At 37.1% G+C, this 72,089-nt stretch overlaps 1 protein-coding gene and 1 non-coding gene across 2 annotated transcripts; both read right to left on the bottom strand.

Moving 5' to 3' along the window:
- Positions 1–3,984: 3,984 nt before the first annotated feature.
- LOC145565401 (small nucleolar RNA R71) lies at positions 3,985–4,091 on the bottom strand. Its single transcript, XR_014095025.1, has one exon. It is a non-coding gene; the product is annotated as a small nucleolar RNA R71 (small nucleolar RNA).
- Positions 4,092–29,116: 25,025 nt separating this feature from the next.
- Positions 29,117–45,569, bottom strand: LOC145573465 (sialyltransferase-like protein 1). Its single transcript, XM_081631794.1, has 11 exons — positions 45,156–45,569; positions 44,951–45,030; positions 44,070–44,156; positions 43,863–43,940; positions 43,693–43,784; positions 43,366–43,567; positions 42,670–42,760; positions 42,295–42,353; positions 41,605–41,753; positions 30,142–30,223; positions 29,117–30,031 (listed from the first exon to the last, which is right to left on the bottom strand). The coding sequence occupies exons 1-11, from the start codon at positions 45,262–45,264 to the stop codon at positions 29,639–29,641; spliced, it is 1,422 nt and encodes a 473-aa protein (XP_081487920.1). The 5' UTR covers positions 45,265–45,569; the 3' UTR covers positions 29,117–29,638.
- Between the last annotated feature and the right edge of the window lie 26,520 nt (positions 45,570–72,089).

The following is a 72,089-nucleotide window of genomic DNA, read 5'->3' as shown; positions in this document are numbered from 1 at the left end:
TCTGTTGAATTTATTTTTATATCTGGGATGCGAGGTTTGCGAAAGTTAAAGTGGCCGCACCCGTAAAGGGTTGCCTACGTATCCTTTCCTAAGGAATCAGGCCAAACTTAGCTCTCTTGAGTATCCTACTCAAGTAATTATGGGTAGTACTTTTTAAGTTGGTCAAGATTTGTCATGTTAGAGAACTCATTGCCATCCATATTAGTTAATTTTGCTGCACCTCCTGATAGGATTGTTTTGACAATATAGGGTCCATACCAATTAGGTCTAAATTTACCTCTTGGATCTAAAACATTTTTCCTTAATGCTTTTAACACCAAGTCTCCTACTTTGATGTTTCTTGTCTTGACCTTCTTATTAAAAATGCCTAGTCATACAAGTTTGATAGCATTGAGTATGATGTAGAGCTTCTAGTCGCTTTTCATCAAGTAGAATTAGCTCCTCATATCTTGCCCTAGTCCATTCAACTTCATCGAGTTTACTTTCTAGTGCAATGGGCGTAGAGATGGTATCTCTAGCTCTACAGGTTGTACAACATCCATTCCATAAACCAAGGAGAATAGCGTATTTCCTGTTGATGTGCGAATTGACGTGCGATAACCCCAAAGTGCGAAATGGAGTTTGTCAGGCCAATCCTTGTAATTTTCTTTCATTTTCTCGATGATAGTCTTTAGATTTTTATTAGCTGCTTCAACTGCTCCATTTGCTTGAGGTCTATAAGGAGAAGAATGGTGGTGTTGAATGCCATATTTTTGTAACAATTCTTCACACTCAGCTTGAAAGTGAGTTCCATTGTCACTTATCATTTCATGTGGGACTCCATATCAACAAATAATATTCCTTTCGATAAAGAGTGCTACATGTTTTGTAGTGAGTTTAGCATATGATTGTGCTTCAACCCACTTTGTGAAGTAATCAATTGCTACTAGGATGTATTCATGACCTCCTGTTCCTAGAGGAGTAATTTTACCAATAATGTCAATTCCCTATGTAGAGAATGGCCATGGTGAAGTGTAGGTGTAGAGTAGAGATGGAGGAACATGTTGTAAATTGGCGTAGATTTGGCATTTAGGGCATCTTTTCACATATTGATGACAATCCCTATTCATGGTAGTCCAATAGTATCCTTCTCGCATTATCTTTTGGACTAGCATTTTGCCATTAACATGAGTTCCAAAATGCCTTCGTGGACTATCTTCATAGCTCTTTGAGCATCCTTTTTCCCTACACATAAGAGAGCTCGACCCTTAGGTACCCTTTTATCTAACTCGTTGTCTATGAGTACGTATTGGGAAGCCAAAAGTCTTAATGCTCGTTTTGCTCTTTTGTCAGCATGAGGAGGGTATTCTCCTTTGGTGACATACTAAAGTATGTCTGTGTACCACAGTTCTTCTTCTTCTTCTTCTTCTTCTTCTTCTTCTTCTTCTTCTTCTTCTTCTTCTTCTTCTTCTTCTTCTTCTTCTTCTTCTTCTTCTTCTTCTTCTTCATCTTCATCCTGGATCACTTCATCATCTTCTATAGCTTGAATATAAGCCGGTTTATGCCTTTTTTCTATAGTTAGAGGTATTTGATCGATTTCCGTAGGAATCCTAACCATTGAGGCTAGACTTGTCAAGGCATCAGCAAATTGATTTTCCTCTCTAGGTAGATATGTGTATTCTACCTTTTCTAACTGATTGGTGAGCGTTTCCAGATAAGTTTGGTAAGGGGCTAGACTTTCGCTCCTTACTTTCCATCTCTTAGAAATCTGGTTGATAATCAATGAAGAGTCCCCGAATATTCGTAATTTCTTCACTCCCAATGCCAAAGCTGTTTCCAGGCCTACCATGCATGCTTCGTATTCAGCAGCGTGATGTGTCTATTTTATATAGTATTTTACCCCCGTCCCTTGGTCATAATTAGTAGTGTTTTTGGCTCTTTAAAGCCACTTTTATTACTAATTGGTGTCTTCTAGTGTTTTTGTAGATTTGGTTGACTTTTGTAGGGATTTACACTTTTGGAGTATTTTCCCGAGATATATTGGAGCAATCACGAGCACTGGAGAAACACGACCAGATTTTATAGCCCAGGGCCGGTTAGAGCCATAGAACCGGTGATTAAGGGCTCGGTATAGGTGATACCGGGGCATTTAGACCGAGTATTCAAGACCCAAAGAGGAAACCCAGATTGGCCCAAAGAATTGGAGCCCAATCGTAGTCCAATTAGTGGCCCAAGAGAGCCGCCCGGCCAAAAAGGATGGCGCCCGGCCGGGCGGGAGAAGCTAAGGTCGGCGCCCGGTGACGCGCCCGGCCGGGCGCGAGAGTTTACCTGAAGAGCAAAAAGGCGCGCCCGATCGGGCGGTGCCTCGCTCGATCGGGCGCGTGTAATTGTTAGGAGACGATTAGCGTCGTTTTAGTTTGTTTTAGTTTAGGATTTGTACGGAGTATAAATACTCCTCCGTAATACGATTTTAGGATCTCTCTCTCTCTCTCTCTCTCTCTCTCTCTTACTCTTTCTTTACTCTCTTAATTATTCTCTTAGATTTTCTTTCTCTTAAACCTTTGTTCTTAATCTACTCTTAATTCCAGATTTATTTTGGTAACGATTTCTCTTCTCTTAATCTTAGTTGTTTATTTTATTCCTTTAATCATGTCTTACTTTATTGCTTTGATTAGTTTAGTTTCTATTATGTGTGAGTAGTTTTCTTTCTAGGGTTTATGGGGATCCATAAATAATATGAAGGGGTAATTTATTGTTGTTAATTATCAATGCTAGATTAATTTCCTATTGATTGATTTAATGCTCTGTGACTATATTAGGCCTGATCTTTTATGCATGAGTTTGACAATATTGATTCGAGATTCGACAGATGAGAATTGATGTTTAGGTCTAGTTTCAATAGGCAGGTTAATTTATAAATGGTTAGGTCGAGATTCGAAAGATGAGATTTAATACCGGTAAATTAATTGTGTGATTATAATACGTAGCGAAAGCCCTTTATAATCTGATTAATATATGCATTGATGAATGATTATTATATTCTACCCTAAAATATTATTTATTGGTGAACGTATGCCCTAGATCCTTTTATATATTATTTCCTCCTTATTCTTGATTTCTGTAGTTTAGTTTATTATTCAATTATAAATATTGGTTACTTAGATAATTTAGATTATAATAATTAATTAGGAGTAGAAAGACTTGTTTCCCTGTGGAGTTCGACCCTACTTCCCTATATACTTTAGTTAGAGGACTTAGGTAATTACTTTTGATTAGGGGGTACGACTTTACCTTGTCAAAATTTGGCGCCGTTGCCGGGGAAACGATTTTATTTTTATTTCTAATTATTTTTGTAGTCTAGGTTATTTTCTTTTTTTTTTTGTCTCAGAGAACGTTAGTTCTTTGAGGCAAATCTCATATTTGCTTTTAGTTTTTTTGTTTATGCCCAGGTGTTCCAGATCAGGGTACATCCCATTCGATCCTGAGATCGAACGATCTTTTCATAGACAGAAAAATCTCTACAAGCAAATCCTGGCGGATTCTGGTGATAATAATAATAATAATCACCGCGATCCTCCAATAGGTTCTAGCGATTCAGAGGTATCATCAGACGCAGAATCACAGATGGTGGTTCCAAAGAAGCTTAGTGATTACTCACAACCCAAGCTTACAGATTTTCCACATCTCACCCCTACTCCGGCTCTTGATGGGGTTCAATTTGAAATTAAACCTCAATTTATAACGATGATAGAGAGGAAGCAATTCAGTGGAGCTAAGGGTGAAGACCCAAATCTTCATATTGCCGACTATTGTCAATACTGTAATACCATCAGGCAAGCCGGGGTCACTCAAGACCAAATCAGGGAGATTCTCTTTCCCTTCTCTTTAATTGGAAAAGATAAATTGTGGTTTAATGGCTTAAATAGAACTGCACTTGGTATAACTGACTGGGAAACTCTTGTTTTGAATTTTTATAACAAGTATTATCATGCAGAGAGAACAGTCGTACTATGGAGTGCGATTCAGAACTTTGCCCAAGAAGCCGATGAATCTTTATATGAGGCTTGGGAGAGGTTCAAGGACCTACAAAGAGAATGCCCTCACCATAATTTAGCACAATGGCAGTTAATCCAAGCCTTTTACAATGGCATTGGAAATTCTTCTAGAATAATTTTAGATTCTGCAGCTAGTGGGAATTTATGAATCTTAATGTTGATGATGCAGGTCAGGTTATTGAAGATATGGCGATACACAATTCCCAATATGGGAATCCTAGAGGATTTTCTAACAAGGGGAAGCATAGCGTCGACTCTGTATCCTTTTTGCAAGCTCAGCTGACCTCTATCTGCCAAAAATTAGATAATCTTAGCACTGCTAATGTAGCTAATGTTTCTGCAATTAATAATAACTCTAATGAGGCTTTCTGTGAAAATTGTGGTATTTTAGGTCATTGGGAACAAGATTGCAGGAGTTCCGTGGAGCAAGTTAATGCCTTTCAAGCTTATAGGCAGAATAACCCATACTCCAACACCTACAATCCTGGGTATCGGAATCATCCGTACCTTCCCTACCGGAGTACCAATGTTCAAAATCCACCACCACAAGAACCACAGGCGCCACAGCAACAACAGTAGAAATATTACCATCCCAATGCTGCCAGAAGAACCAACCACAACAAACCTCCTCATCTTCCGACCCTTCTTTGGTGGAAATTAGAGCAATGTTGGTTAATATGCAAAAGCACATGGAGAGTAGAGATGCGACAATTGATCAAATTCTAGCACATAATAAAATTGTAGATAATCAAATTGCGCAACTCTCTGCTACTCTACAAGCCCGCCAACAGGGAGCTCTGCCGGCACAGCCGACCAGGCCTACAGATCAAGCTTATGAAATTACTCTAAGGAGTAATTCAAACTATGAAGGGCCCCCTATGCCCAGAGTTGATGAACCTGTTTTATTAAATAATGCTAATCTTAATTCCATTAAACCCGATGATGTGGTTAATAGCCCTGCAGGGCTAAAGAATAATACTAACATATCTAGTTCTACATTGCAGGGTGTAGACACCCAAAAGTGTCACCCCAAAACCAAACTCGGTGATGAGTACCTTTCGCGTCGAATCATAATCGAATGAAGCGAAAGTGTGGAAAATCTAGTGTTGCGGATAGTTTTTATTTCTTTTCTCTTCTCTCTGTTTTTGAAAACTTATTTTAAGAAAACAGTCAATCCAGTTTGGTTGGTCCATGATATGGGTCCAATAGTAGTGTAGTTGGATGGGTCTTGACAAGAGCTTTCCAACGATATATTATAAGCCCAATTCCGATGAATATTGAGGAAGTTATGGCCAATTTACCAAACTGGGCCCGTTTTGAGCCTTATGTACGGCCCAATGATCTAGAGGAGGGCCTAATATGATTTATCATTCCTAATGCAATTAGGAATGGTTTTAGTCTTCTAGATTATTCTAGAAGGTTCTTTTCATTCCTAATTCAATTAGCATTGATAAATTGACTTTTGTTGACTTTTAAGAGTTTTAATTAAAATCAAAATAGCATTTTCGAGGAAATTATATGATTTTATCCTCCAGTACGACAAACTTAATCTGATTTTCGAAAACGCGTTAAAACCAGGCTTGGCGCCTGACTCCAGGCATTGGCGCCTGGAACCAGGCCTGGCGCCTGGCGCTAGTGTTGGTGCCTAGCGCCAGTTAGCCAGGGTTTGCGCCAGATCTGTTTTTTGTGCGTCAGACTCTGTTTTGTTTATTTTATCTTTTTGGTTGATTTTCTCTATAAATAACGTATTGAAAACTCCATTTTGATTCACCAATTCTCACGAATATTCATCGACAATCAGTTTTCTAATTCTCTCATTCATCATCTCTCTCTCTTTCAATTCGTTCTCAAAACTTTGCTTTTTACATACAAAATTCCGCATTCACAAGATCTAGAAACACCTAGCCATATTCGAAGTTGCCTTCGCCCTAAACGTGAAAGGTTTTAATTTCTGAGGGTTTGGTCCCAAATCTCTCTTTCAATTATTTAATTTAATTGTTTTGATTATTATTTTCCTTGAAGTTACTAACGTGTGTATTTTGTTATTAGAAAGAGGTACGAGGCATCGAAGTAAGTACTTTAATGGTTTTAATCGACATTATGATGTAGAAATCATGTTTATATTGTTATTATGATATTCCTAGTATCATGTCTAGGGTAATTTTAATATTAAATATGATTCCTGCGATGCTTCCTATGTTCTTCCTAATATTTATGATTGTTAGTATCATGTTAGGGTTAAAGATTTGATTTTTATTGCTTAGTGACATGCTGGGGTTTGTTATTAATCTTGTTAGTATCATGCCTAGGATCTTGCTATTATTATGCTTTAACATGAACATGTTTATTTTTATGATTATTATTGTTATTATAATTATTGTTATAATAATTGATTGATTGATTATTATGTTGCTTGATATTTATTGTTATTACTTGATCACGCCTTTTATGCATGTTTAAAGGGAATTAGTACTTGTAATCACGCTTAATAAGATATTAATAATCTTGTTTAGGGTCAATATGATTATAATTCAAGTGATCGCCAATAATAGTTTATTTGTGCATTAAATTCAACCAACATAGATTAAACAGGTTTAGGGTTAATCCTATTGATTGCATGTTAGTCAGAAAGCGCACATGAATACGATCAGAATAAAGTAGAGGCCTATTATTAGGGCAGGTTCAATCTCTTTTTGGTTGGATTTGTACCTTCATCCCCGAACCCTTATTTGGTTCTAGACCTTATGGAGTTGACGATCTCTTGGATCGTTAAGGGGTGTAACCTTCACCCTGTGAACGGTTTACAAGTTCCTAAAACTTGTTGGCGACTCTTTTGCTCTATCTTCTTTCCCTTTGGACGCCACCGTACTTTAGTGTATGATCACAGTGGGGTTCAAGATAGTGGGATTAAAGCTTGAAATCTATTCCCTATACATGGTACGACTCCAGAGAAGGTGGCTACTCCAGATAAGAGCAACAATGCTCCAAAGCCAATTATTAAACTTCCATTCCCCAATCGTCACTTGAAGACAAATTTGGATAAGCAGTTTGGTAAGTTCCTGGAGATAATAAAAGATTTGAAGGTAACAATTCCCTTCACTGAATTAATCACACAAATTCCTTCATATGCAAAATTTATGAAAGAAATATTGACAAGGAAAAAGTCTATTAGTGAGGTAGAGACAGTAGCTTTCACTACAGAGTGTAGTGTCGTACTTCAAAATAAGTCTCCACCTAAATTAAAAGATTCGGGTAGTTTTTCTATTCCTTGTCATATAGGCAATCTAATGATTGATAATGCATTGTGTGATTTGGGTGCTAGCGTTAGTGTCATGCCACTATCTGTGTGTTCCAAGTTGAATATGGGTAAATTAAAAGCTACCAATATAACTCTACAAATGGCCGACCGTTCTTTCAAATACCCCTTAGGTGTTTTAGAGGATGTCCCCGTTAGAGTAGGTAAATTTTATATACCTGTTGATTTTGTTGTTCTTGATATGGCTGAGGATATGCAAACCCCAATTATTTTGGGTAGACCATTCCTTAACACTGCAGGAGCAATCATAGATGTGAGAAGTGGTAAGTTAACACTATCAGTAGGAGATGATAAAATTGTTTTCAATCTTAATAATACCCCTAAAAGCCCCATGATTGAGGAGAAATGTTTTAGTGTTAATGTGGTTGAGAATTATTCTAACAAGCCCCAAGCTCTTGAAAAAGATCCCTTGGAGGCGGTATCTTATGTTGCATCCCTTTCAGATGAGATAGACAAATGGCAGAAGGAAGTCGATGCAATAGAAAGAGCACTTTACACTGTTGGTCTTGGTTTCGAGGATGAAAAGGTGGAACCGATCAAGCAAGTTGTACAAATTGAGCCTACGGTAAGTGTTCCGCCAGATCGAGTTGCAAGTATTGAATGCAAAGACAATTTGAAGCAATCCTCGATCAAAGAAGGATCTTTGGTGCGTAGCACTGAAGAACCCCCAATTCAAGTCAAGGAGGATCCACCAGACAAAGTGAATTGGCGTCCCACAGGGTATGTCAGGAAGCCGCATCGTAGCCTAAACACCGCTAGACCGGGTGAGAAACCGCCCGATCAAGTGTTAGGCCAAGGGTCCTAGTTGTTGTACTTGGTAAGAAGGTCGTGCGGGACCTAGATAAACCAGCGCTTTGCGGGAGGCAACCCGTATTTTTAATGCTTTTTAGACTAGTTTTTCTTTCCTTTTTCTTATGAGAGGAGAGATGAGGGAATTTAATGAGTTTTATGAGTGCTTATACAGGTTCGAAGGAAAGAGTCAGCCAAATTTTAAAGAAAAGAAGAAAATAAGTATTATGATAATTAGCCTCGGGCCAGACCGGGCGAAGCTCGCTCGATCGGGCGCGAGAGCTAGGTCCAAAAAGTGAGTATTTTCGCCCGACCGGGCGCGAAACTCGTCGTATACGAACAACTTTGTCCGCCCAATCGGGCAAGCCTCGCCCGACCAGGCGCGAGAAGAGGCAAAAATTCGAGCGTAAGATCGCCCGACCGGGCGCGAGAGTTGAAGGAAATTGGGCGTTTAGATCGCCCGATCGGGCGAATGCTGCCCGACCGGGCGCGAGAGCACAACAAAATTCACATATCAGATCGCCTGACCGGGCAAGCCCCCGCCCGACCGGGCGCGACGCCCTGACTTCTCCTTCTTCTTCTTTCTTCGTCCCTTTTTCTCATTTTATTCCACTACCTCCATAAATTTCTCTCTCTAAAACTTAAATTCTCTCTACCTTCTCTCTAAGATTTCTCCTTCATTCCTCAACCAAATTCAAAACTTTTTACATATTTGTAATCCCCTCTTCATCCTCTACATTTCCATATAAAAATTTTCAGATTTTATTCAAATAAATTTTCATACCCATTTCTACCATGGCTTCGAGGAGGGCTCGGTCTATTTTCGGTAGGAGCTCCAGTTCGAGGGAGGAATAAGACCCGGATTTGCAACTCCCGTACTGGCCGACGATCCGTATTGCTAGCCGAGAGCAAAAGGAGCGGCTAGAACACTTAATCGGGCGTGAGCTCTTCTGGTGCAGGTGGTGCAGGTGGCAGTGGAGGTGCAGGTTTTGGCTCCATGGATGAGGATGATCAGGACTAGCTATGCTGGGCTAGTTTCCGAGCCAATGAGGACATTGTATGATTCTGGCTTGGGGGAGATTTTGGATTTGGTATCTTTCTTTTTCTCTTTTCTTTTATTTTTGGTGTGTTTTCTTAGGATAGAATTTATTGCTTTCTTATACATGAAAAATACAAAAAAATTGAAAAATAAAAAAAATCCAAAAATACGTTCCAATGAATTGTAAATCATGCTTCCCTATGCCCCTTACTTGAAAAAATTGTTTTGATTCTTGGTATTTGATGATAAGCATTGTGGATGAGTTGATCATGATTTGATGTTTGATTGCCTTGAAATCTTAACATGCGTCAATTTTGTCCGACTACTTGTGAATATAGTGCTTGACTAGTTGATTTGATTAGGAATGTGTGTTAGTTCCTGGTATGTCAATGAATTTGAGTATTGTTTTGCAACTATTAGTAATATTTATATGATTCATTATTATGCACATTGAGGAGGACGAAGGCGTTCATTCTTTTAGGTAGCCTCCAGATGATTGTAGATACATTTGTTCCCTTCTTACTACCCATGTTGTTGCCTTGACTTTTTGTTGTTTTATTAGCCACATTACAAGCCTATTTTGCCCCATTGGTTACTAGTCCCAAGCTTGGCTTGGGGGAGCTATTAGTGAGTGAGGTGAGGGAGTTTGTAGTGTACTTATTATTTGCACAACTTGGGTGGGTTTTTGAGGAGTAGTTTTGTTTTTTATCATGTTTATTTTTGATGAGTTTGAGAGTTATATTTTCTTGAAAAAATAAAGCATGATGCTATGGAAAAAAAAGGAGAAGTTCAAGAAAAAAAAATGTGAAAAAAATAAGTGAACTTCAAAAGAAAAAAAAAACAAAAAGAAAGAAAAAGTGTTCAAGTTCAAATGTTCTAGTTGGAGGTTGATAAAAAAAAAATAATAAGAATTTCAATGAAAAATTCAAGTTTGGAAATAAAGTTTGTTTATTCACTCCACTTCTTCATTATTATATTTTTATGAGTGATATGTAAGTGTTGGGATTGTTTATTATGATTGGAGTATGTTTGGTGGATTTTTGTTAGAGTTGGTTATGTAGGAGATGTTGATCATTATTTATTTTGATCATGGGTTATATTAGGATTTTCTCTCTTAAGCATAGCTTTTCTCTCACTTGTTCCCAAAGGATTCCTACCCTTTACCCTACCCTTACATTACAAGATTTAAAGACCTTCCGACCTTTGTGCATAGAATTGTATGAATGTGAAAGTGTTGTTTATCAATGCAAGTTATGATTTGACATATTTCGAGTCGACTAGTAGTTTGAGCGTTCATTGTTTTATACACACGAGAGTGTGAGTTGGGAGGGCATTGTTCACTTAAAGGGGTTGGTTGGAGAGCGATCGAGTACATCTTTTACTCGCCACATAAATGAGAGTTGAGTGTGTGAGCACTAGTCTTGAATTCTATATGCTCTTGTGGTTTTCTCTATTTGACAATTGTTAGGGAAGAAAGGTAATTGGATGGATTTGATTGGTTGATTTTGAAGCATGTTTATTTGATTTACCCTGAATCGTTTGTGCTTGATTTTTACTTTTTGGGGTGAAGCATATTTATTGATTCATTGATGAGATCTTTGCTTAGGGACAAGCAAAGGTTTGGCTTGGGGGAGTTTGATGTGTCTATTTTATATAGTATTTTACCCCCGTCCCTTGGTCATAATTAGTAGTGTTTTTGGCTCTTTAGAGCCACTTTTATTACTAATTGGTGTCTTCTAGTGTTTTCGTAGATTTAGTTGACTTTTGCAGGGATTTACACTTTTGGAGTATTTTCCCGAGATATATTGGAGCAATCACGAGCACTGGAGAAGCACGACCAGATTTTATAGCCCAGGGCCGGTTAGAGCCATCGAACCGGTGATTAAATGCTCGGTATAGGTGATACCGGGGCATTTGGACCGAGTATTCAAGACCCGAAGAGGAAACCCAAATTGGCTCTAAGAATTGGAGCCCAATCTTAGTCCAATTAGTGGCCCAAGAGAGCAGCCCGGCCAAAAAGGCTGGCGCCCAGAGGCGCGCCTGGCCGGGCGGGAGAAGCTAAGGTCGGCGCCCGGTGACGCGCCCGGCTAGGCGCGAGAGTTTACCTGAAGAGCAAAAAGGCGTGCCCGATCGGGCGGTGCCTCGCCCGATCGGGCGCGTGTAATTGTTAGGAGACAATTAGCGTCGTTTTAGTTTGTTTTAGTTTAGGATTTGTACGGAGTATAAATACTCCTCCGTAATACGATTTTCGGATCTCTCTCTCTCTCTCTCTCTCTCTCTCTCTCTCTCTCTTACTCTTTCTTTACTCTCTTAATTGTTCTCTTAGATTTTCTTTCTCTTAAACCTTTGTTCTTAATCTACTCTTAATTCCAGATTTATTTTGGTAACGACTTCTCTTCTCTTAATCTTAGTTGTTTATTTTATTCCTTTAATCATATCTTACTTTATTGCTTTGATTAGTTTAGTTTCTATTATGTGTGAGTAGTTTTCTGTCTAGGGTTTATGGGGATCCATAAATAATTTGAAGGGGTAATTTATTGTTGTTAATTATCAATGCTAGATTAATTTCCTATTGATTGATTTAATGCTCTGTGACTATATTAGGCCTGATCTTTTATGCATGAGTTTGACAATATTGATTCGAGATTCGACAGATGAGAATTGATGTTTAGGTCTAGTTTCAATAGGCAGGTTAATTTATAAATGGTTAGGTTGAGATTCGAAAGATGAGATTTAATACTAGTAAATTAATTGTGTGATTATAATACGTAGCGAAAGCCCTTTATAATCTGATTAATATATGCATTGATGAATGATTATTATATTCTACCCTAGAATATTATTTATTGGTGAACCTATGCCCTAGATCCTTTTATATATTATTTCCTCCTTATTCTTGATTTCCATAGTTTAGTTTATTACTCAATTATAAATATTGGTTACTTAGATAATTTAGATTATAATAATTAATTAGGAGTAGAAAGACTTGTTTCCCTGTGGAGTTCGACCCTACTTCCCTATCTACTTTAGTTAGAGGACTTAGGTAATTATTTTTTATTAGGAGATACGACTTTACCCTGTCACAGCGTTGTTGGCAACGTCGAAATCTAGCTTTATGGAGATTGGAACATGCTCTTCCTTAGGTGATACTAATAATACTCCAACGCCACATCCCTTTTGGTTTGAGGCTACATCAAAGTATAAGGTCCAAGTATCATCTTTTGTGACCATCAAGTCTTCGTCTGGAAATTCAATGTCGTGTATTGGCGTTGAATCTTCTATTGGAAAATCTGCTAGAAAATCCGAGACCACAGATCCTTTGATAGCCTTTTGAGGCATGAATCTTACATCGAACTGGGCTAAGTTGACTATCCATCTTGATATGCGCCCATTGAGTGTAGACTTCTCGAATAAATACTTAAGTGGATCCATTCGGGAAACTACAAAGACTGTATGCACGTGCATGTAATGTCTTAACTTGGTTGTGGCCCACACCAATGCGAGGCACAATTTCTCAAGTGGTGTATATCGTATTTCATACTCGAGCATCTTTTTACTTAGATAGTAGATTGCATTTTCTTTACCCTCTACCTCTTGTGCAACCATGGCTCCCATTGTCTCCTTGGTGACCGTTAGGTACAACCTAAGAGGTATTCCTGGGAGTGCTAGTGCTAATACGGGAGGATTTGCGAGATATGCTTTGATCTTTTCAAAGGCTTTTTGACATTCATCGTCCCATATTACTGGTACATTCTTTTTGAGCTTCTTGAATATTGGTTCACATATCGTTGTTAAGTTTGATATGAACCTACTTATGTATTGCAACCGGCCAATAAATCCTCGAATTTGTTTCTCGGTTTTGGGCGGTGGCATTGACATGATTGCCTTGATCTTGGTTGGGTCTATCTCTATTCCTCTAGAGCTTATGACATAACCCAAGAGCTTGCCTGAGGTGAATCCAAAAGCACACTTGGATGGATTCAACCTCATGTTGTATTTCCTTAGCCTTTCAAAGAATTTTATCAAGGCTACTTGATGGCCTAGGCGATCTTTTGATTTTACAATCATATCGTCTACATATACTTTGACTTCTTTGTGCATCATGTCATGGAGTAAGGCAGTCGTTGCTCGTTGGTAAGTAGCACCCTCGTTTTTCAACCCGAATGGCATTACCGTGTAGTAGTAAGTACCCCATGGTGTTATGAAGGTTGTTTTCTCCATGTCTTCTTCTGCCATGAGAATCTGATTGTATCCCGCGTATCCGTCCATGAACGAGAGAAGTGCATGATTCGCTGTATTATCTACAAAAATATCGATGTGTGGTAAAGGGAAGTCGTCCTTTGGACTTGCCTTATTTAAGTCTTGATAGTCGACACACATTCTTACCCTTCCATCCTTTTTCGGAACAGGGACAACATTGGCCACCCATTTCGGGGTATTTGGATACCTTGATAAAACCTGCAATTATTTGTTTTTAAACTTCTTCTTTTATTTTAAGAGCTACGTCGGGTTTCATTCGACGCAACTTTTGTTTTACAGGTTTCATTCCTGGAATTAGTAGTATAGTGTGTTAAGCTATTTCTCTATTAATATTTGGCATATCTTCATATGACCAAGCAAATACATCGATGAATTCTTTGAGTAGATTAATTAAATCGGTTCTTTCTTGTTCATTAAGTGTTAATCCGATTTTAACCTCTCTTTTAATGGTTGAATCGTTTGAGATATCAACCGTCTCAGTTTCCTCAATTATCGGTGTTTTCTTTTCAAGTGTTTCTATTGCTTTAATAATTTCTTTGTCGTTTTCATTGTTAGTTAAGCAATGTTTGTCATCTTGGGTTAAAGAGAAACACGAGGAGTAAGCGGAAGAAGACATATTATTGAATTCAGAAATCATTACATCAAAAAGAGAGATGTCCTTAGGGACTTGATTGCTGACTATCCTAGGGGAAGAGATAGAATAAGGGGGTGCTACAACTAAGGACTTGGATGACTCTACAGGAAAAGACTCTGACTCTGATAACTCTTCAAACATCGGTCCTTGCCCTGTTGTTATGGAGATTTTCCTTCCACTTGGAGTAGTCACCTTGATTGTCTTACGCCACCCTTGTATTGATCTTTCTGCTGGAGTGATAAGCTTTGAGGGGTCAAAGTTCTCGCTTTGTAGGACCGTTTGGATGAGCGAGGAGTTATCTGTACTTCGACTCATCTTTTTCTCGGCCAAATAATAATCCCATGACATTAAAGTCAAAGCATGGGGGTGCTTTATCCTTGTGGATAGGAGTTTGGATTTCATCTAGAAAGTAGAAATCTAAGAAAATTTCGTATCCCGGTTACCTTATGCCATTTATAACAAAAGGTTCGGGAAATTCGTAGCATGGATAGTCCTCTCCTTCTTTTATGAATTGTCCATTGAGAGTAAGAGGATACTAATCCATTGGGATTGCTTTCTTTTGGATGCGAGCGTTCCTACGCGCCTTAGACCTTTCCTGGGCTCGCTTGAGATCTTCCCGAGTCGGTTTGAAACCAAGTCCGAAAGTATCTAACTTAGGGAGGTTAGGTAATTCCAGCTGTTTTGCTATTCCTTTCTTCTTTCCTAGAGGTATTCTAGGAAAATGCCCTTGTTTCTTAAGAATATCGTTTATTGTCATGTTGGAGTGGGGGTCGTGGCAGAGAGGGGTCCTTTCATCCTCCTCGATTAAGGAGACCTCTTCATTAAAGCCCCACAGATCTTCATCATCTTCATCGTGCTCCACATTAATGATTGGATTTTCTATAGCTTTAATCCTCATGGGTGAAGCATCGATCATGATAGGAATTCCTCCAACTATGGCTTTTACCTGTTGGTGGAGAGATGAAGGGACGGCCTTTAGGTCATGAAGCCAAGGGCGTCCCAACAATAAGTTGAATGAAGCTTTGATATCTACCACTTGAAATGTAGTAGCATGTTCAATTGCTCCCGCTGTTGTAATCTTACCAAGAGCTTGACGACGAGTGTTGTCATATGCTCTTATTCCTTGTGTTTACGGGGTTAAGTCTTCATCCCTTATGCCTAGCATCCTCGCAGTTCTAAGTGGACAGACATTAATTGCCGATCCATTGTCTACAAGAGTCATTGGGACGTTCATTCTCTTGCAAACCACTGTGAGGTTTAGTACCTTATAATGCTTGTCACCTTCTGGGGGTAAATCTTTGTCAGAAAAGGTGATCAAGTTGATAGGACTAGGGATATCACTCGTAAGGAAGTTAGCCAACCCCTCAGGAGTGGTGTCTGAATCTATCCCTATCTTATCCAAGGCATTCATCATTGCCAACCTATGTTCTCGTGATTTAGCTAGAAGCTTCCATACATTCATCTCAACCTTGGTCTTCTTGAACTGTTTGACAATATCATTGTCTTCTATGATAGGTATGGGAACTTGCTGCATAGTCGGCATAGGTTGTGTTGAAATGGGAGGTTGCATTCTCCCTGACCTTGTGAGGACGTCTATAAATGAATCTTCTTCAACCCAGAAATCATATATGGAATATGACACTGAAGGTGGAGGTCCTTCCATGTCTTTTAGGTAGACATATTGTTCATCACTGTCCCAAACTCCATTGATGCTTATGTCTTCTTCTTGTGGAATTTGGACTAGCTTTTTATCATCAATCATTTTCTGAATTAAATCTTTAAATTTAAACAGTTTTCAATAGTGTGTCCCCCTGATTGATGGTATTGACAGTAAAATCTATATGTCCTCTTTAGCGATTCAAATGGTCTCGGTTCAAGAGGTTTGATCTTACCACTATCGGAGAGAATTTTGAACATTTTAGCGTATGAAGTCCCAATTGGAGTATAGAGTCTATTACTCTTCTTGGGTCCGTCAGTTACTTGTAGAGAGAAGGGTTTCTTCTTCGTGGGTGGAACCTTATCACACTTTTTCTGAAGCTCCTCTACTTGTTTCTTTGCGACTTTGAGAGCTTCACGTAGCAAACTTGATCCCTCCCACATGGACCATATAAGCATCCGTACATCTTCTTTGCTTGCTGGTTCAGGAAAGTCATCCATGGCATCGAAAAAGACCTCCTCCTCTTCTTCAATAGAATGAATTTCTTTAATAGGTTTGATGAGAGATGAGGGATCAACCTCGTTTTCCTCATCAGAGATGGCCAAGGAATGAGCGGGAGGTGCATTGTCAATGCTTGGCTTCTTACTGGCATGAGGCAATGGCATTTTATTGTTATCGATTAAATCTTGGATAGATTCCTTAAGCTTCTAACAATTTTCAGTAAGATGGCCCCTACCTTGATGATATTTGCAATGTGCATTGGGGTTCCAGTTAGCTTTCCTCTTCTCAACCGGTGGGTCCCCAAATGGTCCAATAGGAGTAATAAGACCTTTTGCATTTAGTCGGTCAAATGCAGTGTCATAACTCATACCTATAGGAGTAAAGTTCCTCCTAAATGGTTTATTTTGTCCTTGGTTGTTCATAGCAAGGACTTCACTCAAATTAAAGGTGCTAACATTGTTTGAGTGGGTGGTTTTGGAAGAAAAAGGATTGTCGTTCTTCTTTCCTTTCCAGCCACTGTTGGAGTTACTGTTAGCAGTTTTCAACTTAGCTAGGTCGTCTTCAATATTAATTCCAATGTCATAGGCGGCCTTGAAGGTATGGAGATTATTTTGGTATTTGAGATGCTTGGAGTACTTCTCTTGAAGGTTCTTGATGAACAACCTCACATATTCTTTTTCGCTTGGTACTTCAATCATCTTAGCAGAGGTTTCTCTCCATTTGTTAAAGAAAGAAGTGAATCCTTCATTCTCCTTCTGCTTGATTATTTCAAGTTCCCTATAATCAGTTTCAACTTGAATGTTGCACTTTTACATATCAATGAAAGCGTTCACTATTGACTCCCAAGTAGAGGTTCTCTCTTTGTCAAGGGAGAAGAACCATTGTTGGCAAACGGTTTCAAGAGATAGAGAAAACAAAGAGGGAAACATTTTCTAATCGATACCCTTAATACTCATTATTGTTTCAAAAGCTCTTAGATGAAAGTAAGGGTATCAGTTGCTTTGAATTTCGGGATGTCGTTGGCATTGAACTTCTGTGGAAGAAGCTCCTTGTCATCCGAGACCCCTTGTGAACTAATGCCTTGAAATTTGTAGTCATTAGACAACTTGCTCAAGCTTTCTTGCATGAGGTCCATCTGTTGTTGCTTTACAGGGTCATCGATTTTGAGGGTTAAAACCTTCAACGCCTCAGTCACAGTAATCAATTGGTTCCTGAGTTCATTAACTTCCTCTTGAGTTGCCATTATCTTCTTAGCTTTCCTTTAAAGTTGAACTTGAATGAAAAGGTTGTCTTTGATCAAACGTCCTTCCTTTCTTGACCAAGCGCTGTAAATTAAATTATTTTTGTTTTAATGACTTGACTCAAATTGACTTTAACTTTACGGGTTTATAAAAAATAAAAAGCAAAAATAGGGTGTATATTTTTGGGAATCAAGTATAGGTTTCAAACAAGTGGTTTAATTGGAGGATGAATATCCGACATACCCCCCTAAAAAAATGAAAGAAAACACGCGTATACAAGACTCTCTTAGACATGGTTAAAGTGTGCATATATATTAGTGTGTGCTTTATGAGTGCAAGTGACATGCTTTGACTCTTGTGTAAGACCATGGGACTTAGTGCCTAGACTCGATTAAGGACTTAACAAGGTACTATTAAAAATAATCGAATTGATTAGCAAACTGTTCAATTAGACACAAAGTGATGACTCGAGCAACATACCAAACTGTCGTCAAAACGACAAGACTGGCGCTGCATTTTGCAGTGTAGCGCCGGACGAAAGAGTTGTCGCCAGGCGCTGCACTCCACAATGTGGCGCTGTAGTCCAAATCTCGGCGCCATTGCTGGAACGTTGATCTGGGACTGCTTTCAGTATTATTACTCTACAAGGTATTCCTAAAGTCGTACTAGGTCAATTCTGATTAAATTATTAGACTATAATTACTCAAATTAATTGATTAATTAATTAGGCAAAGTTCTTTTAGTCATTAATCAGTTTATTTAGTCTTAACACAAGTCAAACAAACGGTTAGGAAAAACACATAGAGTATGCACAACAAATAATGCACAATTAGTCAAGTAGGCACAATATGATGCAATGAGTTTGCAACCTAACCATGGCTCTAGTTCTCTAAAGTTCGGGATATGGGTTAGTCAAAGAGGGTCCATGGTTAATTGTCCGGATGCACTGCGCGGAAGCCTAACCTTGAAGGGTTGGCGCAAGTGGATGGGACACCGCGAGTTAAAACTCGCTTCCATGGTTTGGTGAATTCAACATTCTCGGATGTACCCTTTGTTGCACAAATTGTTCAATCAGATAGATGGAGCATGAATTCCTAGAGGGTTATGTCCATATGTAGAACACATATGTGTTTCAGAAAAGTGAGAAAAACTCAATCAGGAAGTAGGATCGAGCAAACAGTGTTAAAAACTGGTCAAAATTAGAACGCATATTTCTGGCTCGATATTGGAAGAACTTGGCGCCAGCGAACAGAGGTCGGCGCCGCGATTTGGCTCTGGTGCCTGGCGACAAAAGTTGTCGACTGGCGCCAGAGTCAAATCATCGGCGCTAGACTCTGTTTTCTGACGCTACATGCCTCAGCAGCTTTCTATGCTCGATAAAATTTTCCAGTTTCGCGCAGCATTATTTCGATTCTAGTTGTGAAAGATATTCCTCAAATTTCCTACGTGTAAAAATCCTATGTTTTTAACTCATTACGGATGGTCTTTCCAATGAGATCTTTTTTATGCATATGACAATAATGTTAATTAAAATTACGCACATGAAATACTTAGAACTTTTCGAGTCTCATCCACTCATTCTAAATCATTGCTGAAATAAATATCAGGAATCTATATATTATACTAAAAGACAAGCGCCTCAATGTGAGGATGACAAATGTCACTCTCTTATTGGCTTATCTTAAGTATAAAATATATCTATATAATTACTGTTTACATATTCAAGCATAGTTATTTTTTTTTAAACTTCAAACAATAAAAGAAAGTTTCTATACATGTATAAGTTTTTCATGATTTACTAACATAAATATTGATTTAATTTTTTTATAATAAATATATACTTTCCAATACTAGAAATAATCCATAAAGTCTTTCCAATCTTTATTTATAGTCAAGTTAAAGAATAATACTGTAACTAATTTGAAGCAATATTAAAGTGGCATAATTAGAGAAACAAATATTTCGTATTTTGAAAGGCTAATATTGTTTTTTTTTTTTATGAAAATTAAATAAAATCTATAGAATTTAGTTTGACGTCAATTATGAAATCAATACAAACATTTTAAAAAAATCAGATGTACAATAAAATATTGTGCACCTATTATAAAAGCTACCCTGTAATGAATGAAAGTAATTTATGTTTTATTGATAAAAGTTACCCAAAATAGTCTACAAGTTATCTTAAATTCAATTCAAGTAATCGGTTGAATACAAAAGTTTTTGATAAAGATACAAAATAGTGTAAAAATTACTTTTATCGTTTGTTGTACTCCTTGACAAATATTGAATGCTGAGCCGAAATGTTGTCTTGGAAAAAAATACATAATCTTGAACAAAAATTTAATTTTAAACGGCCTTTCATTTTCTATACAATGTCTTTTACAATGACCTTTTGTTTTTCTTGCATTAAAATAATAATAAAAAAATTAAAAAAAAAAATAACCAATAGCCAATCTAAAGAAGAAGAATAAAAGTTAAATTGAATTAGACATTTGACGGAAAAAATGATAGATATAAAATGTATTATAACTATTACTCGTATTTTAAATTGTAATATTCGTATTAACAATGCTATTCTAGATATACAACAATCATGTGCAATAATTTATGTTGTTTTATACATAATAATACTTTTAACTATAATAGTATGTGTATATAATATAATATTTTTTATAATATAAAAAAGTATATATATATAATATAATATTTTATAACACGTGTCCTCCATACCAAGTGTTTGGTTGTTGGTGTAGTGGTGATTGAGACTACACTTGGTAGGGATGACCTGCGTTCGCTCCCCTGCAACAACAATCGGAAGGGGAGTGGAACCTAATAGCCTAGAAAAGATCCTCAAATCTGGATTAGCCCAAAGGGTGAACCGGATAGAACACCCAAAACTCAATGCATATATATATGACGGGAATTAACTTATCCTTTATCTATCTTATACAAAACTCCAAAGTCTAATTTTTTTTTCAAAATATAATAATAACATTTGTAAATTTTTGTTAATATGAAAGATATAAACCTATGCTATTCAAAAAAAAAAAATGAAAGATATAAACCTATCAAAAAGTATATATATATAGTTAAATTGTTTAATAACTTATATCGAATGCGTAGTTTTATTAAAATTATTTGCATGTAATCATTAATTGTGTTGGATGTGTGTGTAGCTATGCAATGTCCAAAACTTTAGTTGAGCGACTTTGATTTAGTGATTGTACGGTAAAAAGATATTGACTTCGATCTTGAAACCTAATAGTATAATAAATTCTAAATAGAAAAATTAAAACAAAAGGAAATGAAAATAGTAAATGGCTTTAAATATTGAAATAAACATAACCTTTTAAATCAATTTAGCGAATTTAAGAGACAATTTTAAGGCTTTTAAAATTAAATGGGGGGAAATATATGTAAAAAGAACATTTTTAGATATATAAATGTCCATGCACTATTATAAGAGTTTTGTTAACCATTTTTATAATTAAGGTAGGGATAAATCTTAGTAATATATACTCCGTATATTTTATTTATATAAAATTATCTGTATCCATACCTATATACGAAGTATTTGTGTTGTATACTATATTTAATCAGTTGTTGGTTATATATATGACTATTATATAATATATAGTTTTTGGCACAATGCTTAACTTAGGAAAATATATGTTTTGGTAGGTCAAATATAAGGTTATTATTGTGTCTATAGATTTAATGAGTGCGACGGGTAAATAAAACATGTATATATTAGATTGATTGTAGCTACTGATGCGGATGGTATAATAAGAAAATTTTAGTTTTTTCTCAACTGGAGATATAAATAAATTAGCCCACTTCTTATATAGCTATGTGGAGTATGTATTATTCAATTATTTTTCAATTAATAAAATAACATTATAAAAAATTAAAAGAAATTCAAATAACATAAAATACTATTCAAATAACGTTCCTTTAATTTTTTTTTATTGACCATTAGTAACCAAGTCCTTTAATAGTAAATGAATTACGTTTGTTTTTATTTTTATTTTTCCTACGGGTTTAATAATTTGATTTATAAACCGTGCATCGCACGGGCACTATGCTAGTTAAAATAGAAATCCTCCCTAGTGGAGTCGCCAAAAACTGTAAGGAATATTTCAAGAATTACCCCAAACTTGAACTCCACTGTGATCATACACTAAAGTACGGTGGCGTCCAAAGGGAAAGAAGATAGAGCAAAAGAGTCGCCAACAAGTTTTAGGAACTTGTAAACCGTTCACGAGGTGAAGGTTACACCCCTTAACGATCCAGGAGATCGTCAACTCCAATAGGTCTGGAACCATGACTGGTAGTTCGGGGATAAAGGTACAAATCCAACCTAAAAGAGATTGAACCTGCCCTAATAATAGGCCTCTACTTTATTCTGATCGTATTCATGTGCGCTTTCTGACTAACATGCAGTCAATAGGATTAACCCTAAACCTATTTATCTATGTTGGTTGAATATTAATGCACAAATAAAACTATTATTGGTGATCACTTGAATTATAATCATATTAACCCTAAACAAGATTATTAATTATCTTATTAAACGTGATTACAAGTACAAATTCCCTTTAAACATGCATAAAAGGTGTGATCAAGCAATAACAATAAACATCAAGCAACATAATAATAATCATTATAAACATAATCATAATAAAAATAATCATGTCAACAATAAAGCATAATAATAGCAAGATCCTAGGCATGATACTAACAAGATTAATAACACGGAAAAATTGCTCGGAATAATCCGACCTTTGCCTCATCCGCGCAAAATAATCCCACCTTTCGATTATTTTTAAATAATCCGACCTTTATACATCATCCACTTTAAATGGTCCCAACCGGTCATCTAACTTGTTATTACAAGTTACCAAACGCGTGTCAGTCCCTAATTGATCAAAAATTAATTTTTTTTTAAATATAGAAATAAAAAAAACAGAAAAAATAAAAATCTAAAAAAACACCAAAACCTAGATTCCGGCAACCCCAGCCACCGATCCCATACCCAATTCAGGCACCATCTCGTTTTCCCACCCCAATTCCGGCCACCAACGCCCTTCCCCTTCTCAAATCCGACCAAACCCTTCCTCTCCCTCCCCATTTCCGGCCCACTCGACCCCAGCAGCAGCCCACAAATCCACCAAAGCTGCGCTAATGAACAGCTGCTGCTCCCCCTTTCGCAAGCGCACCACCCACAAACCCACTTCAAACGAACCACAAATCAGTCGCACCACCCACCATAGCCTCCCCAACAACTGTCGGAAGGTACCACAAATTAGCTACTTCAAACGCCCTAAAATTAGCTCCATAATCGCAAATCCATCATAGCAGCCCCTCATCATAGGGGAGAGGGACGGTTTTGGTGGGATAAAATTGGCTCGAGGTGGAGGTTTCAATGGGTGGGTTGGGTAGGGGAGGTGGTTTCGGTGGTGGGTTTGCCGAAGAGGGTGACTGGTTTTTTTTTTTATTAATAAATTTGTTGATTTTTTTTTTTTTATTTTTGGCCAATCACATACTAACACGTGTGCAACACAAATCCAAGTCACAAATGGTAACTTGTTTATCCGGTTTCGAGTCACTTGGGACCATTAGGAGCGGATTGAGTATAAAGGTCGGATTATTTAAAAATAATCGAAAGGTGGGATTATTTTGGGCGGATGAGGCAAAGGTCGGATTATTGTGGGAAATTTTTCCTAATAACAAACCCTAGCATGTCACTAAACAATAAAAATCAAAGCTTTAACCCTAACATGATACTAACATGAACATTAGGGAAAAACATAAGAGGCATCATAGAAATCGCAATTGTCATATTTGATATTATAACCTTTTCCCTAAACATAATACTAGGAATCATTGTTATCATTCTAAACATCAAGCATCATAACATGATACTAGGAATCATAATAACAACCTAGACATGATTTCTATATCATAATATCAATAAATCAATTAAAGCACTTACTTGGATGCCTCGTATCTCTTTCTAATAACAAAATACACGTGTTAGTAACTTCAAGGAAAATAATAAACAAAACAATTAAATTGAATAATTGAAAGAGAGATTTGGGACCAAACCCTCAGAAATTAAAACCTTTCACGTCTAGGGCGAAGGCAACTTCGAACTTGGCTAGGTGTGTCTAGATCTTGTGAATGCGGAATTTTGTAGAGAAAAGCTTGAGAGAGAGAAGATATTAAGAGATTCTTTAAAACTAGAGAGAATAAAAAAATTAATTGTTGTTGATGATTGAAAACGGAGATTTTAGGAGGCTATTTATAGTGAAAATCAGCCGGATGGATAGAAAAACGAATCAGAGTTTCGACGAGAATAAAACAACTTAGCGCCAGACGCCAGACATTAGTGTCAGGCGCCAAGGCTAGCGCCAAACGCCAAGCTTTAGCGCCAGGCGCTAATCCTGTCGTCAGGCGCTAGAAAACAATTTCACGCGTTTTCTTAATTTGGATAAAATTTAGCCGTACAGAAGGGCAAAATCGTATTTTCCTTAAAAACACTTCTTTTAAACTCATTAAAACTCTAAAAAGTCAACTAAAGTCAATTTATCAATGCTAATTAAATTAGGAATGAAAAGAAGAATCTAGAAAACTATAATCAATTCTAATTGCATTAGGAATGATAAATCAATATTAGGCCTTCCTCTAGATCATTAGGCCGCATATAAATATCAAACCGGGCACAGTTTAGTAATTTGGTCATAACTTCCTCATTATTCATCGGAATTGGGCTTATAATATATCGTTTGAAAGCTTTTTTCGAACCCGACCCAACTACACTATTATTGGACCATTGCCACGGACCAAACCAAACTGGATTGGCTGTTTTCTAAAAATAGGTTTTCAAAAACAGAGAGAAAGAAAAGAATTAAAAACTATCCGCAGCACTAGACTTTCCACACTTTCATTTCATTCGATTATGATTCGACGTGAAAGTACTCATCACTAGGTTTGGTTTTGGGGAGACACAAATGAGTGTCTACAGCGGGAATCTTCCCCCCAAATTCACAAAATTTATATGAGAAAATACAAGTTTATCACCTTGATAGGGGTAATAATGTACTTTCAAGTAACTTTTCAAGGGTTATTCAGTAAACTTACTCCATCTAGTTAACTTGAGGCATTAACCGATATTAAACCTTTTTTTTATCTCTTTCCTTCTCATTTTCTCTCTCTTCCCCATCAGGTAGCAAATTCCTGAGCTATTTTATAAGCAGCAAATTTGTTCTTTTTTTCACTTGGTAGAAGCTTGGCAAAGTCTAAGGTGGTAAGAGGGAGAATCTAAGAAGTTAATAAGCTATTTTTGTATCAATTTTAGTTTCACGAATGAAAGTCATTCGTTCTTTCATCTTCCTCACCAACTTTAAAGGAGAAAAGGAAACATACACATAATTACAACCATTTTTAATTGAGGACAACGATAAACCCTACCCTTTAGGGTTAACCATGCCATTTATTTTACCATTTTCTCTTAGGAATTTCGTTTAATTGGCGGCAAAGCTGCCTGATATATGGTGGTGGAAATGGTGGTTGAGTCACAACCACTTAAATGGGGGAGATAGATAGATAAACAATTCTTTTTGGAGGTATTTAAAAAGAAAAAAAAAATGCAACACTAGTATAGAATATAGTAATTTCATGGATTCGAATGGTTCCTCCATCTTTAAGATGTTAAAGTGGGTATTCTTTTTCTCTCTCTTCTATTTTGGGAGAAGTTGGATTAACAAACATCAATGGTAAATCATCAGTGACAGCCGGCGGAAAAAATAAATATTATTTTATAATTTGTAGCACGATATTCAAGGAAAATTATATACTAAAGTGCCATTTGATAAACAAAAAATTTTTATCAAGGTTATAAACCTGGGTTCCCTCAATTTATATTTCTCAAAAAAATTCATTCTTTTCAAACAATTAAAATCAGCAAAATAATTTGGTTTCCCATTTTTTTTTTTTTCGTTGTGAGCATCATATTGTTTAGTGTTTATTATTTCCCTCCTTAGTAATATATTACTTGAAACTGTTACTAGCATGTGACTAGTTATGAACCCGATGGCACATTCAGGTTACACGATGGTATCTCAACAAGCGTAGCTTCTTTCCAATAATATACCAACATCATTATACAGTAGTAAAAAAATTTGGATGTCTAGTCAGTTGGTATGGAGAAGATACCAATTATATGTATTTACATACCCACTAAGGAGAATTTGATATTTTCAAAGTGTCAATTGTTTTACCAACTATATGTATTTATTTAATTGACGACAATTCCTCAATTCTTGCACCAACAGAACAACAAGGGAGGAATTGATGAGGAGGTTTGTCTGAAAAGATAAATATTCTTGTCTTCAATGAAAATAACAAGGTCTCATTGGTATAATTACATCTCATATTGGTATACTCCCTCTGTGTTTTTTTAAGTGACACAGTTTGACCGACATGTAGTTTTAGGAGATTTTATTGACTTTAATAAAATAAGATGTTAGTGGGGTAGGTTGGAGGGGTGAGAAATGATAAAGTAAAAGAATGTGAGAGGAAGTGGAGATCGTGAAAGGAGTGAGAAATGATAAAGTAAGAGATAGTGGGGTGAAGATATATTATTAAAATGTAAGGAATTTCTAAAAGAGGAAGTGTGTCACTTAAAAAAAACGGTCGTTTAAGGAAAGTGTGTCACTTAAAAAAAACATGGAGGGAGTACTAATTATACTAACATGAGATCTAAAAATAGCAACAAGAATGTTGGTGTTTTTACACTTTATGTTGGAACAAATTCTATACCAACATGAACTATAAGTTTACCAACAAACACTTGTTAGTGTCATTCATGACGAGTAATTACTCCCTCCGTTTTTTGTTTTTTTTTTTTTTTTGGCATCACTTGGTGATGCGAGGAGTTTTCGGAGAGTAATACTACCTCCGTTTTTTATTCCATAGTTGACACCGTTTGACTTTTACACTATTCACAAACTACACTTTGACTAGATTTTATGATCATAGCTATAATATAAAATAATCAAGTAGGATCTTTTGAATAGTCTAAATGTACATTTTTATTAATATCCACTTTTTACAATTTTACAATGTCGAGAATTAGAGATATTAATCATTAAAATAATGCATTGGCAAGCGTGATAATAAAATGTTGTCAACTAAATAAAAACGGAGGTAATTTATTATAATAAAAGTTATATGGAGACTATGAAAGAGAAATTATATGAGAGAGGATATATATTTTTATTATATAAGTGGGGATCATAGATGAGAGAAAAATGATAAAATAATTTAAGTGGGGTTTAAAGTTAGAGAGAGAAATGATAAAATATAGTATAAAATTACCTAACAAAAAAGTGATGCATTTAAAAAAAAAAACACCCATAAAAGGAAAGTGATGCATTTGAAAAATAAAAAATAAAAAAAATAAAAAAAAAAACGAAGTGAGTATTAGTGTAGGCTTCTTTGGAATTAATACCCAAATTACGAATGGAGACCTATAACTCCAGTACTTTGCCTTCGAATATCGCTCTCTTGAGGGATTTATGGTTGTTTTCTCGCTTTCTCTCTCTTCTCTTGCTATTAGTCCAATGGATTCACAAGTTTTAAATCGCAAACCTTCAATTACCAAGATCCATATTGCAATCCTCTTTGAACTCTTTCTTTTTCTCACTCCTCTCGCATCTTCTTATGAGAAATTCTCTTCAAACCCTTTCTTTTTTTTTTTTTCCTCTCTCTGACAATATTAGGAGTGGGGTCCAACACTGTTCTCTTTCTCTTCATATAAATGGGCAATGACATAAATGCCCTTCCTAGAGTCTTCTTGGACCAAAGTTCCTAGAGCCTGAGAAATCCTCGTACTTCATACATGTTTTTTCATTATAGTCTCCATTAGAAAACAAAATATTGTACTCTTTATCATTATTCCCAATGTACTTCACACACACACACACACACACACACACATATACTTGCTTCATTTGCATTGAAACCCGTAAAATATGATTAACCAACACTTACTAATGGGACGGAGGGAGTAGTAATTATATACAAAGTTGTTCAACCATCTCTCAAATTCAATTTAACTTCATCCACAATCTTCTACTCTGCGTGGCATCTACTTGGTCAAACAAACTCATTGTCTCTTTTTACATTCAGTGCGTTTCTGGTGGCCGCACCATGTGGCAGGGTGCCAAATCAGCAAATGACAAAGTAACCCCACCAACCTAGTAACCCTTGACCCACCTGGTAACCTCACCAACCTAGTAACCCCTGACCCTGGTAACCCTTGACAGAACCAAGTAACCCCTAACCGGACCAAGTAACCCCTGCCCGGACCTAGTAACCTCGGACCAAGTAACCTCTGACCGGACCTAGTAACCCCCCTGGTAACCCCTAACCAAGTAAGTAACCCCTAATCCTATACCACCTCAAAGCCTTAAACTCCACCACACCTTAATAAGTTGTACTCTGCTTCTCAATTAGTTCTTAAATCCTTCATAAGAAGCAATTATCAAAGTTCTAATTTTGTTTCAAAAATTTTTAACCATGATTAAAGCAGTGAACTTTGGCTTCTTATTTTTCAACAAAAATGTACAAGAAAAACTCCCAATTTATTCGTTACTTATGCAAATTCACACCAAATTCGATCCAAAAACCCACCCTAACCACCTTACCACCACGCCACCACCAACCAAGCCCAGCTACCCACACCTAAAACCCACCCTAACCAGCAGCAATCACGCTGCCAGCAACTCCGCTGCCACAAACAAACCCAAATCCAACCCAAACACAACCAAACTGGAAAAACAAAAAAAATTAAATCTAACAAATAACTTAATTATTAACAATGGCTTCAAATTACCAATTGGTTTTGGTGTAGTGGTGATTGGGACTACACTTGGAAGGGAGGATCCGTGTTCAATCCCCCACAACAACAATTGGGAGGGGACTGGAACCTAACCACCCAGAACTGATCCCCGAATCCGGATTAGCCCAAAGGGTGAACTGGGTAGAACACCAAAAAAAAAAAAAAAAAAAAAAAAAAAAAAAAAAAAAAAAACAATGGCTTCAAATTTCACTTCAAACAGGCTAAAAAGGCTAAATTCGACCATAAAAACACTAGATCTAGAGTTTTTATGGTTGAATTTGGCCTTAAAAATCCTAAGTTGTTTTCCAGCGACGGAGTATGAGGAGCTTCACGACGACCACAAACAAGGTTGGAGCTTCAAGACGACCACGACGATCTAGTTGGAGCTTCAATAAAGGCAGTGCTTCAAAGAAGTGAAAATGGAGGAGAGGAGAGAGAGAGAAGAGAGAGAAAAAAAATTGTGGCTAGTGCGGCCAGCCGCATATAAAACTTTGTGTTTTACATTTATAATCAGATAACAATTGATAATAAAATAATTTATCATCTTGATCTATGTGACACAAGACTCATAACCAGTGTCAAAAGTAACCTGAAATGGAGAAAGTATCTTGTAAACATACACGGTCCGCCTTTCTAATTGACTTTTCCTTGTCACCTGAGTCAGGACAGGAGTACCTTCTGAGATCAAAGTAGAGGAGACATCATCATATGAAGTTAAGAACAGCAAGGTTAACAATGCTAAATCATGATTCTCTTTTTTCTGTAGTTAACATAAATATACCAGAAACCAAGTACTATAACCTGACAGATACTAATCTGTTTTTACTAACATTTAAAAAATAAAATAAAATAAAATAAAAAAATAAAAAAAACAAATTGGAGGGGGGAAGGGGTGGAGAAAAAAATAATACATCAGTAGTGGAAATATTTCCTCTTTACAAGGAACAGACCAGCAATCAGATGAGTAAAAATTTGTTCCCAGTCTATGAATTACCCAGACATCAGCGACAGAAACATTACCACAGAGGGGGGGGGGGGGGGGGGGCGAACAGCTACCATATTTGCAAACCCATTACTTGGAGCGAACCAAACACCCTCTAAGAGAAGTACCACAAGGAACCTGTTAAGATCATTTAAGGACTGCATTTCCGCACACTAAATACTTGCAACACCCAAAAAGAATCACTACTAGATCTGCAGAACCACTGGCATGTCAGTAAATGGCTCAGAAAGAGAGTTCCTAGGCTTAATACTATATCAACTATTCAGCAGATTTTGAAGCGTGTCTTATACAAACAAGATCATCCAACTTGTTACCATCCACCTTATACAAGGAAACTCCTTCCATTTGCTGGTAGTATTCTTGTGCTTCCTTTCTAAGGCTCTCAAAAGGCATCAATTCCCACTTACTGTAGTTTGAGTTCTTTCTGACTTCACTCATGTCTGGAGAACCAGAGACTGGACCGTTGTTATCAGCCCCCTTTTCACCCCAGAACTTGCAATTTCTGAACTGCCCCTCGTCACCAACCTGACCTGTCTCACTCTGCTTTAAACGTATAGCTGCAGTATGAGCTCTCTTTATTGCATCTCGGCTTGGTATACTTGACCAGTCCTCCTCCCTCTGAGCTCTCATCGGTGAATGTATTCTTATCACCTGTATCATACAAAGTGCTATCTGTTATCTAAGCCTTACTTAGACAAGAGAGACACTATTGGTAAAGCCCAGAAAAGTAGGGATAATAATAAGGAAAAAACAATTCATACCCCCAGGCACTCGAGTAGTTGATAGTACGCCCTTCCTTGAAGTGGGTTGTGTCCCTTTCTTGGTTCCGAGAAATATCTAGTCCTACAGGAATTACAGGATAATATAATAAGTTTATAGAAATTGCAATTTCATACAATTTGGAAGATATTGTGATGATAAGTCTTAAACTCCATGTAGACTATAATTTTTGAATATTTTACTCTCTGTTTTTATTTAAGTGCCCAGTTTGATTGGGCACAAATGCCAATGTAGAATTTTGACCAATAATATAGTCAACAAATATAATTGATAAAATGCTGATCTTCGAAAAGTACTAATTGAGAAGATTCCAACAAGTAGCCACATAACTAAGTTTCTAACATTGGTCAAAAGTGAATAGTGCAAAGTCATAACGGGGCTTTTCAAAATAGAGGGAGTATCACTTATTAGTAATTGAGATTGAATATATTAATACACTCTAGCAAACAATATAATTCCCTACAATTACGCACCAAGTTAACGATTCTCAAATCTCATGAGCTTAAAACATCAAGATGAACGGAACATAAAAAGCATAATAAGCATTCCGAACATGAACACCACCAATGTTGGCAAGATTATAGTTGATATTTTCAAAAGCTAATTGAAATAACTGAGATACATATCAAATATCCTACAGCCAAACTATATCAAGCTAATTTAAATTCTGCCTTCAGATAGTTTTACCCAAAGTCTACATTAAGAAACCACAAAAATGAAGAATAAAAGTTCTCACCAGCTTCAACCAGAATGTGAAAAAGGCATTGCAATAAACTAAGTGATACTGTATATAGCTATATGAGATTAAAAAATAAAAAATAAAAAACCACCATAACAGGGTAACTTTATATTGGGGACTGAATGAAATAAAAGGGAATAAAATTGAAGCTAACTAGTGTGAAGTATCAATCTTCTTAAGCATATTGGAAATATATGAATCCAGTGACAACTCTGATTAAAAAAAAAAAAATCCAAAAAGTAATTCATTCGATCACTACATCTTGCATACATATTCCAAAACGCTACAAGTTTGAAAAAGCTGCTTTCTTAAGTTTGTTTCTAGAGTTGAACTGCCACAGAAGGCATAGTCAACAGCAGAGACTTATCATACCAGCAAGGCAGCAACAGAGACAGAGACAGAGACAGGAAAAATTTTAAATAAAAAAAAGTAGTGTCATAAAAAACATCCATCCTTCAAAAGTCACAGTTTAGCAATTCATGTGTAGGAACTCTAATTTTAAGCAGGTGCAGCTTAAAAGTTATGAACTGTGATTAATCATCTCCATCTCTCTAGTTCCCTTCATTGCCTTCTTTCAGAACTTTAACAAGTCACAAACAAACACCTGATGTGTGCGACCTCTACATTAAGTTTTTGCATTTAAAATTTTTCTTATTACGCGACCATCTATCATGTCCTTCATTTCCTTCTCCGGAGAAGCTTATAAAATATTTTTCATCCACAACAGTAGACTAACCTTTGCAGTCTTAAGATAATCATCTTGTGCCCATAAATGTGACTTTAATCTGCCATCTCTAACAGTAATTATTTTACTTCTCATGTTCAGTAATGTTCATAGTAAACTTTATCTCTTACCAGAATCATCCCCATCTCAAAATTTCCTCACAATTATTTCCAATATTCAAATGCTATACCATTCAAATTTTCCATTTAATGTGATTTTTAATACTTCTTGAACTGAATTTAACCATCAGTCCACTCCCTTATAAACAAAATCAAAATAAAATTTTAATTACCTCCTCAAATAATACGATCACATTGTTAGGAATGGGAAGGTAAGAAGGACAAGAGTCAAGGGACAAACCCATTAACAAGTACCCTGAAATCCTGAATTATCTTTCCTCCTTAATTCCCCATTCCTAACAAGCAGTTCAAAGAAGATGACTTTGATGGAAAGATCAGTTTCAGCATTTAGAGAGTTGTCAGAGTTCAGATGAAGGTCCAGGCGCTCCATGGAAATAAGTCAAACTTTGACTGATGAGAGATGGGAAGAGTTAAATGAGTTGACATCTATTCAACTCTATCTATCCAAAAAGGTGCTTCAGGAAGTCATTTAAGAAACTATAACTCAAAGTTTATGGCAGAAGGTACCCCAATCCAAACTCATTTTAACGAGTTTTAAAATTTTCTTAGTGATTGGAAAATTAAGTTTCCAAAATTGATGATGTAGATAGCACAATATTTATTGATTGTCTCACTAGGTGAATTTTGTTAGCAGTTCGGAAATCACGTTATATGGCAAAAGTGTAACCTTGTTGCATGGAGATGTTAAGCCTAATCTCCTATAAAAGGACAAGCTTTGAAAATGGGACAAAACCAAGTGAAGGTCAAGGTTTGTATACTAGAGATGGTTGTTGTAATACAGGTACCAATAATCGGTCCATATAAATTATCAAAGGAACATAAATACAACAGTTTCTGCAAATTATACAAGATAAATGGGCACAATGTTCTTAGATTGCTTAAGTTTGAGAAAAAGTTTGGTTGAGAAGAAAAACAAAGAAAACAGCAGAGGTCAATTTTGGTGGGATAAAACAAAATCTTAGTATGTTCTTTTGAAAACTACTCCTAGAAGAAATAGCACTACTAATTGGGTACTTGATTTTGGTTTTGTGCACTTATTTGTTCTCAAAAAGACCACTTTGTCAATTAACAATTACTGAAGAGTAGATCCCTTTCTATGGATAACGGGCCAATGGTTCCCATTGCAATTTAATGGTATTGGCTCCATTTGGATCAAGACATATGGTAAAATCAGGACTTCTACTAAGGTTCAGCTTCAGCATCTTTCTAAATCTTAGATCTTTGGGTGCTCTTGATTCTAAAGGGTGAAATATTTAGAATCAAGTAAGTACTTATTGCCTCCAAGGGTTCTCATCAACTTTCAAAGACCATTAGACTTAAAAATCACTATTTCATGCAAGGCTCTTCAATTCTGAAAACATCATACTCAACCTTAGTTTGGCATCAACGCCCTCGAGTTCTAGCACGTCACCCTTCCTTTAGCCTTGAGTTTCAATCAAATTGAACAAGTGACATATCACATCTACACATTACCCTTCGAGGTTTATACAAAAAGTGACATGAAATTTGGTGGAGATTGTTGGGTGTGGCCCATATTCCTTGGTCCATTTCAAACTTCTAAATTTTTATAGTGAGATTGGTAGACTCACATGATTTGCTGCTTAAAATTATGAGTATTCATGCAATGTTAAAGACTTAAAGGCATATGGAATTCTCTAATTTTACGAACCAGCTAGACAAGCTCCTAGACAATTCAAGTTCTTGCGAAAAATTTGGAAACATTTGATGCGTAGATGATTCTACACAAAGCTGAGTGTATGCTTGCCTACTTAATCCATTGACATCAAAGCCCTACAAATATAGAGGTTGTGCAACATATTTTATTCAACAAGCCCCACAAAATTGTGATTGTTCTTCTACATGCACCCGATCTCCATATTCCACAATCCTACTTGAATACTCCTTGGTAAGTTTATTTCTATAAAAACGTTCACAATTAAAATGTTGCTTACGAGTAGAATCATGAACCCACTCATGTACTAATCAATTTCACATCATGAAATACAGTAAGTTAGTTTATGTCTCAACTCACACAAAAGGGGACCCATATATACTATATCATCTATACTAATATATTAAAAGGTCTTTATAAAAACGTCCATGTGCCACGCAGATCCTTTTAATTTACGTCACGTAACTTCACAAGCACTTCATGACGCCACATCACCTATCCAACATCTATTTATGCCACATCATCACTTAATAACCTTAATCGCTACGCCACGTCACCCAAAAAACCCACATTACTTCATATGAAAATATAAGGTTAAGGGGATTCGAACACCCAACCATTTATAACAAGTTGGCTATTTAAGCATCTTAGCCCATAATCATACATGTTATAAATATGAAAAAAGAAATATACGTAAGTGTTAATTACATGATTTAATTATTACTCCGTAAAATTTATTCAAAAAAAAAAAAATCAATCATGTAGATTTCAGATTTTAAAATACTTAAAAAAAAAATACCCCAATTGCATGATTACAAAAGTAGTAACGTGGGGCAACGCCTATTGAATAATGTAGAGTATTGGTGACAAATATTCATGTGTTTGATTGAATTTCTTAGGTTAAGGTGTTAAAATTCAATTGCACAAGTAAAAGAGCAATTTGTATCTTGATTTAGAGAAATGTTCCTCCAGGCTGTAGGCTGTAGCCCGCCCAGGGTGCACCCGGCAGGGCGAGCCACCGCCCGGTAGGGCGTGAGAGCAAAGGAAAATTAGCGTTGTCACCGCCAGTAGGGACATCGTCGCCCGGCAAGGCGCGAGAGCACCTAAATTTTTCTGGGTTGCTCGATTTCTCTCGCCTAGCAGGGCAGGGCGAGGGCGAGCGTGGTAGGGCGCGGGAGGCAGTATTGACGGTTATTCTTCGGTTATGCTTGGACTATTGCTCTTGATATAAATATGAGAGTTTCATATTGATGATAAAACTTTAAGAAATCAGTTTTATTTTCATTCTCTTGAAACCTTTTGCAAGTTATTATTCATCATCAAAAATCACAAAAGCTTATCTACTCCTTCTGTGTTTTTTTAAGTGTTACACTTCCCATTATCGGCCATGTTTTTTTAAGTGTTACACTTCTTTTTTTTTGACAAAAAGCTACATTAAAATGTTATATTTCTCTCCTCTCACGGTCCCCACCCAAACCCACTATTACTTTTTTTTTATTATATCTTTCCTCTCACATTCATTACTTTTCAATAAACTATTGACCCATTATCTTTCTTTTTCAATTTTTTAATACTCCAATTACCCCACTAACCTCTTATTTTATTTAAGTCAATTAAATTGCCTAAAACTATGTGCCGGTCAAACTGTAACACTTAAAAAACACGGAGGGAGTACATTGTATTGTAATTATCCTACTTGTGATTGCAATTGTTCTTCGTTGTATCTCCTGAGTAAATTTCTGTGATACCTGGTTATAGTATAGGGTCGGAATTATAATTTTGGGAAAGTGATCTCATTTACGCCTCGAAGATTTTTCCATTAATTTTATTTTCTTTCTTTGTGACCCTTGTAAACACAAATTCCCCAACAATCCAAAAGTATAATCTCAACAAAGATGGCAAATGTGAAGGAGTTGATGACCAATTTTTAGAAGTTGGACAAATTCGAGAGAGTTGATTTTCGAAGATGGCAGAAGAAGATGCATTTCTTCTTGACTACAATTGGAGTGGCTTATGTTCTTGCTACTCCAAAGCCCGAGGAGAAGGGAAATGAATCTTTGGATGAAACAAGGAAACCGCAACAAGTGGGAGAATGACAATTAATTACATTTGTTGTGGCCATATTCTCAATGGTATGTCTAATGAACTCTTGTCTCTATAGAATGAATTAGAGGCTAAATATATGGCCGAAGATACTTCTAGCAAGAAATTTCTTGTTAGTAAATTTAAAAATTACAAATTTGTTGAAAGTAGGCCAATTATGGAACAGTTTCATGAAGTTCAAAGAATATTAGGAAGTCTTAGGCAACATGACATAATTCTTGATAAGACCTTTGTAGTGTCATCTATAATAGACAAATTGCCTTTTTCTTGGAAAGACTTTAAAAGGGGTTTAAAGCATAGAAAGGATGATGTAAATCTTGAGGGTTTGGTTTCTCACATCCGGATTGAGGAAGAAATCCGGGTGCAAGAGGAAAATAAAGATGCAAATCCTAGTTCTACTACGGTAAATGTAGTGGATAATGTCAAGCCAAGTGAGAGGAAAAGGGGTAATAACTCAAACAACAATCAGGGCAAGAAGCCTAAATTTAGGCGTGATGGTTCAAAGTCATGTGCTTGTTTGGTTTGTGGAAAACCCGGACATTTCAAGAAAGATTGTACAATCTTGAAGAAAAAATTGAGCAAGAAGAAGGCTCAAGATGGGAATGGCAATGCTAGTCAATCCTAAGACAAACAATGTAAATCTTGTGCACAAATTTCATTTAATTCATTTATGGATTATGTGTATGATTTCTGAAATCAATTGTGTATAGGCTTATTGTTCGTGGTATATTGATTTGGGCGCATCGAGGCACGTGTGCAAGGATAGATCATTATTCAAGACCTTCTTGGAGGTTAATGATGGAGAAATTCTCTATATGGACAATGACTCTACGGCTAATGTGCTTAGCAAAGGACAAGTGGAGCTACGCTTTAGTTCAGGAAAGTCTTTTATTTTAAGAGATGTGTTGTTTGCTCTCGAACTTAGGAGGAATCTTGTATCCGGTGCGATCTTGAATCGATTAAGTTTTGGAAACTGGTAAATTTATTTTGTCTAAAGGAGGTCAATTTGTAGGACTTGGTTATTTGTGTAATGGTATGTTTAAGTTACGTATTTCTATTTCTTTGAATGATGTTGTGTATGTTGTTAATGACAATTCTTCTCTATGTAATTTGCGACTTGGTCATGTTTAATTATAAAAAAGTTATATTTTATGTCTAAGCATGATTTGATACCCATGTTTGATCAAAGAATAGAGAAATGTAAGACATGCATGTTAACCAAAATTACAAGGAAACCATTTCCTAAAGTTGTTGAGAAAAGTACTTCATTGCTTGATTTAGTGCATAGTGACTCATGTGATTTTCACAACACACCTTCTTTAGGTAATAAGAAATATTTGGTAACTTTTATTGATGATTTTTTCAAGGTTTTGTTACATTCATTTGTTATTCTCTAAAGATGAAGCCCTTGACAAATCTAAAATCTACAAAAGTGAAGTAGAATTGCAAACCAATGGAAAGATTAAAAAGTTAAGAACCGATAAAGGAGGTGAATACTTTGACCCAAGTTATTTCCAATCTTTAGGTTTAGTACATGAAACAACCGCGGCATATACACCACAACAAAATGGTGTAGCGGAAAGGAAGGATAGGACACTAGAAGAAATGGTAAATTCTATATTGTCATATTCAGGTTTAAGTGATGGATTTTGGGGTGAAGCCGTTTTAACGACTTGTTACGTGTTAAATCGTGTTCCCATGAAAGGGAAAGATGTAACCCCATATGAGCTATGGTATAAAAGGAAACCAAACTTGAGTCATCTCAAAGTTTGGGGTTGTAGGGCAATTATAAAAGTACCGGATTCCAAACGTAAAAAGTTAGGTGAAAGAGGAGTTGAATGCATTTTTATAGGATATGCGGATCATAGCAAATCCTATTGGTTCTATGTAATAGAGCAAAAGACTTTTGGTCGACTCACACCACCATTGAGTCAAGGGATACATTGTTTGATGAAAATCGATTTTCTTCAATTCCTAGACCAAAGGACATAACTTCGAATACCAATGCTCAAAGTCTTCATCAAATTGTCATTGATTAAGAAGTGGATGATCAAACTCATTTAGAGGATGCATCTACATCATCATCATCATTCACAACCTAGGATAAGTAAGAGGGCAAGGAAAGAAAAATCTTTTGGCCCAGACTTTCATGTGTACTTAGTTGAAGGATAAGGGAATTTGTTTTGACACAATTTCCATACATTTTTTAATGTGGAAGATGATCCTTTGACCTATGATGAGGCTATGAGGTCTCGTGATGCTCCATTTTGGAAAGAAGCTATTAATGATGAAATGGAATCTATCATGGGAAACAATACTTGGATTTTAGCTAATTTACAACTAAAATGTAAACCAATTGGGTGCAAATGGATCTTCAAAAGGAAATTGAGGATTGATGGAACGATTGAAAAGTTCAAAGCCCGATTAGTGGCACAAGGTTTTACACAAAAGCCTGGTATTGCTAGAGTCTCTACTATAAGGTTGTTGATAGCACTTGCGGCTATCCACAAGTAATCCATCCAATGGATGTCAAGGCAGCATTCTTGAATGGAGATCTAGGGGAAGAAGTTTACATGCGACAACCGGAAGGGTTTGTAGTTCAGGGTCAAGAAGGAAAGGTTTGCAAGTTTATTAAATCTTTGTATGGGCTAAAATAAGCACCTAAGCAATAGCATCAAACATTTGATGAGGTTATGTTGTCTAATGGTTTGGTTTTAAGCTGAATTCAGACAAGTGTATTTATAGCAAATTTGATGACAACGGTCAAGGTGTCATAATTTGTCTATATGTAGATTGTCTATATGTAGATGACATGTTGATCTTTGGAACGAATTTGTTACAAGTTGAAATGACAAAATCTTTCCTTAGTTCAAAATTTTTCAAGAAAGACATGGGAGAAGCGGATGCCATCTTGGGCATAAGGATAAAGAGGGAAAAAGAAAAGTTGATCTTGTCACAATCTCATTACATTGAGAAGGTGCTTAAGAAATTCAATGCGAATGAAGTCACTACTTCTCTTTATTCAACACCTATGGATCCTAGCATAAAGTTGATACCTAATGAAGGTAATGCAGTTTCACAACTTGAATATGCTAACGTAATAGGTTGTTTGATGTATGCCATGACAAGTACTAGACCGGATATTGCTTATGCAGTTCATCGTCACTAGCAAGCCTAGTATGCTACATTGGCAAGCAGTTCGACGCTTGTTGAAATACTTAAAGAAAACCAAGGAGTTTGGTTTGTCTTATAGCGGATATCCTTCGGTTGTAGAAGGGTATTCGGATGCAAGTTAGATCTCTAACAAAGATCATTCCTCCACAAGTGAATGGGTTTTCCGATATGGGGGAGGTGTCATTTCATGGGCTTCTAAGAAGAAAACTTGCATTGTGGACTCCACAATGACATCGGAGTTCATTGCTTTGCATTCGGCCGGTAAAGAAGACGAATGTTTGAGATTCCTTTGTCGCCAAAACCGATATCACCAATAGTGATACATTGTGATAAGAATGCTACCATGGCAAGGGCTTATAGCCAAGTTTATAATGGTAAGTCACGGCACATTGGAGTACGGCATAGTTACATCCAAGGGCTTATCAAGGATAGTGTGATCACTATTGATTATGTTCGAACGGATATTAATCTTGCCGATTGTTTTAAAAAGGCATTGGCTAGAGATGTTAACAATAGGATGACAATCGGTTTAGGAATGGAGCCCAGGGAGTCTTAACTTAACGCCCAGTCTTAAGTTCAATAAGATTAACTTTCTCATTTGCTAATTGGGAACTTGTTTGTTCATCCAAAGTAAAGTTCCGGTTTACTGTGATGAAAAGAGGTTGTTTTTAAACTTAATAGAATTTCTGATAAAGTGCTTTGGTCATAGGAGCATGTTGGAAGTCTACCTATATAAGTATAAGGTTTAGCCGCTTCAAGAAGCTATTAGGGGCATAGCTTTGATGTACTTATGAATAGATATGGACAAATGGCTTAAGAATCAAGTAAATATGTATTTAAGTAATTAATCTTGTGTGTGTAATATCTTTAAGTGTTGCTTTTGGTTTAAACGTTTTACGATACCGAATGGATACAGATTCTTAAATTGTACGTTGCACTAACTGGGAGTTCAAGTCTTTGTACACTTTCATTTATGCATGAGATTGTTTTTGTGATGATGATGTTTTGCAATGACTCAAGTTTAATACTCTAAATGGGCGAGGATTGTTGAATTATTTAGAGTATTGGTGACAAATATCCATGTGTTTGACTGAATTTCTTAGGTTAAGGTGTTGAAATTTAATTGAACAAGTAAAAGAGCAATTTGTATCTTGATTTAGAGAAATGTTCTTCCACCCTGTAACCCACCTGGTGGCGCGCCTGGCATAGCGAGCCATCGCCCGGTAGGGCGAGTCTCCGCTCGGTAGGGCGCGAAAGCAAAGGAAAATTAAGCGTTGTCACCGCCCGATAAGGCCATCGTCACCCGGCAAGGCGAGAGCCACCGCCCGAGCGGGTCCGCCCAGTAAGGCGCGAGAGCACCCAAATTTTTTTGGGGTTGTTTGATTTCTGTCGCCTGGCAGGCGAGGGCCCGGTAGGGTGCGGGAGGCAATATTGACGGTTATTCTTTAGTTATGCTTGGTTCATTGTTCTTGATAAAAATATGAGAGTTTCATATTGATGATAGAACTTCAAGAAATCAGTTTTACTCTCATTCTCTTGAAACCTTTTACAAGTCATTATTCATCATCACAAATCACAAAAGCTTATCTACATTATATTGTAATCATCCTACTATTTATTGCAATTGTTATTCGTTGTATCTCCCGAGTAAATTTCCGTGATACCCGGCTATAGTATAGGGTCGGAATAATACTTTAAGGAAAGTGATCTCGTCACGCCTCAAAGATTTTTCCATTAATTTTATTTGCTTTCTTTGTACCCTTGTAAACACTTAGACACTAATTCCCCAACAACGCTCGGGCTACTCACTAGTTATTTTTTAAAAGCTGATATCTACAAAATAAATATTTAAAAACAAAATTTAACCAACTGTCATAATATTAAGTAAGAGAGAAAATGTAGTAGAAAGAAAATATGATTAGGAATGGTGAATGAAGTATGAGAGGGATGAGTAACTTTATATTATGTTCATGAGTGGGATGAAGTTTGGTGCAAAAAGTTCTTACCATGAATAAAGTTATGTGGAGGAGAGAGGAAGGGGAAAGCAAAAGAACTCACGGAGTGGCATTTTTTATGTTTGTGAGAACCATTAAAATTTTAAATGGTTCTCACCTATTTCTAAGACACGTGCATGCCAGATGAATAGTTCAATGATCAATACCTCGTTTTTAGCAAATTTGAACGGTTATTGTATTGCATTAAATAATTTAAGGACATGGTACATAGAATCCTTAGTCAACATAAGGAGCGAAAAAGGGAATATTAAGTTAAGTCAGACACAAATTACACTAATTCAAGTGTTATTTTGTCAATGCATTCCTAAAAAAATACCAATAGTGTGATTTTGTCGAATGCTTATAAACACCCCTAAGGGTTGCATAGCTTATTACCCAAAGTTAAATGTACAAATACTCTCGGATTCATCAAATATTCTAGTGCTTGTTGTGGACATCTTTATATCTAAATTTAGGAGGCTTTTTCCACATCAAATTATGCGTTTCAAACCTTGCAAAAATTCATCTCTATCTACTTTTCTCAATTTCTACCTCTTTGCTTTTGCTCGAAGTCATAACCCAATCACATAACTTTTGCAAGCACTACATATTTTAGCCCCAAGAAAACCAGCTTCTCCACAAATTATCTCCTTAAAAAGGATGTTCTTGCTACTACTTCCTTTGTGATAGAAAGACCTTCAATGCCTTTAAAGTCCCCATTCCAGACACCGTACCCTCATACTAAAACATACAACCATTTAACTTTGATAAGTTCCCTCTCCATCTAACCTGCTACCCTCTTCATTTTGGCAAAAAGCTATAAGTATTTACTGCTACATAAGTGCAATATCATACACTGATCAACATTTAAAACAACATAATTAGTTGAAAAACTCACCATTCCTTATACCCAGGGTCAACAGTAAAACCATATATGTCAACGATGTCACACATTGAAAGCGCAAGCTCTACAGATTTCATCCCTGTCCCTTTGGCTCCTCTCCGCAGCACAATTCCTTGGAACAAGTAAACTGGATTTGCAATACTCTGCCACCCAAAGATTTAACACGAAAATTGTATTAGATTTAACATGAACCAGTAAATAAAGAACATCTCAATATGACAAAGGTAAAAAGTATTTTCATATCTGTTGAAACACCTAAACTGACCAGATAACACCACAAAAGACGTACCTCCCTTATTATAATTCAAAAACACGATCTAAGTGAGGAAAGAACAGGAAAGTCTGCTATTGATTTAAAAAAAAAAAATTAAAAAAAAAAACAAAAAAACAAAACAAAACAAAAAAACTAGAGTGTTAACAGACCTCTCACCACCCTAGGAAAACTGAACAAAAAGGGGAGGAAACGTGAACGAGATAGGGCCATGCATAGATTTGCTAAAAGAAGATAAAATGATGCTCATTTCTGATTCCATTTTTCTAATTGATATGAGTGTTAAATACTAAGTACTCAAAAGCAACATGTATATTCATAACAACCCATATTAAGTAAAAGAACATCCAACAGCAATTGAAGGAGGTAACAAAACTACAAAATCATATGAATGCATTAAAATGTGACATCACCTTTATCATCTCATTGAAGTCTCTATGGGTCACACTTTTGATGATAAATACTTCCTCAGCTGCGAGAAAATAAATAAATAAATAAATTATTGAGGTAAGAGCCACAATAAATGTTCCACTCCCTAATAGCTACCAGTCAATTTCCAAAAGGATGAGGGATTTCCTTTTCTCGTTTCAACTACTTAATTTTTCAATTACTGTCCTTTGTAATGAGGTTTGCATCAGTTCTGATGCCAGCCTCCTACAGGAATATATTTCCCTGCAAACTCCATCACGCTTCTTTTACCATACTTGGAAATGAAATAAACTTCAGTGATTCCTGAGAATAAAAGTATATTGACAGATTAATAAGCAAGAATTGGGGTAACAACTTACGGGCCCCTTTGAGAATGTTAATCATGTTGCGAGCAGTGCCTCTAACTCCAAGGCGCAGGGTGCGCTTCCTACCAACGTGCTTGGCATATTTCTGCATTTTACCCATGGAATAATATGAGATAGTTTTTTAAATACCCAAAGGGAAGAAAAAAAAAAAAGAGTGGAATGCAAAAAGGCTGCAGAAGATAAGATAACTATGACAAGATTGACCACATATTGGCATTATATGAATTAATACAAGGGAATGTGGTATCTACAGCACTAACTCAAATTTGATTCAGGTTCATGAAGGCACCAGTATCAGCATGACCCATTCTCTGACCTTCCAACTAGCATAGAAGACTTTATCATATAAAGTAATTTACTGAGACAAATTAGAAATTACTAGGTACTATGGTTGCTGCAGCATATTACTATAAAAACATCATCAGCTTTGATAACAACCAAAATCTTATTCAATAAAAAATTTCATTTGCTGATTCTCATCGCATGTACTTTGTATTTCACTACTAAAAGCCAAAGTAAAAATTAATCCCCCCTTTTTCGCCAACAACAACATGTGGGGTATAGAGGAAAGAATAATGAAGATGATTACACCAAATATAAGAAGACCAAAGTTTGTATCAGAATTCCATAGGCAATATAACCAATTCAAAACAAACAATTACAAATTTATTATAAATTCTAGAGATTCACCTCATTAACAGGAGCCTCATTATCTCTAATCACTGCATCATGACTGTCAATTTCTTCACCAAACTCTGTCAATAAAAGATCTCCAGAATTTCCAACAACTGCACATCTTTCGAATTGACGAGGATGAAATGGAGGTGTGGCTGGTAAGATAGGACTGAGAAGTTCATCACAAAGAGATTTGTTGTGGCATTTTTTATCTCCCCTGACACAATGTAAAACAGGAGACCAGCTTCATGTGAGATAACCATATAATCTGCAGTTATTGTCAAAAATAACTTAAGTAAATATATATATATAAATGCATTTTTCATAAAGTCAGAATCATACAATTGGGCTATCCTTTTTGCTGCATAATCAAACCAACCATCTGGGCGAACATCCAGATATTCTCTTGTCAATACTGTCGTAACATTGCGATACTGCAATTATTAACACTCTATTACACATTATTTCCAAAAATCATGATGCATCCACTGATAAGAAAGAAGTGGCTTGACCTGTTCCCAGAGTAAAAGTGCTTCACAGATATCATAATCATACTCTAGCGGTTCCTTCTTCTTGAATTGTGCATTATACTGCAGAAAAGAAACACTTCAGAGAGTAGTTCAGAATTTACCTTATTCACTGAAAAAAGAAAAAAAAAAGAAAAAAAAAGAAAAAAAAAAAAAAAAAAAAAAAAAAAAGTACAGATCTAACAGATTTACCCATGTGCTGTTTGTGCCTTCAGGAAACTTGAGTTTCAATTTGCAGTGATCAATAATATCTGCTGTAAGTCCAAGCCCTCTCTTTGCCTACGTAGGTTTTGGTACATTTGTAAGTCAAAACACAAGACTCATAATGGACAACAATAATGGAAATAACTCAAATAAGTTTCACAAAGTAGACCCAAGGAAAATCCTTAGTTTTTGCCAAAGCAGAAAAGGAAAATTCCGTTAGAAAGCTACTCCCAAAATATGTTAGTATCACTTCCGAATGACTGGAGAAACCTTCACACAAGAGTGGTATTAGTGTGAATCAAAACCTAATTCGGACTATTTTCTAAAACATCCCAATGAAATGAGGAGGGAAAAACAGGATGGAGTATCACAGTAATGTCCGAAAAACTACTATAAAGGAACTAAGAAGCCTAGAAGGTTATTGCCATCAACAATCCATCACTATGTGAAATACATTACTTCCTAATCGTCAAAATTACAGATATTTGTCATACTGTAGACCATATCATTATGATCATGCAGCAGATTAGAGCTAATGCAGCACATTCAATACATCCACATGAACATTATACAGCAACCCAATTGCTCAAAGTCGTCGAATTGTCTTAAAAAAAGCATAACCAAAATGTCTCAAGGTAATTGTCAAATGGTAATTGCCAGCTAGAGATAGGCTACAACATGCAAAGTATAATACTATTCCATATCAGTGTTGGAAATTCAAACTAGACAAAAACTTATGAAGAGGGCTCAAATTTTACAATCACAACTTACAATGTCTCAAAATTTATAATAACCAAATCATTATTATTTTGGCAGCAAATCAATAATGAATAATATAATGAAAAAAGTAAACCAAAAAAAAATCTCACCACACATTGCTGGACATTGCTTTGAAACTGAGACAGAATTTCAACTTCCAATTTATTCAAAAGTTCTATCTTTCCACCACCTGCACCCAAAAAAAAAAAAAAAAAAAAAAAAAAAAAAAAACAGAAAAATTCACAAATTATATCGAAAATTCCATTGATTAGGATAAAAGGGTAGCTAAGAAAAACAAAATTAAGGGCAAATTACCGCTGAAGATAGAAGATTGGATGAAGAAGACGAAGAGACAGAAACAAACGAGTAAACCAACTAGATGCATAATAGAATGTCGGTGCTTGCTTTGTGATTGAGCTCTCATCTTTTTAGCTTAATTCGAAGATTAACCCAATTAATAATATTCAGATCATTAGATGCGAAGAAGAATTGTTTGCTAACGTAAAATTTCTGGAATTTGAACTCAAGATTAAAACAGCAGTTGTTCAACAATTTCGAGAGAGTGTAGCTGGGAAGAGGAGAGTGATGTTTGCGGAAATAATGATACAGGCTCAGTGAATTGCGCGGAAATCTGATGATCAAGCAACAAAAAATAGTGTAGATTAATCAAGTGTTAAACTTCTCAAAGAATATAATATGGTCTGTATGGCAAATAAGTGGATTTGCTAATATTTGAGAAAATGCAAGTCATTATCATCTTGAAGAACATAAATGATTTTCTAAAATGGCAAATTTGTAAATAAATTGACTAAATTTTGAGAAAATACAAGTTTTGCTATGCGAGAAGGAAAGGGGTTAAGGAGATTAATAACAATATATTATTAAGGATATGTTCTATTCAGCTTATTTTCAGTTCATTTTAGTTCGGTTTTAATAAATTTAGTTCAATTCTTATCTTAATTTCATTCTCTCATAAAATATTCAGTTTGGCTCTAATAAGTTCAGTTCAGTTCATCTCAATTCAGTTAATACCCTAAGTATAAAGGAGTTAATGCATATGCCTAGTAAAGCGTCAAATATGTGTATTCCTATTTATTAAACTTACAATTGTCAAAGTGGTTTTTTTTTAATTATTTTTATTAATTTTTTTTAATTTCAAATAATCGTCAAAATCAATTATGTCATTAGTATACGAAATCATAATAGGCATTTTTTTAAAAATGGAGTATTTTCAAAATATAAATCCTTGATTTCTTGAATATAAGTTAATATGACCCCAGACTTTTGGAATAACATAGGGATAAGGAGCTTGGTTTTGAGGATGTTTTAGTTATTACTTTGAAAAACAAATGTTGTTTAGCTTGATTAAAAGTAAAATTGGATTGTTTCAAAAAAAAAATTTTAAAAAATAAAATTGGGTTATTTTAGGGCATAAATGGGTAAAACCGCTATACCATTAGCAATTTTACCCATGAGCAGTGGAAATATAAGAGCGATTGTTTAAGGATTATTTTAACCAAAAGTTTAACATGTCTTGAAACCCATGATCTGAAACCCATGATCGATTTATATACTCTATCAGATTTATCTCCAAGATAAACAAATGAATTTAAATATCTTCACATTTTGAAAAAAAAAAAAATCATTTTCATATACCTCCTCCTCGATTGACCTACCTCCATGCTTTTTTTCTTTTTCCTCCTTCCTTCGATCCCCACCCACCTTCATCTTCTTCCTCCTCCAATTCACATCCACCTTCATCTTCTTTGTTTCCTTCTTCAAGTTGGTACACTGGAGAGCACCACTACAACACTACCATATTTGGTGTCTTTGTCGCTACCAAATCCAACGAAAATTCTAAAAAATATAAAAACTAAGAGAATTGTTAATCTTAAAGGAAAAGTGTGATTTCCCTCCTTGATCTATTGATTTCACAATTGGCGGTGGTCACTGCATGATGCTCATGAGCTTTTTCGTCTTCATGAATTCTCTAATCTCCATTATAGCTGTTCTTAGAGCTTCCCTTCTTGAAAATAAAAAATGTTGTTTTTTAACTTGAGAAATACTAACAAAAATGCATTGGGATACATTTGCAAGTTCATCACAAAATACTATACGAGAAAATACAAGTTTATTTTTGCGAAAAGGGTACACATAGATATAGTCTATGTGTACCCTACATAGACAAATGTTTTTATTGGCTGATATAGTTGGCCCACTTGGTCCCACCCCAATATTTTTGAAAATGTTGTTCTGGAAATTTTGCAAATGAAAATTTTGAATTTCGAATTCAATATTTGAAAATAACTGTACTTTTGGCGGTGAATATTTGCAAGAAGAGAATTAGGAGGGGCGACAACGGCGGCTTTAAGGTGAGGGTCGACGGACGATGGCTTTAAGACGATGGTCTACGCCGGTGTCTTTAAGCTGAGTAATAAGGTGGCTTTTAAGGCGAGGATGGACGACGGTGGCTTTAAGGCGAGGGTGGCTTTAAGGCGAGGGTGGACGACGGTGGCTTTAAGGCGAGGGTGGACGACGGTGGCTATAAGGTGAGTAAGGTTGTTGAGAGGAAATGAAGGGCTGATAGTCGACGTATTAAGAAATTGATGTGGTTTAGAGTATGAAATGAGGGTCGGCAAAATCATATGTGATTGTAGACACCAAATTTTGATCCTACTTTTGTAATTATCACTATTATTATCTTTTATTATTATAGTTATCGTTTTTTGGAAATAATTATTATTATTTTGCTAAATATTTTTATAAACTTAATGAATTTGTTTTATTATTTAAAACGAAGAAAATGAGTAATAATAATGATTTTTATCCATAATTTCCAAAATACATGTTACAATTTGTACTTCTAAACTACTAAATTACAAAATATTGAAGTACCAAGCTAACACCACATGCGTTTTTAGCCTGCTCCACATAAATAATTTTCGGGCTTTACTTGTGGATTAAAAAGTAAATTAATGCAATCATTAGGAGGACCACTAGCCCTACAATGTACATGAAGTACACCCTTATCATCCTCATGTCTTCCTCAAAGGTAAAGACAGGCTGATCTTCTTGGTTATCTTGAAACATGGTAGCCGAAATTAATGGTGGTTTTTGTTTGATTTTTCGGGTAAGGAGGGAGCTGGAAGAAGATAAGAATTAAGTGGTGAGTGGAGATTTTAGATAAGGGTAATTTTCTTTTTATAGTAAAAAGTAGGTATTTATACAATATTTTTATACGTGTATGTATAATAATCGTATAGTATAAAGTACAATATATTTTGTCTCGGCAGGGGAATATGTCATTTTCCTTATAAACAAGCATTGTTTACTCCTTTAAAGTATAGTAAGTATATTAGTATGTTCACTTAGAGCATTAGAATACTTTTATCTAGTACTTTTTGCGATTTGTGCAATATTCTATTATTTGGCCAGTTTACCTATAAAATCCACTACTCCAAATAATCATGCCCAACCAATGTAGGGAAATGACAAATATTCCCACACCTAAAGAGGTACTATGTAATACCCGTGAATTTTGTATCTTATAAAGTATAAATATCAGATATTATTTCGTATCTTTAATTTTATATCCTATTATTTGATAGAGGTTTAAAACCCTATTTTAATTGAAATAGGATTCTATATTTTTAAGGGTATATATAATAAACTATTATAACCCTATTAAATTGTGGATGCAAAAGTATTTGTGCAGCCGTGTGTTTGGTTTTTATTGTTATTCTTATTGATTTGTTCTTTGCGGTTGTGGGTGAAAGTCCATCCATTCATGCTTAGCTTCCACCAATTTATGCACATAACATCATCATTATCTATGATGATCAAATATGTTTTTAAATCATTGCCAAGAAATAATATTTGGCATGAGTCGGATACTTTGACGCAACAAGATCAACAATCCTTTAATACTTTTGTAGCCGAAGGTAATCACACTTTATCAATTTGGAATTGTTTGTATAATTATTGCTTTATATTATTGTATGATTTGATATTTATATGCTTAAGTTTATAGCTATGATTGATGTATATAATTTTATGATATGATCTGATTTAATTGTCTTGTTATTATTGTCGTATTGATTGATTGTTCTTTTTTTTTTTTCTGGGATTTTTAATGTTATTGTTATAGGGAGTATTGTTTTATCGAGGTTTTAGGGTTGTTAATGCAGAGTATTATTTTTTTGGTTGAGATTTGATTATATTTGGGTTATTAGTGTTTTTTTTTTAAGATCTGAGATATTATGAATCGAATTGTCATGTAATTTGGGAACTCGTGCCATTATTGAGATACTATTTATTATCAAGTTTATGATTATTTGATCGATGTATGAGATCAAAAAGGTTGAGATTATTATTTTGTTATTGGTTGTTATAGACCTTAGTCCTTGGCATGTTGGTAATGAGATAATGATCATGAGTTAAGAATGAGGTACAATCTTTATTATTTACTTTTCTATGGTCCCCTACAGTGGGAATTGGCCCGTATGTGGTCTGGTTCAAGGTGTTTTTCTGGTTATGGGAGTATTCAAGTTTTTATACTTGTTGGTTTTATTCGAATTATCCATGTCCAGGGCTAGGTATAAAACAAAGAGCATGACACATTTATGGGACAAATGAGTTAATTGAGTAAAGGTTTGTATAGTTATTCGAGGTTGAGTTGACAAAGGTTATCTTTTTTTCAGAGTACAATGTGTAATGTAGTTTCGAACTACATTGTTTAATTGATCTAGTAATGTTAATTATTAGGAAAAATACACTTTAATAATCCCAACTATGGGCGATTTACCTACAATAATCCCAACTATCGATTATTCTACAATAATCCCAACTATTAGGTCAGTTTTCCTCCAGCAGTCCCAAAAACCGGTTACCTGCTGAGAGGGTAAACTTTTTTTTTTGTTTTTTAAATGCCACATGTCATCACATGATTGGCTTATTTAAAAAAAATTAAAAAAAAGAAAAAAAAGGGAAAAAAAATCGAATTAATCAGCCAACCCAGCCAACCACCACCGTTCCCAGCCACCCACGGCCAATCGGAACCGGCCGACCACCTCCCTAACTTCCCGAAAACGGCCGGTCGGCCCTCCCTACCCTCGAAACACACACCCCCGATCAACCCCAACCCCCTAAAACCACTCTCCTCCCTTACAACCCCTTCGTCGGAAAATCAATTATTCAAACAAAAAAAAAAAAAATCAACCACTCCTCCTCCCTTCCTACACCCTTGAAACTTCCCATGGGGGTGAATTCAAGGGTTGGGGAAAGAAGGAGGGTCGTTTTTTATGGTGGGAAGGTTGTTTTCGAGGGTTTAGTGGTTTGGGAGTGGAAGGTGGTTCGGTGGTATAGGGGTGGTTATGGGCAGGCGAAGGTGGATTTTATGGTTGGGAAGGGTCGGTCGGCCATTTTCGAGGGTTAGGGGAGACGGATGGCCATTTTTCGAGGGGCTGGGGGTTGGCCCTAGTGTTTTGCGGTGGCACAAGGGTATTTTGGTGCGATTTGGGGCCGTTGCTGGTGGTTTCACGGGCAAGGGTTAGGTGTTTTGGCCGGTTTCGGGGGTGCGACTGGTCTTGGGAGTCGTTTCCGGCGTGGGTGGCTGGAGAAGGTGGTGTTTTAGGGTTGCGGCAGGAGGTGGAGGTGGTGGTTAAGGGCTGGAATGGTGGCTGCCGGAATTTTTTTTTGGTTTTTTGGTTTTTTTTTTGTTTTTTTATTTAATTTTTTTAGAACCACTCACACGCTGACATGTGTCAAACAACCTTCAATAATAGGTTGTTGACTTTTGTTGACCGGTTTGGGACTGCTGGAGGAAAACTGACCTAATAGTTGGGATTATTGTAGAATAATCGATAGTTGGGATTATTGTAGGTAAATCGCCCATAGTTGGGATTATTAAAGTGTATTTTTCCTAATTATTATATTGTACTCTATATTCTGATATGTGGTGATTACTCAGCTTTTGCTGACGTGTGTGTTTGTTTTTGTTGTGCTACTTGTGTTTGCGGCCATGTCTTTTTCTTATGGTGGCCCTGCGACGATCTATTTTGAAATTTGTCCTTAATGGTGAGCAGTTAAGTTTGTATAAGCAGGTTTGATCAAGTGATCGTAGCTAAAGGGAACTCAAGTGATCGATTAGTATGCTATAACGAGTTTATAAAGTTGTATAAATAGCTCACCTAGATTTATTGAGTTGTACAGTTGGGATTTTGTAAGCCTTAACACTCGACAGGTTGTTGAGTGTGGCGGTAATACCTCCGATTTAGGTGTATGCTTCCGCAATTTTATTTAAAGGTCATTTATTTTCTTTAAATTCTTGTTTATTATTAATTAGTAAATCGGGGGTGTTACATACTACATGTCATAGTACTAAAGGGACCTCCTTTTATATACACTTGTTTTACCAAAGACCAAAATATCATTGTCCTTTTGTTCCGCAGTTAATACTTGATCCGATAAATACAAGTTTGGACCAAACCCGTCAATATTTATCTAGGTGTTGTATGGACGAGGGTAAAAGAGGGATACATATGGATAGAAATGTATAATTGTGTATGGTTGTTACGTTGAGCTTTAGATGAATACTGCTAGCAGCGGTAATTTAGGATCATGCTCTTTAGTTAGAATTATTCATTGTTTTTGCTAGTGAATTCATGGCATTCTAACATTTTTCTTTTGGCTATTTCGTTTTGTTTTACCTTTTTTCTTTTTCTTTTTTTATATTTTATCTTATTTATTTTTTATGACTTGTTTATTTCAGTCTAGTTTTTGTATCCTTTCGTCAATTTTGGTGAACAATTGTCAATAGTGAAATAATGCTACCTTATTTTTTTATCCCACACAGTTAATATTGTATCCAATAAATTTCAATTTGGATCATTTGTATCAATATTTATCTGACGCTAATTGTGATAGCCGGATTTCATACGCATCACATATTGCATATCACTATTCAAAACACTATTTGACACTATTCAAACAGTATTTTCCGTTACCCTTATTTTGCCGACGTGAATTTGGTGTTCTGTTTTATTCGTTTTCCTGTTGTTTTGATATAGTTTTGTATCTTTTATTTTTTTTTTCTTACGACTATGATAAATATAAATTTGTGTTTTAGTATAGTAAGACAGGATAGAAGTTCTTTTTTTTCAAAAAAAAAAGAAGTCGTTTGGTTAAAGGAATATATTACTCTTGACCACGTTAACTTTATGTCGTATAACTTAATAACTTAATAATTATTACTCTTAACCATGTCAACTTTTTGTTATATGGTTTTACATAGTATGTTTTTACTCTGACCACATCAATTTTTATATGACTTTATATGATCTACATTACCTTATTTTTTTTTAGTAAGGGTCATTGTTTGTAATGCTCGTACGTATAAGATTTTGTCGTATGGTTAAAGTTCTTGGGTAAATTTATATGTACTGTCTAATAAGGGCAAGGGTTATTTTTTTATTTTATTTTTTTTAAGCTCTGAAAATATTTTTTCCACCCTTACTAGTATTATAACCTAATGTCTTTGTGTAACTTTCAGAGCTGACATATTTTTATTTTATAAGTGTTGTTTTAGTACCTTGGTGAGTATAATAGTCACTAAATAAATTTAGACGCTTTTTTATACGTATACCTGTAGGGAATATTTCAAGAATCCCACACTTGAGCCCCACTGTATGGTGGCGTCCAAAGGGAAGGAAGCTAGAGCAAAAGAGTTGCAAACAAATTTTAGGAACTTGTAAACCGTTCTTAGGGTGAAAGTTACACCCCTTAACGATCCAGGAGATCATTAACTCCAATAGATCTGGAACCATGACTGGAAGTTCGGGGATGAAGGTACAAATCTAACTTAAAAGAGATTGAACCTGCCCTAAAAATAGGCCTCTACTTTATTATTCTCGTATTCATGTGCGCTTTCTGACTAACATACAATCAATAGGTTAACCCTAAACCTGTATAATCTATGTTGGTTGAACATTAATGCACAAACAAAACTATTATTGGAGATCACTTGAATTATAATCAAATTAGCCTAAACAAGATTATTAATTATCTTATTAAACGTGATTACAAATACAAATTCCCTTTAAACATGCATAAAAGGCGTGATCAAGCAATAACAACAATAAATATATATCAAGTAACATAATAACAATCATCATCATAATCATATCAATAATATTCTCAATAAAGCATAATAATATTAGCAAATCCTAGGCATGATACTAACAAGATTAATAACAAACCCTAGCATGTCACTAAACAATAAAGATGAAAGCTTTATCCCTAACATGATACTAACATGATATAAGAAAGATATAGGAAGCATCATAATAATTAGAAATAATAGTAGATCAAAAAAGTGTCATTGAGTCATTAAATATAAACACTAATTTGTTTAAGTAGTAAAGTAGTGATATAAGATAAAGTTCCTAAAAAAGTTTTTAAAGCGGTCGCAAATTTGTGTAGATCAAAATATTTATCTGTTCCTAAAAAAAGTTGTAGTTCTTTTTGTATATCAAAATTATGGAAAATTCTTCACCTTATTCAACTCGTTTGATAATCAAATGACGTGAAAGTTATTCATCACCGGGTTTGGTTTTGGGGATGGAGACACATTTGGGTGTCTACACCCGTCTTTATTTATTTAGACTCGAAATTTGTGTAAACAAATTTTGGCATGCCCGGTGGGACTATCTATGCCTCTCATCGAAGTTAAAAAAAAATAAAAACTTGAAATGGTCTCAAAGACTCATGTCGACAAAAGGATCTCTGCTTCATCTCAACAAAGGGTTGCTAAGTTGGCTAAAATGCTCAACAGCTAAACTGATGAGGGCATCGTTACTAGAGGGATGAAGAAAGTTGTTGTTGACTCCGCCGCAAGAAGCTTGTGTGCTGCGTCACCCAACCAAAGCACGAAAAATTCGCGCTTGTCTTGCTGCTTCTGTGAGGTCCCTCACGTCCTCCACTCACGAATCACATGAGAGTCTTGTGTTTGGTTCGTTAGAGCCTGTCATCCACACAAACTCATCCTTTGATCACTCTGAGGAAGTACATGAGAATGAGTTTAGTGTGAGCTCACCTGAGCATACTTTTGTTGTTGTTATGGTGACGCATACTAAGACGGTCGAACAACAACTGGCTGAAATGAGCAGTTCCCTTGAACAGATAAGGAAAGATGGGGAAGAAAAAGATGCTCAAATCAAAGAGCAAAATGAACAAATTGCTGCTTTAAAAAAGAAGCTTGAGAAACAACCGACTGAGACTGATAGCGATGACAACTCAGATGGTATGTAGCATTAAATCGACGCAATTAAAGCCAAATGGGCCACAAAATTCAATCACTGCTTAACAGGTTCAAGCTATGATAGCTAATGCTGTCAAGAGCCAACTTGGAGGGGGAGATTTATACAATAGCCGACGTTATGTGAAGTCTTACACTAGGAGAATAGATGAGCTGAAAATGTCGTTTGATACCAACCTCCAAAATTTCAACTCTTTGATGGAAAGGGTAACCCAAAACATGTTGCACACTTGATAGAGACGTGCAACAATGGTGGTACCAGGGGTGACTTGCTTGTCAAACAATTCGTTCGTTCTCTTAAGGGAACTGCTTTTGACTAGTACACCAACTTAGACGCTGAGTCCATTGACAGTTGGGATCAAACGAAAATGGAGTTTTTAGGGCGATTCTTTAGCATTGAGCGTGTCGTTAGAATGACTAAGCTAACTCAAACTGTGCAATGGGATGAAGAGCCAGTCATTGATTACATCAACCGCTGGCGCGCTCTAAGTTTGGAATGTAAAGATCGACTGACTGAAACCTTTGCCATAGAGATGTGCATTAATGGGATGAGTTGGGAACTACATTACATCCTAATGGGTATCAAACCAGGATCTTTTCAAGAGTTGGAAATGAGAGCTCATGACATGTGTAGGGAATATTTCAAGCGTTAATCCCCTAGCTTGAACCCCACTGTGATCATACACTAAAGTACGGTGGCGTCCAAAGGGAAAGAATATAGAGCAAAAGAGTCGCCAACAAGTTTTAGGAACTTGTAAACCGTTCACGAGGTGAAGGTTACACCCCTTAACGATCCAAGAGATCGTCAACTCCATAAGGTCTTGAACCAAATAGGGTTCGGGGATGAAGGTATAAATCCAACCTAAAAGAGATTGAACCTGCCCTAATAATAGGCCTCTATTTTATTCTGATCGTATTCATGTGCGCTTTCTGACTAACATACAATCAATAGGATTAACCCTAAACATGTTTATCTATGTTGGTATATTAATGCACAAATAAAATATTATTGGCGATCACTTGAATTATAATCATATTAACCCTAAACAAGATTATTAATTATCTTATTAAGCATGATTACAAGTACAAATTCCCTTTAAACATGCATAAAAGGCGTGATCAAGCAATAACAACAAATAATACCAAGAAACATAATAAATAATCATAAAAATCATAATTATTATAATAATTATAAAAATAATCAGGTTAAAGCATAATAATAGCAAGATCCTAGGCATGATACTAACAAGATTAATAACAAACCCTAGCATATCACTAAGCAATAAAAATCAAAGCTTTAACCCTAACATGATACTAACATGAATAAATATTAGGAAGAACATAAAAGGCATCATAACAATCATATTTAATATTAAAGTTACCCTAGACATGATTCTAGGAATATCATAATAACAACCTAAACATGATTTCTACATCATAATATTAATAAAACCATTAAAGTACTTAATTTGATGCCTCGTACCTCTTTCTAATAACAAAATACACACATTAGTAACTTCAAGGAAAATAATAAACAAACCCAATTAAATTAAATAATTGAAAGAGGGATTTGGGACCAAACCCTCATAAATTAAACCTTTCACGTCTAGGGCGAAGGCAACCTTGAATATGGATAGGTGTATCTAGATCTAATGAATGCGAAATTTTTATATTTGAGAGAAGCTAGTTTAGAAAAGAGAGAGAAAGAAAGTGATCAAGAATATCTTGATGAGAGTTGGTGATTGTAGCTGATTCCAAACGGAGTTTTTACGACGTTATTTATAGAGAAAATCAGCCAAAAAGATAAAATATCAAAAACATAGTTCTGACGCGTAAAACAATGTTAGCACCAAACGCTGACCTTGGCGCCAGACGCCAAGGCTAGCGCCAGGCACCAAGCGTAGCGTCAGGCGCTACTGCTGGCGTTTGGCGCTGACTTAAAAATTCACGCGTTTTCTTAAAATCAGATAGAAATTGCCGTACAGGAGGATAAAATCGTATTTTTCCTCAAAAATGCTCTTTGATTCTAATTAAAACTCTAAAAAGTCAACAAAAGTCAATTTATCAATGCTAATTGAATTAGGAATGAAAAGAACCTTCTAGAAGAATCTAGAAAACTAAAACCATTCCTAATTGCATTAGGAATGATAAATCCATATTAGGCCCTTCTCTAGATCATTGGGCCGCACATAAGGCTCAAACCGGGCCCAGTTCAGTAATTTGGCCATAACTTCCTCAATATTCATCGGAATTGGGCTTATAATATATCGTTGGAAAGGTCTTGTCAAGCCCTATCCAACTACACTACTATTGGACCCATATCATGGACCAACCAAACTGGATTGGCTATTTTCTTAAAATAAGTTTTCAAAAACAGAGAGAAGAGAAAAGAAATTAAAAACTTTCTGCAACACTAAACTTTCTACACTTTCACTTCATTCGATTATGATTCGACGTGAAAGGTACTCATCACTGGGTTTGGTTTTGGGGATACACAAATGGGTGTCTACAGAAGCCCCCACTTTGACTGAGTTTGGAGAAACGCAAGTTTCAAAAACAAAAGTCAAAGTATCGATAGGGACGGAGAATGATTCAGAACGTTCTGCGATCCTAAATCATTTTTGTAACGCCGTGCAAACTAGCGTTAGTTAAACATATAAAAGAGTTAAGAAACGTGTATCTTGCACCGTCGAGCACACGTCTCTGAAAGTAACCGATTTGCTGCTGCTGCCTTGTTTTGATGACCTCCTGCCAAAAGAATGCCATCCCGCTTGAAAACCGCTACGCTTGTAACTGCTTCCAATATTGAAGATTGCTTCGCTTGAAACGATCCTCCTCCGCTTTGATAATATTCCACTTCCAAGGGAATACTATCAAAGATTGCTTCGCTTGAAACAATCCTCTCCCGCTTTGTGACCATCTTCCACGTCTAAGGGAACAATCCTCTCCCGCTTTGTGACCATCTTCGCTTGAAATCACCTTCAGTTGTTTTTTGACTGCTCTCCGCAATCTAGGGAATGCCGTCGAAGATATCCTCGCTTGAAGCTATCCTCATTTGTTGCGATAATTTTCCAAGGAAATTACCGAAGATCTCCGTTTGTCGATCTTTAAAAGCTCGCCTGAACTTTGCTTCCGCTATGCCTGTACGTCGGCGCTCTTGTTGTTTTTGAACCTGTACGTCGGTGCCTTTTGCGAATGAACCACTATGCCGGTGCCTTTTGTTAATGAGCCAATGCTTAGGCGCTTTAAGCTAAGTGAGACGATCTTTCATCAGGTCGATCACTTTGTGCAATCAAGCCGATTACTAAAAATCGTGTCAAATTGATTAGAGGGGCTAAATGGCGTACCAAGGAACCCAAAACATATTGCAAAAAACTAGAACAACCATACTGAGTGGCTGAACATTCTGGCGCCGCTGAAATAACGTCAGCGCCACATAACTGGCCGTAGCGCCAGACGCTGGGATTAGCGCCAGACGCCAAGCCTATCTGTTGACGCCAAGGTCTAGCGTTTGGCGCTAGAATAGGGTATTCCTTAAATACCCCTTTCTTCTTCATTTTCACTGCTGCTCGTCGCGTTTTTGCTCGAAAATTTCCAGAAATTCATTTGCCTCGTTCTTGCTCGTTTCTCAACCAAATTCGCTCAAATTTGTTGCAAATCAAAGCTCATTTCATCCATTTTCCCGATCTATGTAAGTTTTCTTCGAACTCACACCGGTTTTAATGAATTTTGCATGTGTTTATTCTCGAATTTCATGAAAATTCGAAACTTAGAATGCTCAATTCTCTTTGTTTGTCAAATTTTATGCCATGAAATTTCTTAATTATGTTTATACATTGCCTTGGGAGTAATTTGAGACTTGTTTGACTCAATTTGGTGAAGAAATGAACGAATTGCCATTGTTGGACCTCTTAATGTCGGGAATACAATGTGGCTCGTTCTTGATATTTTTGCTAGCAATTATTGTCCAATTTATCACAATGATTACCATAGTATTGCAAGAAATTGTTTGATTGCTTGAAAAATACCGTTATGCTTAATTTGAACTTGTGCTCTGTTTTAGTACTACGTACTCTGTTTTTTGCGAACATAGTATCATGCGGCTAGGCGAACCTTAGATACTGTAGAACCTTAATTTATGATAATTCTGCACAATGTAGTATGGCTAGACAGCGAGGTTCTGGTTCACGGTCCCGAGACATTCGACGGGAGCATGAGCCCGTGGAGGACGATGTCGAGTCGTCCACTTCGCTTGGTCGACTCCCCGAGTGGGATGAGCGGGCCTTGTTCTTTTCCCCCGTCCACCACATTTCTGAGAGGGTGAGACGAGGCATCACTGTTGGGAGGACGCGCTGTCATGGCTCCGGCTGTGACGGCTTGGGCGATCTGTACAAGATGTACATCGCCAGAGATGTCGAGACGAGACTTCTGTGGGAGTCTTGCGGTCTTACTGCGCTGTACGAGACCTCCGAGGCGATGGTTGCCTCCAGCGGGGGTCATCATGTAGTGCGTGCTCTGGTGGAGTTCTTTTGGGACACCACCAACACTTTTCCACTTTCCTTGGGGTGAGATGATGGTCACTCCTACCGACTTCAATCTCATCACAGGACTGGAGTTTAGCTCCGTGCCACTGCCGTTTGACAGCGGGATCGACGTCTTTTCTCCTGAGGTTGAGGAGCTGTTAGGTTCGATCGCTGTTCGGGCTCGAGCTGAGGTAGAGTCGTCTCAGTTCAGTGCTAGGGGAATTCGCCGCTCGACTCTAGCAGCGGCTCTTGACGATGGTGCGACCACCTGAGAGCAGCGGGTGCACATCTTTGCACTCATCTTGCTGTCAGGGACGTTCTCCCCTGACAAGGGTAGTAGGGCGCTGCTTTACTACCTTCCAGCCGTCCGCGATCTACATCGGATCGAGACTTATGACTGGGCCAGCTTGGCCTATGTTGATTTCATTCGAGCGCTGAGGGACTCGTGTCGACATCAGTCCTTTGGGACGAATGTTGCTTTTTCCAGCTTTTGGAGGGTCGTAGAGGTAAACATTATTCCCTATAAAGTTTAGCTCTACATTTTAGCCGACATTTATTGATAATTTTAGCTTCTTGTAGATATAGTTCTACGAGTATTTCCCTTCTGCTGCGCCGGCGAGACCGTCGCCGCGCAGGTTTCCAGTCAGTGCTTCCTGGGGCAGCCGCCGTGTGGGGATGTCCACTGCGTATGTTCGAGATTGGATCATCGCGGTATGATTCTTTTCTTATTTGCCATTTTGTGATGCTTTAGATTCTCGCCTGATTGACGCTCTTTGCAGGAGCCTGAGGTGCTGTACCGGCCGTGGGTCGGCCTGGTTGTCCCTGGGTTAGCCGCACAGTATTTTGCTGAGCGTCGCTATTTCTTGGGGACTTATGGAGCGACTGCATACCTTGGAGAGAGGGTTGCTAGACAGCATTCCTCTGATACCTTTGTCGTTCCTGCTCCTCCACCACGTCACATGTTTAACGCCGCGAGGTTGTTGAGCATGTCAGAGGGAGATGGTACCCCTTGGCGATCTTACACGATCCCTGGGCGATGCTATGCGGAGGAGCTATTGCCGTTGTTAGCTCCAGTTCGTATACCAGCTGAGGATGTGGCGGTACGATTTTTTCAACTTTTACCTTTCGTTAAGTAGCCCCCAAGTGCCGTTTTACTGACTTTGCTTTTCCTTGTTAGGACGACGCTGCTGAGTTCGTGCCACCCCGTATGTCTATCCATTACCAGGGGACATATGAGCCGATTGAGGAGATGATTCCTCCGGCTCCTGAGGACGAGTGCTTCGTGGAGCGGTCGATTCCTCGCCACCAGACTCGGTTAAGTTTGTTTATTTGCAACTTTTGTCCATATACATTATACATATTTACTGATTTTATTCTTTTGACAGTTCTCACGTGAGGTGGTTTCGGCGATGGCACGATGTATAGATGCCTTCCGGAGCCAGCTTGTCCGGATGGGGAACGTGGCTACCTGCCGTCGGGACGACGCCGTTCAGGAGGTAGTCCTTCTTTCATATGTTTTACATTACCTGCTTTGATTTTGCTTGTTTCTGATTTTAATTTCTTTTGCAGGGTCAACCCATTCCTTCTCGTACCCGCACGAGACCTAAGGTGCGGAGGGATCCGACGAGGTCTAGCTCGAGACGTCGTCGCACTACTTCGGAAGGTAGGGGTGGTCGTTCTGAGGATGCTCGGGTACAGGGCTCAGGTTCTTCCTCTGAGGGTGCACATACTGCGCCAGTAGGCCAGGGAGAGGCTACCTCGACTCTTAGAGGTGGTGGGATGTACGAGGTTGGCTCGTCATCGCAGCAGCCTCCGCAGCCTCAGCCTTAGATTGATCTCGGATGGACGGGTCCCACGTTGAGCTTTCCTCCTCCTGCGGAGACTGGAGCCGATGCTGGAGCTGGAGGCGGAGCTAGTGGAGAGGTTACTCCTCGTACTGCGGAGTTTTATGCGATGATGGGTTTACCTCCCCCGGCGCCGTAGTTTACACCTGTGCTTTTTATTTATTTATTTGACTTTGTATAGAACTTTGCCTTTTAGTTAGACTCATTATTTTATTTTAGACACATTTTGTATATACATGAGTTTATTTTATTTATCATGTTTTTTCATATTGTTTTTTTTTTATTTTTTATTATCATTATTGTGTGCATGTTTGTGTGTGCAAGAAAGTGTGACAAATAATTTTGCGCAAAAATTTTGTCATTTTTATTATTGATGGAGGGTATCCGACTTTCTCCCCCCCCAAAAAAAAATGAAAAAAAGGAAAAGTCAAATAAAATATTGGATTTATAAAAACTTGAGAATAAGTTTAAATAAAATCCAAAAAAATAATATAATTAATATAATAGCTATATTAATTAAAAAAGGAATAAATGAATATTTTAAAAAAGATAAGGAAGCCATAAAGTCGTTAGCAGACTCGAATTAAGTTAAAAACGTGGTTTTCAGAAAGCGCGTACGACAAGGCAAATTGGCGCTAGCTGGCGCCACGCATTTTGGTGTACCGCCAGGCGCTACACTTAGCGTTTGGCACCAAGCTCCAGCGTCAGGCGCCAATAATAGCGTCTGGCGCCAAATATCGCTAACCCCGTATCCTTCTTAGATTAATACTGCTCCGATTTTGTGCATAAATAGCCCCCTCCCCAGCCGATTCTTTTCATAATTTCAGCAAATAAAATAATTCTTAGCTTTAGAAAAAATAATATCATGTCTCTAGTCACCAAAACTTTTACCCAATACACCCATGAATGGTGTCGGTCTCTTAATGCCAAAGAAAGAGAAGAATTAGATGTGTTCCACTTGGGGGGAATTTGTGGTATCAAAGGGGTAGATCTTGACTTAGATTTTATTCATACCGGTCTAGAATATTGGGATGTTGATACCCATTGCTTTAGAATAGGGTATGATGAAATTAGCCCTTTGCCGGAAGAATTTTGTGCTATTTTAGGTTTCCCTGCAATAGATCTTGTAGTAATCCCTAGGATAGATGCATATTATTATAAAGACTTTGAACGCTTCTTCAATTTAAAAGAAAGGGATTTATCAAAAATAGTAGATGGCAACATAGTTAACCTGAAAGAATTTGCTCGCCATTATTTTGATAAACCTTACTCCGAATCTTTTCATATTTATAGAAGAAGGGCTTTCTTATTTTGTATGCTTAATCAATTTTTTCTTAGTAGTGGTAAAAATAATGAGGGTCAATCAATTATAACCACCGTATTAGAACAAATTGAATCAGGGAGAAATCCAATGCCATTAATAGTTGGAGAAACTATGATTGGTCTTGATGAATTGAAGAGGAATCCAAAAGCACCTTTTCGGGGCTCTCTAATTTTATTACAGGTAGAAAAATAATATTTTTAATTACAGAAATCAAAAATATATTTTTGTATAGTAATAATAATTTATTTGCATTGCAATTTTTTTTTTAATTTTTTTTTAATTTTTTAATTTTTTATTTACAGATGTGGCTAATGGAAAGGCTGGAATTAATTAGCCCTCCAGATAACATTGAGAAGTACACTCCGAATTGTTTCGTGAGGAGGATTAAACGCTTCTCTAAAATGGGGCGCCACGAATGGAAGAAAGTCTTCGACTCCTGCAATTTTTCCATCAAGTGGGTCATCCCTTGGTGGAAAATAGAAAGGATGGTTGGCGTCAACAAGCAACCATTCTGCCGTCTTCCAAGCTTGTCCCGTATGACTTATTATTATCCCTGCAGGGTAAAAAGGCAATACGGCCTACTTCAGACTATTCCTTTTAGAGATCTTCGTCCTCCCTACGAGTTCCCTATCTCCCAGGAAGTAGACAAATTTGATGCATATTGGAGTGCTAGACCTCTATGAGAAGTGATTACCCAAAAGGTTCCTCCTTCCTTGCCCAATGATGTGAAAAAGTGGCTGCTGAAGAAACCTTCTAAGGACTTGAAGATAAATCAGGGTAAAACTGATGTGAAGAGTCGTCTAGGTGACAGGGTAATTCCTGCTAAGGAACGCTTAGGTGAAAGAGTTGAATTCAAAACACCCGCAATGCCTAGGAAGAAAAGTACTACGAAAGATAAGGGAAAAAGGAAAGTTGACACCACAGAGAAAAAAGCTTGGGTAGAAAAGAAGCATGGAGTCCTAGCTTAAGGGGAAACTATCTACTCCAAGATTGAATGTAGGTCCTCTAAAGGATGCCTACTAGCTAAGGTTATGGATGAGGAGGAAGAAGCAGACAAAAATTGGAAAAGGGCTAGGAAAGAAAAAGAAGATTAAGAGCATTGCTTAATTTTCAATTATTAGACTTAGTTTATTATTTAAAGTTAATTTATTTAAGCTTTATTTAAATTTCATCAATAATGTAATTTTATTTTATTAATGAAATTCCAGCTTTTAATTAAATTATTTACTTTAAATTTATTTTATTAAAGCAATGAAAACCGAAAGAAATTAATTTTCCAGAAATTTTTCGAGTACGGAAGTCGAAAATTTTCCGAAAAACACTGAAATATTCCCAGAATTTAAACTGTGAATTGGCGCCACCTATCTGCGACTGGCGCCAGCCACGGCAGTCTGGCGTCAGGCGATGGAAGCCGTCGTCTGGCGTTGATGGTCATAGTAAGAATTTTTTCTGCGACGCCGATATTTCGCCGATCTTCTGTCGAATTTTTTAATTAATTCTGAGGCGCGAGATTTTTTTTTTTTTAAAAAATAAAGTGGCCGCACCCGTAACGGGTTGCCTACGTATCCTTTCTTAAGGAATCAGGCCAAACGTAGCTCTCTTGAGTATCCTACTCAAGTAATTATGGGTAGTATTTCTTAAGTTGGTCAAGATTTGTCATATTCGAAAACTCATTGCCATCCATATCAGTTAATTTTGCTGCACCTCCTGACAGGATTGTTTTGACAATGTAGGGTCCAGACCAATTAGGTCTAAATTTTCCCCTTGGATCTAGAACATTTTTCCTTAATGCTTTTAACACCAAGTCTCCTACTTTGATGTTTCTTGTCTTGACCTTCTTATTAAAATGCCTAGCCATACGAGTTTGATAACACTGAGTGTGATGTAGGGCTTCTAGTCGTTTTTCATCGAGTAGAATTTATTCTTCATATCTTTCCCTAGTCCATTCAACTTCATCGAGTTTACTCTCTAACGGGATGCGTAGAGATGGAATCTCTAGTTCGACAGGTTGTACGGCATCCATTCCATATACCAAGGAAAATGGCGTATTTCCTGTTGATGTGCAAATTGACGTGCGGTAACCCCACAATGCGAAGTGAAGTTTGTCAGGCCAATCTTTATAATTTTCCGTCATTTTCTCGATGATAGTCTTTAGATTTTTATTGGCTGCCTCGACTGCTCCATTTGCTTGAGGCCTATACGGGGAAGAATGATGATGTTGAATACTATATTTTTGTAACAATTCTTCACATTCAGCTTGAAAGTGAGTTCCATTGTCACTTATCATTTCATGTGGGACTCCATATCGACAAATAATATTTCTCTCGATAAAGAGTGCTACATGTTTTGCAGTGAGTTTAGCGTATGATTGCGCTTCGACCCACTTTGTGAAGTAATCAATTGCTACTAAGATATATTCATGGCCTCCTGTTCCTGGGGGAGTGATCTTGCCGATGATGTCAGTTCCCCATGTAGAGAATGGCCATGGCGACGTGTAGGTGTAGAGCAAGGAAGGAGGAACATGTTGTAAATTGACATAGATTTGGCACTTAGGGCATTTTTTTACGTATTGATGGCAATCCCTATTCATTGTAGTCCAATAATATCCTTTTCGCATTATCTTTTGGACTAACTTTTTTCCATTTATATGAGTGCCACAGATTCCTTTGTGGACTATCCTCATTGCTCCTTGTGCATCCTTTTTTCCTACACATAAGAGAGCTCGACGTTTAGGTACCCTTTTATTTAGCTCGTTGTCTATGAGTACATATTGGGAAGCCAAGAGTCTTAATGCTCGTTTTGCTCTTTTGTCAGCGTGGGGAGGGTATTCTCCTTTGGTGACATAATTGAGTATGTCCGTGTACCACGGTTCTCCTTCTTCTTCTTCTTCGTCTTAGATTATTTCGTCATCTTCTATAGTTTGGATATATGCTGGTTTGTGCCTTTTCTCTATAGTTAGAGGCATTTTCTCGATTTCCGTGGGAATCCTAACCATCGAGGCTAGTCTTGCCAAAGCACCAGCAAATTGATTTTCTTCCCTAGGTAGATATGTGTATTCTACCATCTCTAACTGATCGGTAAGAGTTTCCAGATAGGTTTGGTAAGGGGCTAGACTTTCGCTCCTTACTTTCCACCTTTTGGATATTTGATTGATGATTAATGAAGAGTCTCCAAATATCCTTAACTTTTTTACTCCCAATGCCAAAGATGTTTCAAGGCCTACCACACATGCTTTGTATTCAGCAGCGTTGTTGGTAACGTCGAAATTAAGTTTTATGGAGATTGGGACATGCTCTTCTTTAGGTGATACTAGTAATACTCCAACGCCACATCCCTTTTGGTTTGAGGCTCCGTCGAAGTACAAGGTCTAAGTATCATATTAAGTGACCATTAAGTCTTCATCTGGAAATTCATTATCTTGTATTGGCGTCGTGGAAAATCTGCTAGAAAGTCTGACACCACAGATCCTTTGATAGCTTTTTGTGGCATAAACCTTACATCAAACTGGGCTAAATTGACTATCCATCTTGATATGCATCCATTGAGTGTAGATTTCTCGAATAGATACTTGAGTGGATCTAATCGGGAGACTACGAAGACAGTATGCACTAACATGTAATGTCTTAACTTGGTTGTGGCCCACACCAAGGCGAGGCACAACTTCTCAAGTGGTGTGTAACGTGCTTCATATTCGAGCATTTTCTTGCTTAGATAGTAGATTGCGTTTTCTTTGCCTTCTACTTCTTGTGCTAGCATAGCTCCCATTGTTTCTTTGGTAACCGTCAAATACAACCTAAGAGGTATTCCGGGAAGTGCTGGTGCTAATACGGGAGGATTTGCGAGATAGGCTTTGATCTTTTCAAAGGCTTTTTGACACTCGTCATACCATATTAGTGGTACATTCTTCTTAAGTTTCTTAAAGATTGGTTCACATATCGTCGTCAATTTCGATATGAACCTACTTATGTATTGCAACCGGCCAATAAATCCTCGAATCTGTTTCTCAGTTTTGGGCGGTGGCATTGACATGATGGCTTTAATCTTGGTTGGGTCTATCTCTATTCCTCTAGAGCTTATGACATAACCCAAAAGCTTGCCTGAGGTGACTCCAAAAGTACACTTAGATGGGTTCAACCTCATATTATATTTTCTTAGCCTTTCGAAGAATTTCCTTAAGGCTACTTGATGGCCTTGACGGTCTTTTGATTTCACAATCATGTCGTCGACATATACTTCGACTTCTTTATGCATCATGTCATGGAGTAAGGCAGTTGCTGCACGTTGGTAAGTAGCACCCGCGTTTTTCAACCCGAATGGCATTACCGTGTAGCAGTAAGTGCCCCATGGTGTTATGAAGGTTGTTTTCTCCATGTCTTCTTCTGCCATAAGAATCTGATTATAACCTGCGTATCCGTCCATGAACGAGAGAAGTGCGTGATTTTCCGTGTTATCTACCAGAATATAGATGTGTGGTAAAGGGAAGTCGTCCTTTGGACTTGCCTTATTTAGATCTCGATAGTCGACACACATTCTTACCCTTTCATCTTTTTTCGGAACTGGGACGACGTTGGCGACCCATTCGGGGTATTTGGATACCTTGATGAAACCTGCAGTTATTTGTTTTTGGACTTCTTCTTTTATTTTAAGAGCTACGTCGGGTTTCATTCGACGTAACTTTTGTTTTACAGGTTTCATTCCTGGAATTAGTGGTATAGTGTGTTGAGCTATTTCTCTATTAATGCCTGGCATATCTTCGTATGACCAAGCAAATACATCAATAAATTCTCTAAGTAAGTTAATTAAATCGGTTCTTTCTTGTTCGTTAAGTATTAGTCCGATTTTAACTTCTCTTTTATTGGTTGAATCATTTGAGATATCAACCGTCTCAGCTTCTTCAATTATTGGTGTTTTCATTTCGAGTGTTTCCATTGCTTTAATAAATTCTTGTCCTTTTCATTATTAGTTAAGCAATGCTCGTCATCTTGGGTTAGAGAAGAACACAAGAAATAAGGAGAAGAAGAAATATTATTATACTCTGAGATCATTACATCAAAGAGTGATATGTCCTCAGGGAATTGATCACTAACTATCCTAGGAAAAGAAATAAAGGGGGAATGTGCTACTACTAAAGACCTAGATGACTCTATAGGGAAAGACTCCGACTCAGACTCTGACTCAGACGACTCTTCAAACATTGGTCCTTGCCCTGTCGTGATGGATATTTTCCTTCCACTTGGAGTAGTCACCTTGACGGTCTTGCGCCACCCTTGTAGTGATCCTTCAGCTGGAGTAATTAGCTTCGAGGGATCGAAGCTTTCGATTTGTAAGACTGTTTGAATGAGCGAGGAGTTATCCTCTTTGCAAGTTGGCTATTTCTTTTCTCGCCCAAACAATAATCCCATGACGTTAAAGTCAAAGCATGGGGGTGCTTTCTCCTTATGGACAGGAGTTGGGATTTCATCTATGAAATAACAATCCAAGAAAATTTCAAATCTCGGTTGCCTTATGCCGTTTACGACAAATGGCTCGGGAAATTCATGGCATGGATAGTCCTCTCCTTCTTTTATGAATTGACCATTAAGCGTGAGAGGGTACTGATCCATTGGGATTGCTTTCTTTTAAGTGCGAGCGTCTCTACGTGCCTTTGATTTTTCCTGGGCTCGCTTGAGATCTTTCCGAGTCGGTTCGAAACCAAGTCCGAAAGTGTCTAACTTAGGGAGGCCAGGTGACTCCAGCGATTTTGCTATTCCCTTCTTCTTTCCTAGGGTCATCCCAGGAAAATGTCCTTGTTTCTTCAGAATAGCATTTACAATGATGTTGGAATGGGGTTCATGGCAAAGAGGGGTCCTTTCATCCTCTTGGATTAAGGAGACCTCTTCGTTAAAGCCCCATAAGTCTTCATCATCTTCGTCGTGCTCCACGTTAATTATGGGATTTTCTATAGACTTGATTCTCATGGGTGAAGCATCGATGGTGATAGGAATTCCTCCAACTATAGCTTTTACTTGTTGGTGAAGAGATGAGGGGACGACCTTTAGGTCATGAAGCCAAGGGCGTCCCAACAGTAGATTGAACGAAGCTTTAATGTCTACTACTTGGAAAGTAGTAGCATGTTCTATCGCTCCTGCCGTTACATTCATGGTAATTTTACCAAGAGCTTGACGATGAGTTTTTTCGTAGGCCCTTATTCCTTGTGTAGACGGAGTTAAATCATCATCCCTTATGCCTAACATCCTCGCAGTTCTAAGTGGATAGACGTTGATGGCCGATCCATTGTCTACAAGAGTCATCGGATCGTTCATTCTCTTGCAGACTACCGTGAGGTTTAATGCCTTGTAATGTTTGTCACCTTCTGGAGGTAAATCTTTGTCAGAAAAGGTGATAAAATTGATTGGACTAGGAAGATCACTCGTGAGGAAGTTAGCCAACCCCTCAGGAGTGGTGTCAAAATCTATCCCTATTTTATCTAAGGCATTCATTACAACCAACTTATGTTCTCGAGATGTTGCCAAAAGTTTCCATACGTTCATCTCAACTTTTGTTTTCTTAAACTGCTTGACAATATCGTTGTCTTCAATGATAGGTATGGGAACTTGTGGTATGGTTTGCATGGGTTGTGTTGAAACGGGAGGTTACATTCTCCCGGATCTTGTGAGGACGTCTATCGATGAGTCTTCTTCATCCCAAAAGTCATCCATGGCGTATGACACAGAAGGTGGAGATCCTACTATGTCTTTTAAATAGACGTCTTCTTCATCACTGTCCCAAACTCCATTAATGGTTGCATCGTCTTCTTGTGGAACTTGGACTAGTTTCTTTTCATCAATCATTTTCTGAACTAAATCCTTGAATTTAAAACAGTTTTCGATAGTGTGACCCCCTGATTGATGATACTGACAGTAATATCTATCTGTCCTTTTCAGTGATTTGAATGGTCTCGGTTTGAGAGGTTTGATCTCGCCACTCTCGGAGAGCATTTCGAACATTTGTGCATATGGGATCCCAATTGGAGTGTAGATTTTATTACTCTTCTTGGGTTTTTCGGTGACTTGTAGAGGGAAACGTTTTGCCTCATAAGTCGTTCTCATGGGTGTGAATTCTCTCTTGGCCTGGGTTCATCTTTCGGGAGTGAAACCTCGTCATATTTCTTTTGAAGTTCCTTTATAGCCTTGAGAGTTTCACGTAGCAAATGCGATCCTTCCATCATATACAATGTGAGCGATTGTATGTCCTCTTTACTTGCTGGTTCTGGAAGGTTATCCATGGCGTCGAAAAAGATTTCCTCCTCTTCTTCGATGGCATGGATTTCTTTGACAGGTTTAATGAGAGACGAGGGGTCAACCTCGTTTTCCTCATCAGAGATAGCTAAGGCATGAGCGAGAGGTGCATTATCAATACTTGGCTTCTTACTGGCAGGGGGCAATGGTAGCTTGTTGTTATCGATTAAGTCTTGGATAGCTTCCTTAAGCTTCTAATAGTTTTCGGTGAGATGGCCCCTACCTTGATGGTACTTGCAATGTGCATTGGGGTTCCAATTAGCCGACCTCTTTTCGACTAGTGGGTCCCCAAATGGTCCAATAGGAGTTATAAGACCTTTTGCATTTAATCGATCGAATGCGGTGTCATAACTCATGCTAATAGGAGTAAAGTTGCTCCTAAATGGTTTCTTTTGTCCTTGATTGTTCATAGCAAGGACTTCACCTAGGTTAAAAGTGCTAACGTTGTTTGAGTGGGTGGTTTTGGAAGAAGAAGGGTTGTCGTTCTTCTTTCCTTTCCAGCCACTGTTGGAGTTATTGTTGGTAGCTTTTAACTTAGCCAAGTCGTCTTCAATATTGATCCCAATGTCGTAGACAACCTTGAAGGTATGGAGATTGTTTTGATATTTGAGATGCTTGGAATATTTTTCTTGAAGGTTTTTGATGAACAACCTTATAGACTCTTTTTCACTCGGTACCTCAATCATCTTAGCCGAGGTTTCTCTCCATTTATAAAAGAAAGAGGTGAAGCCTTGGTTCTCTTTCTGCTTGAGGATTTCAAGCTCCCTATGGTCAGTCTCAACTTGAATGTTGCATTTGTATCTATCAAAGAAAGCGTTTGCTATGGACTCCCAGGTGGAGGTCTTTTCTTTTTCGAGAGAAAAGAACCATTGTTGGCAAACGGTCTTGAGAGATAGTGAGAACAGAGAGGGGAATACCTTCTTATCGATACCCTTAATACTCATTATTGTTTCGAAGGCTCTTAAATGAAAATAAGGGTTATCAGTTGCTTTGAATTTCGGGATGTCGTTGGCATTGAACTTCTGCGGAAGAAGATCTTTGTCCACCGAGACCCCTTGTGAAGTAAGCCCTTGAAACTTGTAGTCGCTAGATAGCTTGCTTAGACTCTCTTGCATGAGTTCCATCTGTTGTTGCTTCACGGGGTCATCAATCTTAAGTATGAGGAGCTTCAGTGCCTCAGTCACGGTAACCAGTTGGTTCCTAAGCTCATTGACTTCTTCTTTTGTTGCCATTATTGTCCTAGCTTTCCTCTTACGAACTATGGGTTTGTCGAAATATTGGACTTGTACGAAAAGGTTGTCTTTGATTAACCGTCCTTCCTTTCTTGACCACACGTTGTAATCTAAACCAATTTGCGTTTTAATTACTCGACTCGAATCGACTTGACTTTACGGTTTTTAAAAGAGGAAAAAATTAAAAAATGGGTGCATATTTTTTAGGCAACGATAATGTGTATATTTTTATGGAACTAAGTATAGTTTTTAAATTGGAGGATTAATATCCGACTTACCCCTCTAAAAAATGACGGAAAAAAAAAATGCGTATACAAGAATCTCTTAGACATGGTCAAAGTGTGTGTATTGGTGTGTGCGTTGAGTGTAAGTGACATATTTGGACTCTTGTGTAAGACCATGGGACTTAGTGCTTAAACTCAATTAATGACTCAACCAAGTACTATTGACAGCGAAAATTAACCGAATTAATTAGCGAACTGGTTAATTAGACACAAAGTGATGACTCGATCAATAATCTGAACTGTCGTCAAAACGACAAGACTGGTGCCTCTCTTTGCAGTGTAGCGCCAGACGACAGAGCTGTCGCCAGGCTCCACACTCCACAGAGTGGCGCTAGAGTTCAGACTTTGGCACCAATGCTGGAGCTTCAATCTGAGACTGTTTTCGGTGTTATTAATCAACAGGGGCATGCCTAAAGTCGTACTAGGTCAATTCCGATTAAAATATTAGAATTTATTTATTCAAATTAATTAATTGATTAATTAATTAGGCAAAGTTCTTTAATTCATTTATTTATTTAATCTCAACACAAGTCAAACAAACGGTTAAGAAAACATAGTATATGCACAACAAATAATGCACAATTAGTCAAGTAAGCACAATATGATGCAATGAGTTTGCAACCTAACCATGGCTCTAGTTCTCTAAAGTTCGGGATATGGTTTAGTCAATAGAGGGTCCATGGTTAATTGTCCGGATGCACCGCGCGGAAGCCTAACGGTGAAGGGTTGGCGCGAGTGGATGGGACACCGCGAGTTTAGAAAAAATCGCTTCCATGGTTTGGTGAATTCAACATTCTCGGATGTACCCTTTGTTGCTCAGAGCGTTCAATTAGGTAGATGGCAGCATGAATTCACAGAGGGTTATGTCCATATGTAGAACACATATGGGTTTCAGAAAAGTGAGAATAACTCAATCAGGAAGTAGGATCGAGCAAACAATACGAAAAACTGGTCGAAATTAGAACGCATATTTCTGGCTCGGTATTGGAAGAATTTGGCGCCAGAAAACATAGATTGGCGCCAAGTTTTAGCTGTAGCGCCTGGCGACAGAACTGTCGTCTGGCGCTACAGTTAAAATTCTGGCGCTAATGCTCTGGTCCCTGACGCTAATTCCTACATGCCTCAGCAGCTTTCTGTGCTCGATAAAATTTTTCAGTTTCGCGCAGTGTTATTTCGGTCCTAGTTGTGAAAGATATTTCTCAAATTTCCTACGTGTAAAATCCTATGTTTTCACTCAATACGGATGGTCTTTCCAATGAGATCTTTTTTATGCATATGACAATAATGTTAATCAAAATTACGCACATGAAATACTTAGAACGTTTTGAGTTTCATCCACTCATTCTAAATCATTGCCGAAACAAATTCAGGAATTAAAATAGAAATCCTCCCCAGTGGAGTCGCCAAAAACTGTTGGGAATATTTTAAGCGTTAATCCCCTAGCTTGAACCC

The sequence above is a fragment of the Chenopodium album genome, chromosome 1 (genome assembly GCF_948465745.1).
Source record: "Chenopodium album chromosome 1, dcCheAlbu1.1, whole genome shotgun sequence".
Taxonomy (NCBI): Eukaryota; Viridiplantae; Streptophyta; class Magnoliopsida; order Caryophyllales; family Amaranthaceae; genus Chenopodium; species Chenopodium album.
Note: the sequence above shows the minus strand (reverse complement) of the source record. Positions and strands in the feature narration are given on the sequence as shown.

Excerpts from the sequence above, each read along its gene's own strand:
- LOC145573465 (XM_081631794.1), bottom strand. The coding sequence starts at position 45,264 with ATGAGAGCTCAATCACAAAGCAAGCACCGACATTCTATTATGCATCTA. Across the intron at positions 43,785-43,862 it reads CACTTTTACTCTGGGAACAG|TATCGCAATGTTACGACAGT; the intron begins GTCAAGCCACTT and ends TAATAATTGCAG. Across the intron at positions 30,032-30,141 it reads AACTACTCGAGTGCCTGGGG|GTGATAAGAATACATTCACC; the intron begins GTATGAATTGTT and ends TGTATGATACAG.